Source organism: Rhyacophila brunnea, unplaced genomic scaffold (assembly GCF_057557595.1).
Source record: "Rhyacophila brunnea isolate RB1 unplaced genomic scaffold, BYU_Rbru_1.0 scaffold_1, whole genome shotgun sequence".
Classification (NCBI taxonomy): domain Eukaryota; kingdom Metazoa; phylum Arthropoda; class Insecta; order Trichoptera; family Rhyacophilidae; genus Rhyacophila; species Rhyacophila brunnea.
Genome location: NW_028232751.1, coordinates 64,570,341 through 64,642,429, shown reverse-complemented (window position 1 = coordinate 64,642,429; position 72,089 = coordinate 64,570,341). Strand labels below are relative to the sequence as shown.

The window sequence follows — 72,089 nt, the reverse complement described above, 5'->3', positions numbered from 1 at the left end:
ATAATTAATGTAACCACAGGTTTGCAATAAACTACATAAAAAACAGTCCTATAAAATGTTGATTGCAAACCTGTCTGAAAATATGGAGACTAGTTTTATAATATCTCACTTCTATACTATTGTGAAGCGCGCTGGCTATCTCGTGAAAAAAATGAATTAAAAGGGTCAAATGATAATGTTGAAATTTGAGGCAAATTTATTTAGGATCGATAATTTTGTTGTTAAACTTGTCTATTTGGTTGAAATTTAAAAAAAAATGAGTGAATAAATCAATGTAAGGACCACTAATGCATTCACTGATTTAAAGGATAAAGTGAAGACATATAAAAAATTGGAGCTTTGGAAATCAAAATTATAAACAATAAAATAAGTTCGCCATGTTTCCACTTTTAAATAATTTCTGCGCAGATATATTGACGCAAACAAAAATCTATTTACTGAGTTCTTGGTTAGTTTGCTAATGCACTTTTCATATGATTTTATTAAAAGTAAAAAAAGTCTTTTGTTCTTTTGAAGGTCTTTGATGTGATACCTATATGATGATTAATATACTTAAATGATAACTCCCATGTATAATTAAGAAACTACTACATTATAACACCACACTGCCCTTAACCTCAGCGATAGATAGGTGGGCCCGCCAAAGATCTTGGCCTGGGAGCCTGCTTCAGGATGTGGGGCCCATGATAGATTCCATTTGTCAATGAACGATGATGAATTTGGATTGACTACTATTGAAATTGATAGTGCTAATAAACAAGCACATTTATCGCATGGAAAACAAATTTTATTATATTAAAAATGAATATAATGTAAGTACCTAGTAAAACCTTGTTTATTTTTATATATTTTTTTTCATTTTTGCATTAGTTAAAAAGGTGTCAATTATTTAATTTTAATTTAATATTATTTAATGAAATAAAGGGAAGGGGGCGAAGGCGCCAAAATTTTATTTTTTTAAAGGGGAGGCGTAGTAACATAAAGTTTGGAAACCACTGCCCTATGGCTACGACGGGTTGCGCCTGGGCTAGGCACGTGCCGGTTGGCGTCCGGGCCCTATTGGCAACCGAACATAGTACCAATACCGCGTCCATACCAAACCGTATAACAAAGCAGTTTGTCCAGAACAGTTGGAAGACTAATTGCCTATCACATGTGGTTGTATATTATTTGCTTTATACATTGTTTACAAAAAAAATATATTTAAGTTTTCACAATATTGGAGTTAGCAGCTATGGCAATAGCCATTGTTGAAAAGTGAATCGGAAACGCCTACTTATTTGTTTCATGTCTTCTGATGTAATAATTTATATCGACGATTATAAATTTCAATCTAAATATTCAGGGTGTGTCATAAGAGTAACATAAATGACTTTGTATTTTCTCACGCATTCTAGCATTTTTTGTCGTCCCTGACTGTCACAAACTGGCTGGTAATCAACGAGGTACTGATAAAAGAAAGAAAGTGAAGGAATCATAGCTAAAGAGAGAGAAACAGAAAATAGTATCCGAATGGAACCCAGAGTCTTTTAAAATTCCGAGAAACGCTTTTTTACGTACCTTCTCACTTATTGACAATTTATTTTAGCACCGGTCGTAGAAATGAAAGATACAACACAATAAAGAAAGCACGAAAGAGAGAAAAGGAAAGACATTTCCATCGACATTTTCGTACCGAGAAGTGGGCGGGCCTCGTCCGATGCTTGGAAACAGCACGGCGTAGTGTGAATCGGCCTAACCGTCAATTTCATGCTAGACAGGGCGCCGTTTCTATGACTACTCGCTCGAGGCCCAGACAACACCCGGCTTAGCATCGGCCCGGGATAGCATGAATCATCCTATCACAGCGCCTCTCATCATATTCCCGGGTCAGCAATGAGTTGCGCATGCGGCCCACTGGGTGTCAATTTGTGCCCCGTGGAGCAGTGAGAAAATAAAAATAATATCAAATGCTGCCACTAGATGTGCTAATTTCGCAAATTGAGATTCGATATTAGTTCAGGATTTTAAAAAGCACCGTGTGCTTTTTGCTGCATTTGCAACGCCATTTTCCGTAGATGTGAATTTATTACCGGGAAATTTACAAATGGAACATTGTGAAATATGTTGCGATGAACAGTTAAATGAGAAATTCAATCAGGTTGGTTTGGAAGAGTTTTACAAAACATATTTGGATAAGGAGAAATTTTCTGCATTTTACAAACATGTTCTAATGATAACTTCGCTACTTGGAAACACTTACACGTGTGAACAGCTTTTTAGTCGGATGAAGCATATCAAATCCCGAGTGAGAACACGAATCACTGATGTACATTTGGAAAACTGTTTGCGTGTAGGAACAACCTTTCTCGATTTCAATATTGGGGCACTTTTTGATTTGAAGTTTGATTTTGTGTAGGAGAGCACAAAATCAAACTTCTCACTAAAATTTACTATTTTTATATTAGTTTATTTTTTATTATTTAAGAAAAGTCGGTACTGTTCGGTTATACCGGAGGCAGCGGAAAACGCATTTTGAAAATAGCCGATAAACTGGATGATTTGTTAGTTTGGGTTAGTTTAGGTTCGGTTAGGTTGGGTTAGGTTAGGTTAGGTTAGGTTAGGTTTGGTTAGGTTAACCTAACAAATAATCCAGTTTATCGGCTATTTTCAAAATGCGTTTTCCGCTGCCTCCGGTATAACCGAACAGTACCAAAAAGTCTAATCTAATAAATATGTTTGATTCTCATTTTTATTTTATTTTATTAATATATTTCTTTTTTGTTTTGTATAATAAAAAAAATCGGTTGTGCGGCCGGGTGGGAAATCTCATTTTTAGAATCTGGCCGCTGAAAAGGTTGGCCACCCATGGTTTAGATTAATTATTATTGAATTACGAGTATTAAACTGAAAAAGATTTTCGGTTAAGTATGTAGGTATATATTTCTTATTTTGAAAAAAACTATATTTTGCATATTAGGCACAATGAGATATCAGATAGAAGAGTACCAATTGATTTTGTGTTTGATTTTACTAAAAACCAATGCGCGATCGATCAATCATCATTTTTCCTACCTCTCTTAATAAAACGATTAGTAAGTAGGTAAAAAATGCAATTATTACAAAAAAATCATTAATTTGCTAGGATATACTTGTAGAGTGTAAATCAGTGTACCTAAATTTATTACAAAGAAACTGAAATACGCTAATAATAGTTTTCATTTACGTATATTTATAATCTATTGATATTTTGATACCTACTACCAAAACATTGAGTTTTAAAGATGGTCGGTCCTTTGTGTCCCTTTTAAGAAAGTTAAATCACAACTTTCGCTCATAACAAAAGCATACCTACACTTTATGTTTATATTTTATATATTACATATATTATTATAGCAGGTGTTTTAAAATAAGATTTTAATTTATTTTAACACTGTCGACATTACAAAGTAAGTGTTCAAGAATTTACATTTATATGACATGTATATACATATTATGTTCAGTGACGTCCTGTGGGGGTAGGCAGATTGAGCGTCGCTTGGGGGCGGCAGTTACACGAAGGGCGGCAAATTGAGGACCACTTAGAGGGGTACGAGGATACCTAAACTTAGTAAAAACGGAAATAATTCAGCTCACTGATTGGAAACAAAATGTATTAATTACTATCAAAGTTTTAATAAGACTATAATTTTTTGTCGGGTTCGCGATGTCTAGTTTACTTCCGTTGTTCTTGGACGCCATGTCCTTGGTAAACAGCAATGACATGTGCAGATTTGCGAATCATATTTGAATTATAGGTTGGTACATGCTTACTTCATTATGTGTAAAATATTTGCCAGTCACTCGTGAGTCGTCAAATGTATCTTAAACCGTGGACTCACAATATTGTCTATTGAAGCAGAGATGGCATTTAAATTAAATTTAGTAGTATATAATATATAAGATATGATCTTGTTAGTAATGTTTCCATATAACACATTTCTCATAAATAATAATGAATGGTAATAAATATTACATAAATAAATTTAACAAAATAAAAAATGATAAAAAATACTTTAATAAAAAAATGTGGCGGCATTTTGTCTAGAGACGTCACTGCATATGTATCAAACAAACACACAAACAAATAAAAAATAACCACATAAGTATGTAGTTAGTTTTAAGCTAATAAATACCTCTTATAAAAAAATATAATGCAAGAATAGTGACCAATTCAGAAAGAACAGCGAGAAGCCTACCGACCGAATTATTAGACTCAACTCTTATCAAAAATCACACTCACAAAAGTGGAATATGTCGATAGCTGAAACAAATTCGTATTGCTGTTGTTACGGTGGCATTCATTTTCTGTTTTTTTCAAATGACAAGCTTCCATCAAAACCAAAGAAATTAGCAGCCATATTTGGATTATTACGTAACAATGCAATTATGTTTGTAGTTTCAAATCATGATTCACTACAAACCACCATTTAGGCAATTTCAATTTAGTATCGATTTCGGCCTTCCGGAAGGGGGGACATGCTCGTCGAAGGTCAAAATTGAGTTTTTATTGTATTTTCAAACTATGATCTTGGACACTCCTTAAACGTTGTAGATAATCTATTTATATAATTTTGAAGCCTTATTATCCGTTATAGTTATTTTAAACATTTGATGACTGCATTAAGTGTTTTTGTTACATAAAATAGTATTCTTTTAAACCTCTCGCTCTAATGTTTTAGAATATAGTCATATTTCGGTACATAACTGTGCAGTGGTGTTAAGATTTTTTACGTTTATTAATTTTTAAACGCATTTATAAAACCATTAGTATAATTTATTACGAGATAATTTTTGTAAAATATTCACGATAAAAAATTATATTGATAATCTCTGTGATCCCAAATTTGATAAGAATTAGGCATTTTATTATTCAAAAAATCGGCAAGATTAACACATTTGAAGATAATTCTAAAGATACTTATATAAGCTATGTCCTTGATCATTTAAGTGTGATAAACATCTTATGAATAATGATCGCTTTATAATAATTATTGACCTAAGAATAAGGAAGTGTTTTTTTTTAAATACGCCATTTCTTTTGTCATTCCCCAGTGGTTAAGCTACAACATACGGCCGTATCCATAAATTAACAAACTATAATTGAAGTAGGGAGTAAAATGATATTGACGCGCATGTTTGAACGACGAGCACGTGGGCCGTTTAATAAAATATAACTTGCGACTTTTGTTTTAATTTTATTCATTCGAAACAAATTCATCAAGTAAATGCTACCCAAATTGCCAACTTTGTGAAACCATTTCCTGGCACCCTTTGTCGTACAAAGAATTACATTGTTTCCAAATACGTTTCATCAGTGGCGAAGGGTGACTTTTGGAAAGAGGTAGGCTGTGGAGATCAGAAAAAAAGAGCATACTTGTCAGGTATACTTACGGGAGATAAGAAGATAATTCTTACGAAATTACTACTGATGAATATGTGCACACTAAAATGACAACGACACATTGAATCATTTTACAACTGCCAGTTTAAAACGAATATTTATGATATAAATTGTTGTGATAATATCTAATATAAGTTTTTTTTTGCTGTGTTCAAATCTAAATGAACCCTTGGCCTTCCAGCTTTGATAACATATGATTTTTTAACAAACGTCAAACTCGAGAATGATATTCTTAAAATTTGGTCTGTCGTACTTAGAACAATTTTCAAAATCAATCGGAAAACTGGACATTTATTAAATACTTATATATTTAAAGCACTGACAAATAACTTAGGGTACAAAATAAGATAATCTATCCACATTCAGAACACAATAAATCACTGAATTTTGTCTAACAAAATAAAACTTTACCACCGTGTTTGGAACAACGATCTGACTGAATTAAAATGCTATAAATTATGTTTGTCTATCACTGAACTAATCTAAATAATAATCTCGAGATACAATTATTTGTTATTTTTAAAAACAATTAATAATTATATCTGATTGAACCCAATAGACATTATTTTTTTTAAATCATCTTAAGGTTCACATAGACTATATGACGATCGGGCACATATATGCTAAGAGCGTTTTAGTGTATATGATCAATTCTATGCCATTCCGACATTTATACATACATATTGTATGACAGCTATGACTTCGTGTTTACACTCTGTGACACCCTGTTACACAGGACGCCAACATAAGAAACGGGTTTCTCGACATATATATGATCGATCGTCATAGAGTGTATTTGAAGCATTATTTATTTATTATTTGCTTAAAGGGGCAGACATAGACAATAAAATTTGCATTAAGAGTTGTAAGCTGTGTCTCGAGCGCTTACCAAATGAGACAAAATTTGTAGACTTGCCTGAAGAGATGAGTCATCATAAGTATAGAAAACAATTTTCGATTATGATGTCAATAATCGTCATTCAAAGAAGAAAAACAGATGTCGCTACTCGCGCGTAATTTTTTTTTTGATTCTAAACTTGACTTATATAAACAGTCGCCATTCAAAATTCAAATTCTGACTATAGATGATTCAATATTTTAAAATATTCCACGTTTTAATAATGTATTTAAATTTGAAATAAATACTTGAAGATATAGTTTTCTTGGAGGTAGGCTTTAAATAATCACTAAGTTTGGAGCCTTCGCCACTGCGTTTCATGGACAATAAATAATATGTTACGATTATGATCAATTATTATTTATTAATAGGTATAATGCTTTTCTGAATATTTTATATAGGTAATTGTTTTGGATGTAATTTTGTCAAAGTGCAAAGATCTCAAACCCGTAAGCCATAAGGCATAAAGAATATATATATTTTTATGTCTTCTTCTGTTTGTGGCTCTTTGGTGGTAATTGTTGCCCTTCGGGTATAGAATTCAGGTAGTGTAATAAAAAATAATTTACCTACCCACTTGTTTTTAATAATATTACCTATTTCACTTGAGATATAAACGGGGTCTCTTGGCGCCTCATGAAACCCACCGCCCGGGTGCTGAGAAGTCTCAAAGCTGCCATTTGGCGCGATTTTAGTTTCCAGTATCGTGTTTACGTTAAGGTTTTTACAGAGCCTTCTTTAAAGAGGCATCTAGCGGGAAAATACGAAGTTTGCAATTTGAGACATTTTTTTGATAATTTATAATTTCAACTGTATTAATTAATAAATATGTATCTGAAAACATTAAAAAAAAAATATTTTTTATTTTAAGTCGAAGATAAACCTACAATTTAAGAAAAAAATTCTAAAATGTGAATTTGGTGCAGGGTCCCATGTTATTTTTACATATGTATTATAAAATTTAGTTTATTAAGGGGGGACATGCTCGTCGAAGGTCAAAATTGAGTTTTTATAGTATTTTCAAACCATGATCCTGGACACTCCTTAAATGTTGTAGATGATCTATTTATATAATTTTGAAGCCTTATTATCCTTTATAGTTATTTTAAACATTTGATGACTGCATGAAGTATTTCTGTTACATAAAATAGTATTCTTTTAAACCTCTCGCTCTAATGTTTTAGAATATAGTCATATTTCGGTACATAACTGTGCAGTGGTGTTAAGATTTTTTACATTTATTAATTTTTAAACGCATTTATAAAAGCATTAGCATAATTTATTACGAGATAATTTTTATAAAATATTCACGATAAAAATTTATATTGATAATCTCTGTGATCCCAAATTTGACAAGAATTAGGCATTTTATTATTCAAAAAATCGGCAAGATTAACACATTTGAAGATGATTCTAAAGATATTTATTATAAGCTATGTCTTTGACCATTCAAGTGTGATAAACATCTTATGAATAATGATTGCTTTATAATAATTATTGACCTAAGAATATGGTAGTGTTTTTTTGAAATACGCCATTTCTTTTGTCATTCCCCAGTGGTTAAGCTACAACATACAGCCGTAGCCATAAATTAACAAACTATAATTGAAGTAGGAAGTAAAATGATATTGACGCGCGTGTTTGAACATGTACCGTTTAAAAAAAAAATAAAAAAAAATTCGGTTAGGTACATGTTCAAACACGCGCGTTAACACAATTTTACTCCCTACTTTAATTAAAGTTTGTCATTTTATGGCTACGGCCGTATGTTGTAGCTTAACCACTAGGGAATGACAAAAGAAATGGCGTATTTCAAAAAAACACTACCTTATTCTTAGGTCAATAATTATTATAAAGCAATCATTATTCATAAGATTTTTACCACACTTGAATGGTCGAAGACATAGCTTATAATACGTATCTTCAGAATCATCTTCAAATGTGTTAATCTTGCCTATTTTTTGAATAATAAAATGCCTAATTCTTGTCAAATTTGGGATCACAGAGATTATCAAAATAAATTTTTATCGTGAATATTTTACAAAAATTATCTCGTAATTAATTATACTAATGGTTTTATAAATGCGTTTAAAAATTAATAAATGTAAAAAATCTTAACACCACTGCACAGTTATGTACCGAAATATGACTATATTCTAAAACATTAGAGCGAGAGGTTTAAAAGAATACTATTTTATGTAACAAAAATACTTCATGCAGTCATCAAATGTTTAAAATAACTATAAAGGATAATAAGGCTTCAAAATTATATAAATAGATTATCTACAACGTTTAAGGAGTGTCCAGGATCATGGTTTGAAAATACAATAAAAACTCAATTTTGACCTTCGACGAGCATGTCCCCCCTTAAGTTTTCTATTTTTTGACGTAGAGATTTTTGACTAATTGTTAGTTTTAATATTTTTTATATTCATTTTAAAAACATCGATTTTTATAAAAATATAATTGTGTATAACTTAAAATCCTTTTTATTTAGCCTTTTTAAAAAAGGCTCAGTAAAGGCATCACCTTAAACTACCAAAGTGGAAATTCACGTTTCATCATTTTTGATTATTGTGATCTGTCTTTTTGAGAGACCTTTTGAATTGCGATTAATTGCTATTTAGTCCTAGCTCTGTTTTTAGCAATGATTTTAATCCCAAATACGCTTGAGGATATATAGATACACATGTCCGTTGCGCTAACCGTAACCGTAGATAAGGATGATTTTAATAATATGATATGAACATCCCACAGTTTAAAGAGCTCTGCATGTAACTCTAATAAAGGGTCAATCCACCCCTATATTGTTGAGCAGTAGACAGATCACGGGTTTAAATCAAGCGCAAACAACAGTGGCGAAGGGTGACTTTTGGAAACAGGTAGGCTGTGGAGAAAGCACACTTGTTAGATGTATTTACGGGAAAAGATAATCCAACATAACTACTGATGAATAGGTAGGTACACAAAAATCGATGAAATTTCAAAAGCTCACTGATGGTATAAAATTAAGCAATTAATTTGAATTATGTATTTTCTTAAATATAAACGTAAGATACGCTCATAATATGTTGAAAATATCCGTTGTTGTGAATTGGTTTCATAACAATTTATAATTTAACCCGTAAACTAGACATTTTAAAATACTTCTATATTTAATACACAGACTTAGATACAATATCAGATTTCCACATACATAATTGGCTGAATAAATTGTCTTCTAACTAACTAAAAAACTAACTCACAAATAAAAATCACGAGATATATTATTTATTATTTTTAACAACAATCAATATTTATATGTGTTTGAATCCATGGAAATTATTTTTTTAAATTAAGTATCTTATAAATTATTTTGAATAAATGTGCACTTACGTAATATGCAAGCGTAAGCGCTCCTTAAATAGGTTACCAATTTATATGGGCCACCGTAGACGTCTTGAAATTATGAGAAACAAAGTTCATATAAAAAAAGTTTTCGATTCACGCGAACGTAATCCATACAATATGTAAAGCGAAACATGATGTCGCTTATTTTTTAAAACCTTCGAGACATGCCATAAATGGTACTTATTGAAATAGTGGAAAAGATCGTAAAATTATTATGACAATTATACGATAGATGTCGTTGGGTATATTGTATATAATATTATGTTATTATACTCGTATTACTTAATATGTTAATATAAAATAAAAAATATTTTATTAAGAAGGTAGGCTTTAAATAATCGCCTATTATCGAGGCTCCGCCACTGGCAAACATAATATTAAAATGAACTTCTGCCTGCAGCTGATGGGCTCCGGAATAAACTAAAAATTAATTCCTATTACATTTGTGTAAATCGCTTCACTTACTATGTCAATACAATATAGTGATGTGAATTATCGCGAAAATCAAAGATACCTAGTGAATTAAAATTGCAATGTTTTCAATAAAAATATGATAATAATATTTTATTTAAATCTTATCCGTCAATTAATCATAATACATATTATTATATCTATATTTATATATTATTCTTTTTTGAACGCCTTTGACAAAACAATGCTCACTGGTCTAAATATTAAAAAATTTAATTAATATAGGAATATGAGAAGGTTTTTCTGCAACCTGTAGATTGTACTTTTATAAAAATAAAAATGATATATTGCCAGTTCACGTTCGTTGTAATTTTCATAATTTTTTATTTAAGTACTTATTCAATTTTCAATTATTGGATTCTGATACTAGTGAAAATGCTAGAGGTAATCAGGTGAGTAGCGTTATAATTTATAATACAAAAGACTTCGATTTGAATTTTAATTCACACCTTTTTTCGGCGATATTTAATTCTGACAGTTTTTAATTTGTTATTTTACTAGAAAAAGTCAAACATGAATTACTGCACCAATGTAGAAATAAAATCTGAACTTTTCGAACATAAAATAAATGAATTGTATGTATCATGGTACGAATTAGGTATTTTACAATATTTTATTTGATTTTACAAGAAAACGGAGCCACTCTGAACACTAGGAAGATAAAAAGTTACCATTTGTAACAAAGCGCTTAAAATGTTGGGCTAAACATAACCAACATTCATACTCTGGCAACCCCGACGAATATTTATGGTCACGTCATGGAGCGTACGGTACCATCGGACAGATGTCGCTGTTAGAATTTCCGGCCGCAACGGACGTCGCGAGGTGCGAAAGAAGCAACAGGGCTTTTTGATTCGGTCTGTCATACAGGATAGTCGTGCTCTGCTTTGGTTTACCCAACATTCATAATGGACGTCACTTAAAGCAGCACGATTGCAGCCGCAGTGCTACAAGCCTCTGTGTCGTTCCAAGTTTGGTATTTTAAAACTATTACTATTTGATTCACTTCTTCCAATCTTCCAATGTTTCTTTTAAAACTTAGCTGCTTGCCGTTATTATAGTATTTCCTTAATAACCTTTTAATGTAATATTCTTGTTTTTTGCTATAATATAGTTTCGGTTAAGTACATAAATTGCTCTTTCATTTATTATTTCCCCTTTATTCCACACTGCTATATAATTATAATCTTTCACGGTATCAAGACCGTGTGGCGTCCAGGACTTTAATAACTACATCTTTAATCATAGATTGCACGTGCCTTCAGCCGTGCAATCCCCTTTTGTATTCTAATTTATTTTTTTTACAGTTGTCAGTTGCGAGGTTACGGAAGTATTTATTGTTCAGCTTGAAAAGGATGCACGCAACCCATGGCTCTTGCCTTTGTCTCATGCTCAGCTCTTTAACTTTGTACTCTATTCCATCCCATCTAGAGAGATCTTTCTTTTTCTATTTTATTTTGTAGTTGTGACGATAAGGATCACAACTACAAAATATTAATATATCAATATTTCTACTGTTTAATAACATACTATGTATCTCTTTTTTTATGTAACACTTACTGTTTTAAGAAAACTTCTTTGTTTCTATATGTCATGTTGTGAACGTCTTAAACTTATAATTTGTAATGTCCACAATATGTTAAAAATAAATTGAAATTGAAATTGAAAAAGTCATCATATAGAAGAAAATATGAAAACATTAGTGATACTATTTATAACAACACCAACGATCGATTTAAGGGAATTGATAATTTTAAGTTGATTTTTCTAGTTAAGTAGACGATATGAAATTTCAAGATTAGGTACCTAATTAAATTTCTCGAACCCTATCACATATAGCACGCCGCAATATTCTTATGGATAAGTGTTTTTAAACTAATAAGTGAGTTCATTCGTATTTATTCGTCTCGTGATTTGCATAGTAACATTAGTAACCTATTAAAATTAAATAGTCTGAGTAAATATGACAACAGAAAACTATTTAAAATGTTATTTTCACGATACCATCAATGAGTGCGTCGGTAAAAAAAACCGTTTTCCATAATAAAACGAATAAAAACTGACATCAAAAATTGCCACAAAAAAGATTGATAATCAGTACCTAATTCACCGCTATATGCAAGGCTCGAAACGGACCGGAGCGCCGTTCCTGTTCGTGAAATCGGTAAAATTATCGCTCCGTCTCGTGGAAAAATAATTTGACCGTCTGAGCTAGATAGGTCACATAATAGAAAATCTAACACACTTATTTTTATGAAATACACATAAAATTTGATAACTATGTTTCTAACTATGATAACTATGTATTATTCTTCTGAAAACTGTCGAGAGCTCCGGCTCATAAACTTTTCTATTTTGAGCGCTGGCTATATGAATAGAAAAAAATTGGTGATGCTATGATGGTATATTATATTATAAGTAGGTGTAAAAAAACTATAACACCTATATGTTAAGATAAATCATAAAATATACCTTTATTACAACTATAACAGAAGTATAGTAAAACGGTTCATAGTTTGTTTAGAAATATTATAAAAACAAACTCATAGTTTTTGAAAAAATCACATACATAAATATTGTAAGGCCGAAACTCGCCCCCCGGATGGTGTCGTGTTATTGTCAATTAGAAATATACAAATGCAGAGCCTTCCAATTTTTGGTAGGTATTTTGTAACCTGAAATCTGATTTCTTTATGATCGCCGCGCCGCGGTTACATGTAAATTGTACGTAAAACATTTCACCGTGGTGCAGTTCACCGTGAGCTTTCCATCGTAAAGACATGACCGTATACTATACGTCACAGTCTCCAATTTTATTAGATTCAATATGAACATTAATTCAATTTTCATTGCTGATTTTGGCAAAATTCATGAATTCTATTCAATCAAGTTTGAATTAGTTGTAGAAATTATAGTTGCTGTGTGAATGCGATGATCCAGTGGTAGGTACTTAAAGGCATAAGATGACTGACAAGGCCCACTGGATTGACGAAATATTAAGGTTCGTTGTAATTACCTGATAGCGAAGAACAACAAATCGAGAATAGTAGATTGAGGAGTAGGTTTTCATCTAACATCTAGCAGGGTATTGAAAAAAACTGATTGTGATACAAAAATTGAAATATGACTTTTTGCTTTGCTTTAGGAATACAAGTCGAAAAAACTAGAAAACAGCAAAATGCTAACATTGATTTATAAAATTTTGGTAAAAGCGTGGACTAAGCTTTTCAATCATTATTTTTATGTTACGTAATTTTTGGTCATGGCGCCTGATATAGAATATTATGTTTCAAGCCAAGTCCACAAAACACGATCTAACAATTCTAGCATGTCGAGACAGATTATTTGTTGTTATGTGAACAGACAGCATGCGTGAGTGAGAAACACAACTTTCAGGGACTGACCTGATTTGTACGTATGTAAGTCGATTTTGCGCACATACTAAATGCGTATAATCAATAACCTTGGACAGTGCATTCAAAGCTTTAGACAAAACATTTAAATGTTTTTTTATCTATTATTTATCAAACATTCACATAATATTATCATCATCTACCGGGGTCGATCCACTACTAAATGTAGACCTCCTCTAGCTCCATCCACTCTTCTCGGTCCATAGTTTTTCGCTGCCACCTCAATCCATCAACATTTATGAGTTCGTCTGTTCAGATTTTTTTAGGGTGTCCTTGAAGATATTTACTGCCCATTGGGTACTACTGTGTGACGGCGTTTGTCCAGTGGTTGCCCACGCACCGAGTAATATGTCCGGCCTATTACTATTTCATCTGCTTAGTGATCTTTATCCCATCGCGCAGGTTCTCTTGTCTGCTTCCATATACATTGGTTTATTTTCATGATCTCTCCGTTATGCCCAACATGCACCCTTTCATGCAGCGTTGCGCTACTCGCATTTTTTTAATTTCTCTCAAATTAAAAGTCTGTGTTTCACGTGCATACGAGAGCGTTATTGAATAATATAACACATTGATTGAACACTTTACTATTAAGATACAATGGGAGATCATTTTTGAAGATACTTTTCAGTCGACCAAGTGCATACACTTCATGCCAGCTTGGTTCTATGAGTAACTTCAACTCTCGTCATATGTACCACCGTTAATTGACATAAATTGTTTTCCGAGATAGACGTAGTGAGTTGCTGACCTGGTCAGATCAGAATTTTAATTATTAATTAGGTACAGAAACTAATATGAACGTCCATTTCTATAAATATAATATTAGATAATACGAGTATATTATCAATAATTAGGTAATTCATATTACTAGGATAGACAATGCTTTGGTTAGCACGTATTGATATAAGAAATTTTGTTTTTATGAGAAACGCCTAATAAAAAACAAAAAAAGAAATTTAAGTCGCCTAAAAATCATAGCTGAAGGTAAAGGTGAAAGACCGGATGTAAAGTAAATTACTAAATATTTTGATAATAATGGTTCTAAAACGACTCGATGATTTCATTAACCGGAGCTGAGCTGCGGTCCGGTCATTTCGAACCCTGCATTATACACAGTAACTACATAGCTACGCCGTATGTTATGTTAGGTCTAGACTCGAGATTCGAATAATAATAATTCAGTACTACGAAGTTCGTGAAACTTGTCTTACGTCGCGAGAGTAGTCGTATTATCATTAAGTAATTATCATTTCGATACAAAAAATTAATTCCATTTCAACTTTATAGTATACTTAGTTAATCACAATATGTCTTGAACTGCATTTATTAGTTGATTTGAATGTAATTAGTTGTAACGTGTTAAAAAATATTCATGCAAGAAGCATTCTTGTGTTCAGTGGAAGAGTTCTTTTGATTTTTTGGTTTCAAAACCGGTTACCTCCACGAATTGATAGATGAACCTAATCACAAAAAACCGCAAGGAAAATTTATGACTGCAATTTTGCGAAGTATTTTATTTCACGAATTATTCATGAGATTAGAGAATTTCTCACAAAAGTCTACTGCCAATGTGAGTCGTTTTAGAAATGTAAAAACTACTAGTTGATTTCGTCGTTATCAGATAGTACTCAAATATAAAGAGTAGAGCACATTGTGGGTTAGTATTGCTGAGTGACGTATTTTTTTCAAAAATATTTTTTCCAGCAGTTATATTTTTTCTCTAAAGTGTTTTCAAATCATTTATATTAACAAAAAATATTAAAATTAAACGGCCTAGTCAAACACATTGCATTATTAGAAATGCCTGCCTAAATTTTGGGGTAGCCGGGTGCGAAACGACGAACGCTTAATTCTCATTTTAATTTTATTTACAGTGAAAACCGTTTAAAATAATTAGTATCCTGTGACCTTATTGACATCGGCCGGAGACAAATTAAATTAAAACAAATTTAATGTAAGTATGAATGTGATTATGTTGTTATATAGGGATTATACAGTCTTCACCTACACCAATATTCTTATCATAATTAATTGTATCTTAAGCCTCAATTACATTGAGCTTCTTTACGAGCTGTTTATTGGCGAATTTAAAATCTGCCTGTAAAGACGCCCAGTGTAATCATCGAATAAGCTAATAAGCAGGTTGTAAACACTCTACAGAGAAAAGTTGAAAGCCGGTCAACTTTACACGCTACACGCCGGCGTGTGGGCCTACTGCGTCTGCGCAGTAGAGCGCAGTACCAACCTCACGGTAAAAAAAACGAACTACGTTCTGTCAAAATAGTCGCTGGCTTGTGGCTTCTCAGCGAATGGAAAGTTTTGTGTGTAATCATCAAATCGCAGTAGCTGAATCGCCCGCTTTTAAATTCGCCAATAAACAGCTCGTAAAGAAGCTCAATGTAATTGAGGCTTTATACTATATATTTTTATTATTATTATTAGCTACTAAGTCTCAATTGAATCTTATTTAGCTTTACGTTTACACATACACTGTTAATACATATTATTACAATTACTCATACAGTTATTGTTATTACAATACAAATTTACAGGAGAGAAAAAAAACAAAAAAATTTTACACTTGTAGGCCACACTCCCTCAAAAACACTTGGACACACTAGAACGGGTTGATATTCGGCCGAGCCCAAAATATCTCAAGATCCAGTAGCAATTGGTCATTTTGTTTACTTAGATCCTCAAGAAGCCTCTGTCTCTGGGTATCATACAGATGACATTACCAAACAACATGATTAATAACATCTTCAATCTCACTTCCGCACCGGCACACAAGGTCATTTATTATACCCAAGCGAGCCAGGGATGAGGCAAGATTATAATGATCCGCTCTACAGCGATTAATAATTGTGACAATTATTTCCCTATCTATCATTTTATTGGTATACAATGGCTTGGTTTTAGAACTGTAATATCTTTGAAAGTAATTTTCTCTTTTGTTAAACCTTGTTTTTTTACTATACTAACTGTTTCAGTTTTGTTTCAATGTTTCAAAAAAGTCTGTATACGGTATGGAGAGTTTATCTATGCTTCTTTCAAGAGTTGCTGTTTTTGCTAAGCTATCTGCGTTCTCGTTCCCCTGAATCCCAATATGTGAAGTAATCCGGTAGAATGTAATTGTGCTGTTATTTGTATAAATTTGTTAAACCTTTTTTTAATTTCAAATACATTTATAAATTGGTTTTTATGAGAAATTTTGGAAAAAAGTAGACATTGGAGAGCACTGAGTGAGTCCGTGAAAATGATTATATTTTTGTTGACGTGTATGAGCGCTATGTCAAGTGCATCGTTCAAAGCGATACATTCCGCAGTAATAATACAGATGCATTTTGATAAATGCTTCCCTTTATTTGAATATCCAATTCCGGACAAATGCATGCAGTTCCAAATGAAAGGGAATCTTGAACTTTACAGCCATCTGTATAAATTGCGCACAGACCACTGCGAGAAATGATATTGTTTATCTCTAAATTTGGATTATTGGAAATTTTAAGAGCGTGACCTAGCCCGGTATTGATATCAATTGAAGTAAATGTTGTTTTGTATTCATGGCAGTACGGTGTATAGTTGTTTTTTATACTAGATACATTATTATTATCTTTTTTTAGTCTGTTTGTCACTACACTACAATAGTATTAAGATCAATAGAAACACATACGGGGACCTAGGTAGATACTTTTAGATAATTTAGTAGGACTTTGGATCCGTCATTTTTTCGATAGATTTTATTGGAAATAATTAATTGTGAATCAAAATACAGCAAATAGACTTTCTTGTTTTTTCATAATGGTACATATTATAATTAGGATACAATAACATTGAATCGGTTAGATATGTTTTTGCCTTTGAAACCCTCTGTTTTTTTTATTTCTCCATTCACGCTATCTTAGCATTAAGTTTACCACTTATATAATATTATTTATAACTTCGATATAATTACGTTCCATTGTAATGTTTATGATTCTTATGGATATGATAGATAATACCTATACTAAAACTATGTTTTAACATTGCACGATTAGTTTATTGTTAGGTACGTGTTCAAGTAGTATAAATCAATGGCACAGGTGGTAAATAGTTACAAGAAAAATAAATAATTAACTAGGTACTATGCCCGTTTCTAACCGACGCATATTATGGGTTTCCAAGAAGTTATATTATAGATCTTTGACTAATTAAAAAAATGTGTTTTTTTCAATTTTTATTCAATTACTCTTATGGTATAATTCAGGGTTGCTGAACCTTTTTACGCGCCGAGCAGTTTTTCATGGGATAAAAGTAGTTTTTAATAATTCTATTAAAAAATGATGGTGTTTTAGATACCACTCACAGAACATTTATGATACATTTAGCTTTATCACTTCTTTCAATTACACCATACATTTCGGTACACCGATTTTGAAACTGACAGAATTACTTGGTGGAGCTACCACCTAGTATTTGTAACTTATTTGGTAGGTACAGCCATTTTTGTGGGTAAAAATGTGTTATTGTATTATTTAGTTTGGTTTTTTAAACTCAAATTGACACCAGAATTGCTTCGATCAGTTAGGCATTCTCTCGCTACGGTGGTCTCAAGCATTGTAAATCGATCAAAATCAAAGGTTCGCAGCGCGGCACCCCCGTTACCTGATGAGGTTAGTGTGGTAATAATTATTATATGTGACGCATAAAGTCTAAGGGTCGTATGCATGAGAATCCCAAATACGTTATAGGCTATAACGAGCAGTATATAAATTTTATATACTGCTCGTTTGTATGCATAAGTGCAAATGTTATTTGTTAGTTAGCGACATCACGATGTGACCTCATAATGTGTCATGGCGTACAAATAATTGCAAGCTTATAAAATTTCATTCCCCAACCATTAATTTAAAATTTTCATATTGTAAATGTATCTGAAAGTGTGCGAACGGTACCATATAAATTTAATAATTATAAATGAACAATTATTATGAACTTTAAATAATTTATCTGTTATTTTATCACATTTATTTTATAATTCTACTGTACGAAAGGATAAAGTATTGCCAGTAAACATTTCCATTTGGTGGCAATACTAAATATTATTATGACTAACTTCACTTCAATTATGATATGTCAAAACAGAATAATATGTAATGATCTCTGTATAATATTATCATTTATACCAATCACCGTATGACACTATTGATGTTTCCAGTGTATTTGAGAGTTGTGCCTTGTTTATTACAGTTATCTTACAATAATTAACTAGGTAGGTAGGTACTATAATATTTTGAAGAATGCAGAATGCTTCCGATTGAATATAAATGTTTTACAGAGTCTACAAAATGAACAAGGGCCTCAAGCAAACGTTTGTTGTAATGAATGCAAAATTAAAATGACATTTGAAAGTGACAGCTGAGGCAGCTATTTTGAATGGCGCGTGACGTCAAATTGCTTACGTCACAAACAGTGATATACGCTATATGATGGAAAATCGGTTATAAAGCTTATAAAGAATTTGGGAAACTCATACATACGGCCCTAAGAACCGACCTATACAATTATATAGTTACATTACACGTAATGCTTATTCTTGAAGTTTGTCTTATCTGCCTGCTATGTTTTCTACAATGCGATCTGTCATTTATGTTTTTTTTATCTCTTCAAAATAAAACATTCGCATGCCAAGCAAAATCATCTCGCGTGCCATAGGTTCACCACTACTGATATAGTTAAATTTCACTCACTTTTCAATCACTTTAATATCGTCTTTTGCAATTTGAAGTAGGTGAAAAATAAGATTTTTCGGTTCTTGTCGGTTTCCAGGAAGCCAACGAAAAACAAATTTTGAAAATAGCCGATATACTGGACTATTTGTTAGGTTAGGTTAAGTTTTCATTCTTGAATTCATGAATTTTGCCAATATCAGCTTTGAAAATTAGTCCAGTTCCCGCCTGGCTTCCTGTTAACCGGATTTTCTTCTTAAACTGATCATATGAGTAGGAATGTGCCTGATATAATATAGAGATGTCCATCGAGGCGGGGCGTTGAGTTTTTTTTTCTGAAAAAGGGCAGTATGAGATAGTTTTTGATGATGGCACCGTGGTCTGGTTGCACTGTCACTCGCGTACGCTGTTTACTGTAGTACACTGTTTATGGATGATATACTATGGGGGGATGAATGATGATTAGTTGTATGATTGATGAGGATATGTATGTTTGTAGGATTGAATTAATCAATAACTGTGGTCTAGCGTTAACAGGCACACACATTAGTGTCTTGAACTAACTCTTGAATAACTCTGTATTTAACACGGTCTCGTTCGTATCATATCAGATATAGCTTGACAGCTTTAGCAAGCCTTACGCGCTCGGCGGTTTTGGAGTAACTGAATGTTGTTTGCAATTACGGTCTTCTTTGACCCATAATTGCTTATCGTCTAGTCTTGTAACAATTCTAAATAAGATGATTTGAGTAGGAAGCCCCCCCTAAGGATGAATGCGACCACAATTTGGCTCAACCACTATATTTAAATAGTTATTAAAACATCAACATAACTAAGTATTCAAATTTCAGACCGCGCACTAGTAAAGGTAGAAATAAATTCACATGCATTGGAATAACATGAAATGTGTTTCTGTGCAATAGTAGTAATTAATAAAATGTACCCTTTAAACAATATTCATACAACAAGTATATTTTATTGTATGACCTTTCAAAAACAATCATTTTATTTAATTTTATTAAATGTTATTGTTTAATTTTATTTTGGTGTACGTATAAAGCCATATTATGCGTGGAAGCTTGGTTGGTAAATACACATTTCTGAGCAGTGTGCTGTGGGTTCAATGCCGTGGTTGGCAAAATATGCATGTTGTTTTTTCAATGTGTGTTTGGTCCAATGAGAAGACACAATATTAGGTAACAACCATTATCCTTAATAAAGTCTGTTAATATAACCTCAACCCTCTGTCTCTGGGTATCACACAGAGGACATTGCCAAACAACGTGATTAATGTCTTTAATCTCATTTTTGCACTGGCACCTTGGGTCATTTATTATACCCAAGCAAGCTAGAGATGTGGCAAGATTATTATGATCCGCTCTACGGTGATCAATCGTTACAATTGTTTCCTTATTGAGAATTTTATTAGTATACCATGGTTTGGTTTCAGAACTGTATTATAATAAAATTATGGAAAGTACATTTTTCCTTTTCCAGTCCTTGTTTTTTTAATTTATTATCTGTTTCAGTTTTAGCTAATATCTTGAATGTTTAAAAAAAGAATGCAGGTATTATAAGGTATGGGGAGTTTATCTACGCTCCTCTCAAGAGATGCTGTTTTTGCTAGACTATCTATTCGTTCCCCAGAATTCCAATGTGTGAAGAAATCAAGTAGAATGTAATAACATTGTGCTATTATTTGAATTTGTTTGTACAAATTTGTTAAATCTTTTTTTAATCTCAAATATAAAATATAAATTGGCTTAGACGCTAAATTTTGGAAAAGGTAGGCATTGGAGAGCGCTGAGTGAGTCCGTGAAAATGATTATTATTACTAACGTATTTGAGCGCTGTGTTAAGTGCATAGTTTAAAGCGATACATTCCGCAGTAAATAAATATGCATTTTGATCAATGCTTCTTTATTTGAATATCCAATTCCGGACAAATGCATGCAGTTCCAACTGAAAAGGAATCATGAACTTTACTGCCATCAATGAATGAATGATATTAATTGAAGTAAATGTTGTTTTATATTCACGGCAGTACAGTGTTGAATATTTATCTGCTCACTAATATCCATTCAATTCAATTTATTTATTTTACATATTGTGGACATTACAAATTATAAGTTTAAGACGTTCACAACATGGCATGAAACAGTATTATAAAGAAGAAAGAAAAAGAAAAGTAATATAAGGGATACAAATGAAAACATAAAAAAGAGAACATAATATAAACGGTGACCGGACAAAACAAAACAAGACAAAACAGAATAAGACAAAACAGAACAGCCAGGGGAAAAATGAAACATTAATTCTTGTGGAATCTATTTATTTATTAAATGTTAAACGAAATACATATATTTATATATAAATATTTAATATTTAAAAAAAACAATTTTTAAATAAAATCATCAAGGTATAATATTATATACTTTCATTTTTTTTACAATACCGTTATGTTTAAAATAATGCATTTTTTTATACATGAAGTATATAAAATTGTATAATGTAATCACGGCATGTTGGCCATTTGGCGTAAATACCTCAATTTATCTGTTTGATTTTGATAATCATGCACGACAGCACGACTATTGCCACTCGATTACTAAAGCCGCATTGACACGGTCCAATTTTGATCCAAATACACTTGAACCGAGTGCCATCCAAATGCACTCGTATGAGACATCTCCATACTAATTATTCCTATACAAGCTACTTGGACCGCGTCCTACTCATCCAAGTTAGCTTGGATAGGAATAATTAGTATGAAGCTGTCACTTAGACGGCACTCGGTCCAAGTGTACTTGGATCGTACTTGGACCGTGTCAACGCGGCTTTAGTGTCTCATACTTTTCTTTATAACTTCAAGGCGACCTATATGAGCACTAGCTAATAATAATCGGGGTACTGAACGAAATCAAAAATCACGAAAAAAATGGTTCTTTGTCTCTTCTGCAATAAATTGCGCAATCGTAACACTTATCTTGAATTGCGCAAATTTATCAGATTTAATCGGATGAACAGTGTCGATACGAATAAAAGAAGATATAATGATGAAGAAGAAGAAGAAGATGGTTGTACTAAATACAGAAACCTTGGCAGGTGGTGGCACAACCACTAACGAAAGTTTCATCGCAATCGGTGGTATAGGGACATACAAATAAAAGAAGATAGAATGATGAAGAAGAAGAAGATGCTTGTACTTATTTAGAAACCTTTACGAGTGTTACCACAACAACTGACGAAGGTTTCATCGCAATCGGATGAATAGTATAGGAACCATACGAATAATGTATAAAGTATAGGAACCATAACATATAATGAAGAAGAAGAAGAAGAAGAAGATGGTTTTACTTATTCAGAAACCTTTGCAAGTGTTGGCACAACCACTAACGAAAGTTTCATCGCAATCGGATGAATGGTATAGGAACCATACGAATAAAAGAAAATAGAATGATGAAGAAGAAGAAAGTGATGATTTTTCTAATTCAGAAACCTTTGCGGGTGTGCATACAACCACTTACCAAAATTTCATTGCAATGGAATGAATGGTATAGGAACGCATACGGGAGAGACAGAAAGACAGACAGACAAACAGGCATACAGACAGACAGACATTCATTTTTATATATTAGATATAGCCTATACTCTTAACGGAAGTGCAAGCAATAAGTTAACAAAGTTTTATCGCAATCGGATGAACGGTATGGCAGTGCATCCAATACGAACAAACAAACAAACAAATATTAATTTTTATGTACGAGTATTAGAAGAAGATAATATATGTATTTCGTTTAAAATTTAATTATTAAATAGATTCCACAAAAATTAATGTTTCATTTTTCCCCTGGCTGTTCTGTTTGGCCCCACATACTGAAGCAGGCCCCCAGGCCAGGATTTTTGGCGAGCCCACCTACCTATCGCCGAGGTAAAGGGCAGTGTGGTGCTCTAAAGTAGTGTTTCCTAAATTATACACGGGAGTTATCATTTAAGTATATCTATCATCATACAGGTATAACATCAAATTGCAACGCACAACCACGACTTTTTTTTTACTATTAATAAAATAATGTGAAAAGTGCATTAGCAAACTAACCAAGAATTCAGTAAATAGATTTTTGTTTGCTTCAAAATATCTGGCGCAGAAATCATTTAAAAGTGGAAACATGGCGAACCAATTTTTGTCTTTTTAAATCAGTGAATGCATTAGTAGGCCTTGCATTGATTTATTCACTATTTTTTTTTAATTTCAACCAAATACACAAATTTAACAACAAAATTATCGTTCCTAAACAAATTTGCCTCAAATTTTAAAATTATGATTTGACCCTTTTATTTAATTTGTTCACGAGATAGCCAGTACGCTTCACAATAGTATAGCAGTTAGGTATTATAAAATTAAATTCCATATTTTCAGACAGGTTTGCACACAACCTTTTATAGGACTGTTTCTTTATGTAGTTTATAACCAGCGGCCGTTTTATAAACTATGCATTATTGCAAACTGCAAACCTGTGGCTACATTAATTGTGTTAAACTTTTCGTGCCTCCTTTTGCAACACTCCGCGCCTCCCAGTTTGGAAATCGCTGGTCTATACTGCTTTTCTTAACGTTTTAATTTTATAACACACCGCATCCCAGCAGGATACTGGATTGCTATATTTATTTCACTCAACTTTTTTTTGATGGAATGCTACTTTTTAAAGATTTGGATAAAATATTTAGAAATGAATCGTATTTTGGCTTGGAGTTAGCTGCTTATAGCTGCCTGAAATTAATTCCGAGTACGAATTTTCTACATAATGCGTGACTTGGACCCAGTCAGTTTTAAAGGATTTGATTTTAAATGTTTTTCTATGATTAAGTTAATTGATATAGCTACTTAAATTATCAGAGCCTAACGACTTATTACTAACCTGAACATCTATTTTTTCAGCTACATCTAATGAAGAGAGAACAAGATCGATGTATCTATGCAGATATATCCGTGTATGTGAATTACAGTTATGAATCGTGAATCATTATATCATCATTATTGTGTATATGTCAAAAAATTTTGCCCGTTTATGTTTGTTTCAGTGCAATTCCATTTACCGTAACAGTAAATGGAATTTCACTGAAACAAACACAAACGGGGCAAGATTTACAAGGCATAACTGTTATGGGCGTTAAAATTCCCCATTAATAGACAGTGGTTATTCTTGTTCACATATGCAACAATTATTGTGTTCTATTGCACCTGAGAGTGTAAGGCCCGGAGTTCTATAACATATGAATACGTGTATTAATTAAGGCGCTAAGTACCAAATTAATAAAAACTGACATATTTATGGAAAAATATTCTACATACCAACGCCAATAACTTCAACTATAGTCTAAGTGCCTCAAGCAAGTCAAAAAAACACAGCAAAATAATTAAACTTGTCGACGTTGTAAGTCCGTTGGCGTGTTTTATTTATAATGGTGTAAGTAGCACTGCAGTGGTTAACGGCATTCAATATAAAATAGCTGACGATGGTGTGTTGACACTTGCGAGTTCTTAATACCTAAAATTATAGAATCTGCCATGATTGCTTCACACTGTAAAACTACATTTTTCAAAAGGTCTTCTTCATGAAATTTTACTGCAATGACTCGGTATTTTGTAACTACAGGCAATACTACTTTTTGGTACTTAGAGCCTTATTTAATACACGTATTCATATTATGATATCCAAAGATGGATTAATATTATTGATTTTAGTGTCGCAAACCTCTACCGAAATATCGGGCGATTTAATGTCATTTTTATTTCAGCAAAGGATTTTTTTCAAAACCAAAATTAGGATCCTCCCCTCCTTAAAGTGAGTTCTATCTTTTCTAGATTCTGAGAGTGTTGTTATTATTGTTTGGTCCATGATAGTATAGACTAGAGTTTACACAACTAGATACTCTGTGGGGCTTATGTATTTGCTAGAAGCTTTGAAGTTTTGGTTCAATAAACGTTTTTTATTCTGGTTATCCAGATTTTCAGACTCCGTTCTTCCAGGTGTCAATAAATTTCGATAAGCATTCTTTTTTGGGCAGGGATATCTGATGTGTTAGCAATTTTCTCACTATTTGTATTTCCGTGAGTTTTGCAGGATATTCAGCAACGTTTCATAGGATGTCAATGAAAAACGCCGGAGATTTTTTACGATATGTTCCTTTGCTGGTAACATTTTTCCAACTTAATCATTATGTAGTTATCTGTTGCTTCGATTTTTTTGGTTTTTGCCAAGGTGTGCGTACTGACGCCGCCGCGCCGTATCGATGGTTGTGCTTTCTTTTTCGTCAGACATAGGTACCACCTAATGGGGTTGTACTTTCCAGAAGTCTTTTTACACCATTCGGTGGAGCCATTTTACAGATTTCAGTGCTCGATTTATTTGTCAGATTGTCTTCTTGCGGTAATTTTTCTTTAGTTAATCAGTTCGGGTACAATAATCTTGCTGAGTAGGTGCAGCCGCCTGCAAATCCGAGTTTTTACAATATTTCGCATAGTGACCTTCGTTTTTATATAAATGAAGCATGTTAATTTTTCCGCAGAAAAATAAATCCAGTAAGCAGTATTATTATAAATAACTTGCGTACTTTCTGCCATTTTAAGTATGTCAGTTAAAAGCTATACTTGCCTCCAAAAACTTTGGATATGAGTGTATCCAGGCTCATTGATTCCTGACTTTATATGTGTGATTTGGGAGGTCGGCTTAATGTCAAGTTCCTACAGTTTTTTTGTCAATGACGTGGTGTGGGATTATAGAATACACGTTAGTTTATATGGTGATACATTTAGATTTTGTGATTAATGGTCGAATTAGAAGTGTATTAGTAATTGTTCCCTTGATTATCGGTCAATTTATCTACGAGCTCTTGCGTGTTTAGATATAAACATACTCCTCCATGGGATATTGACGAAACATAGCGAATATTACTCGGTTCTACTATTTTGCCGACTGCTGCAGCGTACTTGCGAATAGTGATGTCATCTATGGCATTTATTACTATCGCCTGTTTTTTTTTTGGGGCTGTTTGTTGGACAACTTTTGCGTATGAGGACATTGTGAAAATTCTTGAATGGGCGTCCCTGTAATCAGAAAAACTTTCCACACTGTGACAAACACAGTTAAAAATAATATAAATCTATTTTTGTAAAAGTAAAATAATTGCACTGAATAATTGTTAAGCCTTCCGCTCACGAGAATACTAAAAAAATACGAGACTAAAACTAAAATTCCAACGATTATCTAGCTAATGTGTTTTAATGACAGCTCGCTCACGGTATTACTGGTATCTCTCAGTTTCAAAACGTTCGCGACTAAACTGAAGAGACGCGACATGCGAGTCTCCCAGTCTCTCAGTTTTCAGTCCCCATAAAACAGTGGTGCCAATATCAGTAGAATCGATGAAAAATCATATTTTATTACCAAAATTGGTAGCACTGAACTGAACCAAACAAGCACAATATAAGAAGTAAAAAGCTACAGATGGGTGAACTGATTTTGACAGTTTGTGGTTATAATTTCAAGTGGGTTTTAGTAGTGCCGTGTACAAAACATCAGTCATTGGCCAGTTTATCAGTTCCATCAGCGTCAGTTTGTCAGATTTTAGTTTCTCCATTAACAAAAGGCCTTACTTCAAAACGGATTTGACTCGCTGTCACGACTGCTTGCAACCACGTCTGCCACGCAACTCAGCTAAGCTTTTATAATTCAAGCGTAAAACTACCGTTTCCTAGTCCAGAAAAATAATTGTTACATGCCTATCGACTTTATAATAATCATCGTCGATCATGCGCGGGTCATGGCTTCCTTTAACCTCCAAGCTTAGATTATAGAAAAATACCTCCAAGACTCCATGTATATAATTGCATTGTCATTCATAAGACATTGAAGTCAATGAAAAATTTGTATACATAAACTCATCGTTAAATTGTGGCTACAATCTACCTACAAACATAAGAGTTTCTAATTGACAGCACGTTAGTATTATGATAATAAAATAAACCACGTACTTATTATCATCTATATCTTTCTTTTTTTTCAGATATTTTGAAAGTTGATCCTCTTCACCTAACATTCGAGGGAGTCCATTGCTATTGCGACTTCAATCCATAGTCCACCCGGAAAACGATAAGAAAATTTAATAAGACATCCTATAACAAGAAAATATGTCTTATCCAATGATGCAAATGAAATGCATCGGTAACTGCAACATATGTACACATATTAATGCAGCTATGTTCTACCACGTGGAAGAGGTAATGCTTAAAAAAATGGGAATGAAAACTGACGAATGTCACCAAAAACGAGTTCATCATATAATTGCACTGCGAAAATTATTTGATGAAGAACAGAAGTTCGGTCGGGCTCATCATTCAATGCCGTCGATCGTCAATATGACAGAAGGAAGCGATTGTTCTGCAGCAGTCTCATCATCATCAATCGTGGAAGATTGCAACCCATCACAATCGCAAGTGAACGAGTTGGAATTAACAAACTCGCCACAGAGCATGGTAGAGTACCAGCAAAACAACAGCTTCGTGCCAAACTCAAATCAGTAATTTTCGAATTCTCGAATTGCGTCATTGTATATAATAAAATATTGGTTTTGATGTTTATCAGTGGTAATGGTTTCCCATAAAAACGCTGATAATTACGTCACACTACACTAACAATAAATGTAGGTAGATGTGAAATATGAGTACCTAGCCCTAGCGTATCATTATAGTGAACATTTTTTTTCTAAATACAAACATCGACTAGTATACAATTTTTAAGATGAGATAGAGGTGGGCACCAAAAAAATGCACTTTCTAACGGGACTAGCGAGACTTTTATATATTTTTATTGTCAGATATTTTTTTTTTTAATAATATTAAATTAATTTATTATTATCAATTCAATAACCAAGACTTAAACGGAATATTTCCAACACATAAATAAAACACTGTCGCACTCTATCTCAGACTGCTATTTCCATAAAAATCTCATTTTACAAAGATGACCTCCCTTAAAGACCTGAAATGGAGTAGACTAGTTAAGCCACTAGCCACTAGAGTGTTGTACAGCTCTGGTTTGTGAAAGCGTCGAGACCAGGCCTTCGTCTCGTGAAACGATTTAAAATTGCGTTTCGCTTCGTGAATTATTAAGAAAATAATTAAATTCATTTAGTCACTCTTAAATTTCAATTTAATTCACCTCAAAATTTTTACTAAACGTCGAAGTCAGACGCATAGTAAAACGATGTTCTAATGGATTCTAATTCATATGTTGTCCAGCAATAATGTGCTTTTATGTTACCAGTTTTGCTTCAAACAATTGTATGCCATTATTTGAATTTCTATAAAATTCCAACTTTCAGCGAATAAGCCTAGTTTTTTATGTAATATTTCTCATAATTAAAATGAACAACACCAAAGCGTTACTACATGGACTATCGATGAATTAATCATCAGTAGTAGACGGTTGTGGTCGATAACAACACATTTTACTGTCAGCGTAGATAAGCTAAACTGTTGTATTGTTGGTTCTCGTGTACTAAAAACTAACACCATTATTTTTCATTAAATCTCGTAATTAACCCTTAACACTCAAGTGCCGCCATATCGGCGGCATTAGAAGTTTCCCGCATTACTCGAGTGCCGCCGTAGCGGCGGCACGCCTATAAAGTCATTTTTTGTAATATTTTCAGAAATTTTTATAATGCAATTTCAATCAAGTTAGAATGAATAATAATAGGTTATTACATTTATCTGAGAAAGAAGTCGGCAAAAGAATACTGCGTGCGTAATTTTAACATAGTATTTTTATCGGAATCTTCTCTTTTTTTATTCGTAGGTCGTTGCTTGCAAGCAATGATTTTTTGTCACATAAATTTTATTTATTGAACGTTCCCAGACTAGAGTGAAGTGTTTGTCACGCATGATTTTGAAGTGTGTTTATATTTTTTATTGGTTATCGCTTGCGCAGGGGCGTCTCGTATAGTTTACAGTTTTATATTTGAATAGACTGTTTTTGATGACAATACTTACTAGTATATTATGCCGATTCGGAACCTATATAATGTGCAATACTCTAATGAGTCAAATGAAAATTATTACGTATCGATTTATTATTTTTTGAGAAATCTTTTGATAATGTGTACCGCACTGGGAATGAGTTGTTATGAGCCCGAAACTAATTTAGGAAATTTACGAGACAGCCGCTTATATTACAAGTGTATTTGAAGGCAATTCATTTGTATCATATTTACAGTCATAACTATATGTATGGACGATTTACACTTTATAGCCACTTCTCTACATACCGCTATTTCATTACGATTCTGTGATAAGCCAGGATTACATATTGGAGATTGCTTTGTGAAATACCACACAATGAAGAATTATAAATAAACTAAAAATAAGTACAGTATATTCATTATAAATCTATTTTACAGAATAAAAAAAAAATATTTTTTTTTTACATTTTTTTCACCAATTAAATGTTTTATATTGAAATTATGCTTTGTACGGAAAAAAAGTCTCGAGTGGGTGGTATGTACCTATAAAAAAAATTTCGAGTGGAAAAGGTTTTAAATGATTTTTCGACGAGTCAACTTTGATAACGTTTGATATCGAATCTTGTTATAACTGATATTGTAATGCACGCTGTATGTAATTGCTTAGAATGAAATCTTTGCCACTGATATCTACGTATTAAAAATATTGACATGACATAATAAACAAATTTAATTATGTAGCACTTCCATGTACGGGAGAAATCTGACGCAAAAAGAAAATAAGTTTGACGGAAAGGGTGAGAGCAGCTTTCATCGTGATACAAGGTTAAGCAGAGTAAAAAAATATTATTCTGATGCAAATTTATTTGAAATTAAAGTTACAGTCCCAATCCAAAGATCGAACAGTAGACAAGTCGTATAATTAAAATGACTAGGAATTTTAACAAAATTAACTAATGATCAAATATTTTTGCTAAAAAAATTATAAGTTTTGATGACTATAACATCAATAACTCCTAAGCATCAATGACGAACTCAAAAGTTATGTGACAATAATTAGCACTGAAAACCAAAACCATGACTGAGTACAGTTATTATTGTGGGCAAACTCGTTAAACCAACGATTTCATTGCCTAAAACGAAAAGTAAGATTGGAAATACGCAATGTAATTCCGGAATATAAGAGTGACGATCTCCGAGTAAAAGAAATACTCAATAATCTATGGATGGAACATTCCTCTACATTTTATACAGCGACGCATCGGGACCAGTACCTACTTATTCTAACCAATAGAAGGAGACTCGTGGCTGAGGGTTCAACCACTCCTAACCAAGAGTCCAGCTACCGATAGGAACCGCATAAGATTTTGTCAAAAAGGTATTTATAAAAACACAGTTAATATGAAATTAAAAAAATATATTTTCCGCCGAGTGTAGGTTTATTGAACTAATTGATTTAAGTTCTGTACTATTCCATTTGAGTCGTTTTTTACTATTCGGGTTTCACCAATGGAAAATGCAGACTAACAAAGAAAACAGTTAATTATTCCTCGTTTGAATAATAATTTAATATAATAAAAGAAGGCAAAAACCCTATTACTTAATTAGTATAAAAACAATATTAGAAGAGTAAAAGCCCATAAGATACGTAGGTACTCAGTATTAATACATTCGGTTAGTGTATTAAATTATCACTAACTACTCGTAAACAATAGAACCAGATAAGGTGCTGGAAATAAAATTACCTAATGCGAAAATGTCACTAAATATACCAATCTATTAAATAAAAAACAAATAAACAATAGTAAAATCCATAATCGGTATTCTAAATAAGTCAATGGCTGCATTAAAATGTCAGGTTTTAATGCCCACGTTTGGGTACCACTCATCCAGTGATTCCCAACGTGGGCGAACGCCCCACCGGTGGCAATTTGAATGTTTTGTGGGGCAAAAGGGTCATCTTGAAAATCGTTTGAAGACGAAGCATAGCATAAAGATCTCACTAATTTTCTTCCGAGTTGTACATGTAACGTAATATACATATTTACTTACGAAAGTTAAATTAAAAATAGTATTGCTTATGTGCATTTGTTATTTGAAGCAATTCATTTTTTTCAGAATTATTTAGGTAACTATAAAATTTTGATAGGGAAGCATAGAGATTTTTGAAGCGTTGAAGTAGGGCTTGGCAGAAATAGGGTTGGGAAACACTGCACTAACCTGACTGCAACTAATTGTGCCACTCAGGCCGTAGCGGGGACTGTCAAGTTTATTGTAGGTATATTAAGTACAAAGTTATCGTAGAAATCTTGTAATAATATTATTCTTTTGATTTTTTGCCTTGAAATGTCACGGTAAAACTATATAAAATACTCTTTCTACAAAAATTTGCTGGGGTACCTACCTAGCTTCATTATTCATCAAATTTAATAATATGTTTGATTGGTTGGCCTGAAATGATAAATAGAGAAATATTATATATCATAACTTATAAACTTATATAAATTTGTTTAATTCACTAGATACGACTTGTTTTTAGGAAGTCTTCTTCTTTTCGTTATTTATAGGTATAATGGAATTAATTCCCTTGGGAAGCGTCTTTTTTGGGATGACGCACGCCAACTCTCTTTTTCATTATGAAATTTAAACATCCGAAAGTACTAATTTTTGCAATATATTCAAGTGTTTGAGTCATTTATGTCAGTTCCGCAAGTTTAGGATTTATCCGGAGTAGCCGCAAGCCAGTGGCGAAGGGTGAATGTAGGCTGTGGAGATCCAACATAAATAGTGCATACAAAACTTAACCAGTCATACCTGCCCACATGCTCAGCGTAGGTCAAAATAGAGCTTTTATGGTATTTTCAGAGCATAACCCTGGACATTCCTTAAACGTTGTAGATAATATATTTATATAATTTTGAAGCCTTATTACCCTTTATATTTATTTTAAACATTTGATGACCATATAAAGTATTTTTATTACATAAAATAGTATTCTTTTAAACCTCTCGATCTAATGTTTATCTAATGAAGCTCTATTTTGACCTACGCTGAGCATGTGTGCCCTTAAGCATACAAATTGCAGACCATGTTGCTTACTTTTTAAATTGAATTAAACCTTCCCTTGACCAAACCATACCTAATAGTAGATGTAGGTCGGCTGATTTCGGGGGGCTCTGGATTCCTAAATTTACGGTCCCTCTGGTTCGACGATTTGATATTTTTGACAGATGTTATGAGTGTTCTGGCACAGTTCGCGACGATCTTCTTAGTGTTCGTAATTCCATTTCGATTAGTCAAGCCCAGGGAACATGACTTTAATGGAAACTGGTTTGCTCTTCGAGGTGTGGTCGCAATTTTGATGAACGGTTTTTTTATTACTTTAGGCTATAAAAGTAAGATTTTGCCTGTGTTTATTTATTTTTAAATACCTACAGCAAGACAGATATCATCTAAGGATTATTATAAAATGTAATTTAAGGGAATGATTTCATCGGGAAGCCTTAAGCCAGCACGGCAACGCAAAGGTGGAGAGAGCACCGCATGCCAACTATCGCGGCAATAATGAGTCCTAATTTAAAATACTGTTTGACACTATTTGATCTGAGTTATTTTAACATTATTTACATCGACAGTTTAATAAAATATTTAATGATACGGTATTATAAAGATCGACAATCATCACGGGTGTTCTGGCAGGGCCTTCTTGGTATTAACCTTAATGTCATAATGTACTCATTTACCTATTAAAATTTTAATTGTTATTTACAGAAAAGAACTTCACAACCCAACAGAAAATCATCAAGCATGCAGAATTATTGATCCCACTTCGATGGAAGTGTCATCGAAAGCCAACCAACCCATCAAAAAGAAATACCTACTGCAGTTGGTGATACTCGGATACATGAATTGACGCCGGTCGACTCGGCGACCCTACAGCAAAAGTCAAATGATGGAAGCCGTGATTTATATCATAATATGTAGGTACATCAGAATGTTAGAAACATAATTCAAGGTGAAATTGTGATATTTTTTAATAGAAATGCTTTATGGTAGAAATATCCGTCATAAAATATTTGAAAATGAGGAATATAATGATTTGCGGTGTTGCAAGATCGTGTGGTTCCGTGAATTTTGTTTTCAAATAACAAAAACGTCTCTTCGAAATTAATAAGAGTGTCGATTTACCCGTAACAGCGGTTTTGAATGCGTATTGTTGGGTGAATTGAATATTTTTATGTTTATAATAATTATTGTATTATAAGTATTTATTATTAATCGTAGCATCTAGGACAACACAATGTAATATGGGGTGTCTATTTCATAATTGTACGTGTTATAAGTATGTCTACAATTTATTCAATATCTGTGGTAAAGAATATAATACTTATTTGTATTTCAAGCTTAATTAAATTAATCCTTTTAACATTGGTTTCTTTTTCCCATCATATTAGTGAGACATTTTTATAGACCGATCAACCGGTTATTAAATAAACCTTTAAAATTTAATATAAAAATTAATTGAATAACGTTAAATATAATATTATTAATCTTCACGTCATATGTACCTACATATTATTATTATGGAAACACCTCAGATAACAAATTTACGACCTGAAATATTACATCGGAAACCAAAAAAATAATCAATTTAAGATTGAATTTAGTACCTATCAACACATAAAACAAAATCGTAATTTAAAATGGGAATAGGACGACTAGACTCCGGACAATTGGACGCCGCAACTGTCGTAGACACGTATGTATACAGAACGTAGACGAGGTATTTTAATCAGTTTCTATCTACTACTTAGTAGTTTTAATTCATTTTTCTCTTAAAATAATGTATTCTTTATTGCGGATAGAGAATTATCATGCCTTAGGCTTTATATAAAATAATATAAAATCTTTTTTCGTTGGAATTTAAACATATGCACGATTTAATCATTATTTACGTCTGCATAATATTTACATTCTCACCAACTATTAAATCATAATATAATCATTTAAATATAAATAATAATATTACATATTTTTTTTAAAGTACCTATAAGTACCTAACGTCTATTTATTTTCGAATTCCATGGCGTCCAGTTGTCCCGGTGCCAAATCGTCCTAGAACCTTTAAAATCGCTACGTCGCATGTGTCAAAAAAAACCTCTTCAACTTCAGCGAGGGTTCGCCAGATAATTCCTAATTTAGAGAAACCTAGTTATCGATCCGATCAAACCGATCGAATAAAATAATGTGACACTCCGTTTTGAACTAAAATATTTAATATTTCAAATAAATAAGTAAAAGTTTCATATATAAGATTATAATATATAAGATAAAATATATAAGATTCAAGTATAAATGGTACCTACTGTATCAAAACGACTTCAGTGACGTCTCTCTCTCTCTCTCTCTCTCTCTCTCTCTCTCTCTCTACATCGTTAACGCGAAACCTCAGTCACAATTTCTCAAATGTTTACCATAATAAATTTATTGTTAACCCTTTACAAAAATGCTCCTTATGTTTTTGTGTTATACCTACCACCTCTGCATAATATAGGAAATTTCAAACCATGTTTACTTTTTTTACTCAAAAATTACCACGTGAATGAAGAGTACACAAAGCCTCCATCCACTGAAATGTCAAAATGAAGGACTCCCGAGTAATCTCACTCAGGTTCCTACAACGTCGATATCAATTATTAACTACAGAATACAAATACGACATTGGGCGCGGCTCGAACCCGTATCTATTGGCTTAGCGTCAATTTGTTTTTACCAGTCCAGATAAAACCTATCTTTTATAACTTTCTTACTATGCACCTTATAATATCTATGTTGCTAGTATGTGTAAAGAGGTGTACTCAAATTATATAAATATTCAATAAACATAAGCAACACTCTTAAATATTACAATAATTATTATGTGTTAAACAAGTTTGCTTGGATCATTTTAATTTTGAGGCATCGGTCATTCCTCCTCCTTTTACCATTTTTTTTATAATTTTGACAGTTTTTGGAAGTTATAGATATAATATATATATATATATTTTAATATAAATAAATAACCATGCCCTTGCTTTTTCAAACAAGGTGGTTAAATAATATTTTTCTGTCAATTTTGACTAAGTATTATGTAGGAACCTACGTTTATTTATTTATATACTATAGTATTAGATAATGATATAATCGTATATTGTCTCATAATAATAATTATTAAATATATTGATGAACGTTTAGTAGGTTTACCTAGTTGCGATTAATATTTAACCAAGTTTTTGACACGTCGTGTTTGGTTGGTAGGTACCTACCTATACATTTTTTAATGTTCACTATAAAGTTTTATTAAAATAAATTATCCATTTGTATCGTAAGATAATGTCTATTTTATCTAGGTACATATTTTTAATTCATTTGATTCAAAATGATTGTGGTATTAAATGCATTTTTTTCTTAGTAGGTATCATGAACATTGTGAATGCTCTATGTAGGTACATTAAATGAGCACAAAAAAAACAATCTTATAAAATTAGAAGCTCCATATAATCTATTAATACTCTACTAGTTTAATTACTAATTGGATTATAAAGATTTGTGGTATTATAATTATTAGTATCAGAATATGTTATTAAAATATATGTAGGTACAATCTTACTATCGTTATGGTCTTGCGTGGTACCTACTTTAAATTTGACATTTCAAATGAGTTACAAAACCAATATTGTGAAATGAGAATTTTGTAACAATTGATACGAGGTAATAATAATATTTTAAATACATATGTATATCGTCCACAGAAAAGAAAAATAATAAATAAAAAAAAATTCTGAGTTCCCTGATATCGTCCATATAGTGCAAAAAGTGCATATTATAGTGCAATAAATAACTCTTTTTTTTCAAACATGAGTTATTTATTGTGTTATTTAAGTGTTCTTCTACTTCTACAGGTTCTCTATCAGTGACAGAGTGACGAAGTGATATTCTGGGTATAGAAATAATTACAACGAAATGTAGAATCTGTTTAACTACATTTCGTAAATTTAGTAGATTAGAAATAATGGATAAGTAACTTGTTCACTTTTCTCAGGACAGAAAGTAATAGAAATGAAAATAAATGGAATATGATTTCACGAATTAACAGTGGATAACGCACTTGTCCAGTTTTGTAGGTACTGCAACGATTACAGTATTCATTGTTAACTTTATTACAATCACAATTTGACAATGAGTTTTGAGTTGTGTCAGACGAAGATCTGTAAAAAATACGTTTAATTGTTTTTTTTTTTTTTTTACTTTTTCATACACAAATAGAGATAATTATCCATTGTTATCTATATGTAGTGTGTTTATCGATGTTGCTTTAAATAACGTAAGTAAATAAATGACTAATTCAACTACGAAAAAATTTATAACTAACAATTAATTTGAAAAAAAATGCTAAAAAATAATAAACACTTTTTTATAGATAAGTTTTCAATTGTGTGTTTTGTTTAAGCCTTTGTCCATAAAAAAATCATTACATTAGTCATATTAAATTGGTGACAAAAACCCAATTGTGTTTAGGGAAAACTTCATGCGCTTATAATTTCAATATTATATCATTTTGTCACTTAGCCACTTTTTGCACTATAAGGACGATAATTATTATTGTGTTAAGTGTTAGGTACTGTATATTATTAGAGACGTGTGGCTGTTAGAGGGAGATAAGCGATTGTCAACCAAATATGATCATATTTTGACATTTATAATTATTCTTCTTGGTCGTTTCACCATGAACGAGGATAGTGACCACTTTGATCATTTTATCATTTTCTTAGCGAGTGAGCAACCAATACTCTCCACCTCTGCTTCTCTCAGGACAGAGTGAAGACTGCCCCCAACGCTAATTACAAAATTTTGTTTTTTGGCTGTCACCGTGAGTTTCTTTTCCTTATTTTCTGAATTCTTGATGTGGTAATAAAAATACTAGATCAATTAATTTATATAAAGTATCCTTTACCTTCATCAAAAATTAGAAATGTTTGACGATCATAGTAGTAAGTATATAAATAATTATATTGGATTGATGTATTAATTATAGATATTATATTTACCAGGTTCTGGGAGAGTTTTCGTTTATATACTTAATATAAGATGCGTAGTATTTTTGTGATTAATTTACTTGAAACTCAATTCTTCAATTTGTCTTTCATTATCTTGTGTTTCATGTAAACGATACACTCAACAAAATATAAGTCAATAAAATTTATGATGCATTGTATGGGATTTGCGCAGAAAAAAAAGTAATATGAGTGAACGATGAAAAAATAATAAAACATTGAATACAAAATAAAAAAAAATGAAACCTCTGGAGTCCTGATACATATTCTAATGGGCTTTGGTTTCAATTCGGGAATTTTAAGGACCCTCATGCCCATGAAAATATAAGGAATTAAGAATTTGGGATATCTTAGGGAAACCTATGTCTGAACAATATGTAGCCTTCGTTTGAAAATTCTATCTATGCATTTTTGCAAACTATCTCTTCTCATCCTAGATATTAAAATTGTATGATCGTATAACATATCTAATAATATATACAATTACAATGTTTTATTGTGAAAGTAATCATTCATTTTTAAACTAATAAAACAGCCTAATTTTGCCTCTGAGGTACCTATATCAAATGTTCAAATGTCCATAATTTTAGCACTTTCCAAAATTACTATGTTATCGATAGGTTTTGCCTTTAATTTTAGAGCCTGCTTAGATGGCGCGTGTTTCGCCGCGCTTTCCGTGCGAGTACCTACCAAATGTGTGCTGCGTTCGTATAACGCGTTTTATAAGCATGAGTTTACTATTATTTATTTATACTAAACAGTAGGTATTCAACACGTACACGCAATTGTTGGAACGATCGGCAATATTGTCGCCACAGTCCCTCGACTCGCGCGTAATCGAGAGCCTGACGAATGCTCGCGTTTTGTGCGCGAGAGGAGATACGCCGCGACGTGTCAAATGGCCACCTGTGGGTCTATTCTATACTTATCGACCGCTAATGTGATAATGTCTTTAATACGACGGCTTACAAGAGTAGGTTTGTATCGAAGTATTAGCACTTATTGTAACAATTACAATAAATTGGTTGTAATTGTTGCAATAAGTGCTATATTTTTACAGCACCTCTCTTGGCTGTGATAAAATTTTAAACGAGATAGTCAGTTTTGACTGTTTAGATGGCTAACTTATTGTAACAATATATAATTGGTACCTCAATACAAATATGTAATAAATACTATCACTTTAGCGGTCGATAGTCACCTTGTGTATATAATAGACCCGCTATGCAGTCTCTAAAATTAAAGGCAATAACAATAGGTCTATTTGGTAAATAACAATAAATTAATTATTGTTATTATTGAAACTTCAGATTGGGGTATTTTTGGGGAAATTAAAATATTTTACGTTCCGTATTTATTATGATAAGTATAATATATATAATTATTTACCCGTTCATTCATTCTCATTAAATAAATTCGATAATTAAACTAAAAATAAATAGGATTAACTTTATTTCGTTAATTTTTCTTTTACATTGACATTTTAAACCAGCCTAGAAACCAGATTATATGCATTTGCATATTTAGCCTATTCTCATCGGTTATTGCATATTTTACGTAAAATCTAGTGACGATGCATATTTTCGGTATATTTACAATATTGTGTAGGTACATATTATTATTGTAGCCGGCCAAACCTATTAGCCGTCTGGCTCTTATGCCGGGTCCACACTGGCAATAAGTTACTGGCAACCTCGTTAGATTTTACGATAATTATGATAACTTTCGAGACGGCATTAGAGCGCACTTAACAGCCGCGCGTCTATTGTTTTGGTAGGATAATATTATGAGTCAGTCCAAGGAAGCATTTAACCGTTCTAGTATAGGAAAAACATAGCTGTAATTAGCACTCATCTTTCCCACATATGTGCGAGTATCAAAAATCTTGAAACTGAACAAAAGGTTTGGCCGTTTGGCGTTGACTGAATCTATTCAGTTTATGAATAAAATCCGCCAAATGAACTACGCATTGCCAGAGGTATTCCCGCGTAAACTTAAGGAAGAGTTTGAAAACATTTTGAACAATAACCCAGGCATTGAACTTTTATGTCAAATTGATAGTTTTATTAATGGGACGGTTGAACTTTTGCCAGAAACAATAAGTGCTAACATAGCACCCCAAAAATATTTTGAGTGATCGGAGACACATAATCTTACTTCCGAACATTACTTTGGAACGGCACCTGATTCTTACCGTTCACAAGAGTAACAAAATGTTAAATAATTGTTAATTAATAATAATTATCGTCGATACATACTAACTGCATGCTGATTTTGAAATAAAAAAACTAAAAATTACTATTATGATATTTTCACACTTTTCATGCATATTTTAAACATTTTTCATGCATATTTCAAGCTTTTTATGTTGCATAATGCATATAATCCGGTCTCTATTAAAATCACTATCAGCGGTACCTAATACTTTTACTAATACCTTAATTTTTTCTGTTGACAATTTTGCTGAACTTCCTCCAATAGAAACGCATCGTTACTAGTATTATACACAATAATTATTATCTATTTATTGTGTATTGTATTGTAATAAATGGCCGAATATGTGGCAGTAAAAACATAAAAAACTTTAATGAAAAACAATAAAATAAGTAGGTAATTAGTTCTTAAGTATAATATAAGTCGGTAAGTAACGATTATATTTAGTCCATATGCTTAACCAAAAAAATATTTACATTTCTGATGTCATCATGTACATCTTGATGTTGTTGTGAAAATGTGTTTTGTATAATATAAGGGAATATTTTATCGAATAAATAAACTATCCTTTACATAAATTTACAATGTCTTTACTGACTTTTCCATTTGTCATTTCCAACACATTTATGTATTTTATGGCTCAGGATTAAAGCAAATAAAATGTTTCCAGAAAATGTCGAATAGGCACCATTTGGTACAGTCGTGAGTCCAAGACACTCCGCATCGAGTTATACGAGTATATTGATGTAACAGCCAATTCTGTTTGGACAGCAAACTTTCTCAGAGAGGCAAAGAAGTTCATATTAAGTACTATCCAGTTTATTGGTATTTATTTAATGATTTTTATAAGATCGATACTTCAAAACATTGGAATAAATTTAGGTACCTACCAACCTATAGGTAATATATATATAGCATGTCTCTAACAAATTAACAAAACAAAAACCAGTCTGTGACCTCAATAATTGTAAGTACTTATAGAAATAATTAAAATATTAAATAATTGCCTAGTATGGTGTCGTCGCCACTGATATCTACTCATTTTGTTGAATACTGAAGATTTATAAAAAAAAAAAAACAAATTAATATCAACTCTATCTTCTGCCACTGCAATCAAACTATGTTTATATGAAAATAATTCTCTAATGTCAGAAAATATTATTTTGAAAGGTGTATTGTTTTCTACAAAATGTAAAACCTATCGGAATAACTTGAGTGCCATGAGAATTTTTTAAATGTATTGTATGTCTAATTATAATAGATTTTCATTTGTTTTTTTTTTCGAGCCCCATGTAGGTTCAACCTCTCCGATAGGTGGGTAGTTCAGCAGAATAACTTGCGTTCCCACAGGAATTTCAAAATATGTTTTCTCTGTCGCTCTATTATTCATTTTTATTCAGTGTCTTGGTCAGTATAGATATAAGAATTTCCATCTGACAAAAATGGGTGTAAAGTGGCCAAGTTAAATAATATGAACTTATTTAGATACTAATGATTTTTAAAATAAACCTGTAATACTTAGATTATTACACTTTTATGTAGGTAATAATAAAACAAAACTCAAAATTTCCATTAATCAATTGAGTCGTATAGTTCCTATATTCGATAAGTCCACTTTGATGAAATGTTGGCAAACTAAATATTTTCATTTATCACTACTTCTTCTTATGAAAACCTATGGTTGAATTTATATTATGGTGGTTTGTTGTTTTTATACAAATATTCACAATAAAATTAATCATTTACGGAGCAGTAAAGGAGAAATTGACAAAACAATGATGCACTTATCGGCATTTGGAACTAACTGTCAAATTTATCGTATTTAGGAACCCAGTAGGCGTGACTTATCGGCCTTTGTTTCTCAACACTAACGATAAATGGTTGACAAGTACAGGGTAAATAAAAAATATTATTTTATTAATTATTTCAATATATACAAAAATAATTTGTTAGAATGATTTCAATCATTGGTGATGTGAGAATTATTGACAGGAAAATAAAAATCATATTTAAAAAATATATATATATTTATTATTATAAAACCTAATACATTAGAACGAATCGAACATAAGTTTTGTCTTCTCTTCATCTAATAAACAAATAATTATTAAAATTAAATTAAAAAATATTAACATGGTTACGTAACTTTAAAAGGTTTTTAGGTACATAAGTGATAGTAGAAAAAGATACACAAATTTAAAAAAAATAATAATAACAGGTTCGTTGTCGCCCTATATAATATAGAATTGACCCCATGCGCCAATCCACGAAAACGTAAAAAATAAGTCAAGGTAGAAGAAACCAAGTAATATAAATTTTCATAATATTTGAATTGATAACATGTGAACACATCAGTAAAATATAATGTCACCGCTCTGAGTCAGGCGGCACTGAACTTCAACTTGGAACTGTATTTGCTATAAATAAGTTATGTTATAACAAGTGATAAATTATAAAAATTTTCACAGTAGGTACCTACCTACACATTGAAAACATTCAATTGGGTTTTGTGAATGTGGGCACTTGTAAAATGCTCCACAATATTATGTTACGCGGGTTTTTATGGTTTTTTTACGGCCTGAGATAAAACGAAATTTATTGGTTGCCTAATTGTTTTTGTGGTATTTGGTGCTCACCACGTTATGAAAACTGTCAAATTTCAAAGCAATCCACTTGACTAAGCGATAGCGCCCATAGAACGCGTCGAGCGGGCGAAGTCAGCGTATGAAGCGTTTATTCATAACCATAATCACACGTCTCCTGCCGCGCATTACCCTTCACCTATGTAATAAGCGGCCCAAGCAGCACAAAATAATTATTATTACAGCGTCTCTCATAACAAAGCAATAAAAATATTATATTATTTCGGGGCTTGTAATTAATATTTACGACGACATTATTCAACTAGCGAAATATAGGACATGCAATAAAATTAAACAATGAGATCTCTGTTATTAAATAATGACTTCTCGCCCGTCGATCGACGACGCCGTCCAGAGCGTGATTTTGATCGCTGTGTTCAATGAATGGACTCCATTGTATTTTCTTTCATTCGTATCGCCGAGAAGCGGTGATTTGCGAAAAAACGATGATTCATGCGGCGGGCGCGTATAATGCGTCGTCAAATCCAGTGGGCGCTGGCGTATTTGATTACGTTGTATTTTCGTTGATTTACGCGCCACTTGTGAAATTTTGCGCGAGAGCCACACTTGCTGCGTTAAGTGGGTTTTACGCCTAATACTAACGTGAAGACCAATTAATATTTTCTTTGAACAGTGGCATGCTTGACTAAAAAACTTTTTATCTTTTTAAAATTATACTGAAAAATATTCTAAATAACCTAATGCTGCCACTGCTGAACATAAGTGATAACGGTAAGTGGTATGTAGTTAGGACCTTATAAAACACAGTGCCGATAAATGTATATAAAAAATCTAATCATGTTGCAAAATAAAAACCAACTAGCGAAAAATATCTGTAACGTATTGAAGTATGATGTCAGCTAAGAAATAAACCACTCGATGAGTGCCAGTGAAAGAATGTCATTTTAGTGATAACTATATATAGGCAGCTCCGATCGGATACGGCGGCACCGAATATGAGTGGCCACGTGGCTCCGATCGGCGCCGTTGGCAGCAAACCTATTTATCATCTTCGCTCCTAAGCAGAGCATAATATGAACCTTCAGAGAGTGAAGGTTATATTAACAGATCCTTTTTACGAGGAATGGTTGTTAGCCATTCGCCCAACCCATTGGGCTCTTGCACTGGATCAAGCATACATTTAAACAACATGCACTTTTACACAAATGTACCTTTTATGTATAATAATGACACTTACTTACGATCAATAATTTAATCACAATATTTTTTTAAAATAAACGTAGTGCAAGTCATTTTTAACAGAAAAAAATGTTATAAAAAATACTAATATTAAAAATATTATTAGGAAACACAAAATATCTCACACAACATTATTTGATTCCTCTGTATGACATTCCTCATGTTGTTCTTCCTCAGGCAAAAAAGTTTCATCACAATTTGCGTTAAAATTTTCCACATTCACATAAAACTTTAGGAGTTCTAACTCTCTCCATTTCTCGCCACATAGTGCTTTGACAATAGATTTCCTACGTCTTTTATTTTTTCCTTTTTAAGGGTACACCACTAGGTATAATGGATGGTGTAATATTTGAAATATATTTACCCTTTTTAGTAATTACTTTAGTAATTACATACTCACTCCGATAATTTTCTTCTCCTTGGATAACTATATTATTGTTTGCTTTGGCACACAGGCACACAGGCACACAGGCACATATTTTGTTAGATTCCAGCAGGTTCCGTGGTCTTTCAATATATCTATGTATTGATCAGGGGTGACGATAACTTCCTTCGTACGAAATTCTTTTTCGATAGTTGCAAACACTCTATCAGGGGGTAAAAAAGAATGTCCGACTATAGGAAATATTATTTCAATTTTTTTGACACAAGTAGGAGCATATGCATGAAGCCACTTCATGCACATACCAATTAAAGTTGTGTTCTTGTTTTGCCCTCCACAACCGTCAGCACACAATCGAATATTTTTTTTTCCATTCAATTGCTCATTTTTGAGGTTTGTTAAAATGTGAAATACCGCACTTGAGATTTCATTCGAGCCTTTTTGACTGTCCATTTCATTCCAAAAAAAATGTTAACATTTTCTTTTGTCAAACTTCCGATAACGACGGTAAAATTGTAAAAATTGTATTGCCTACTGAAATAGGCAGACTGGTCGGGCACCTTAGGCAGCATCATATTCTTCTGGCAATCAAAAGAAATAGTCAGTAAATTCTCTCGATCTTCTTTAAGAATGTCGTAAAATGCTTTCGCTTTACGGTTGTGCACTTGGTAAAGCATAATTAGATTTTGTTTAGCAGCACTATCTGTTGTGGTTTTTATCCTCTCCTTGAATTCCGTACACCGAGAACATACGTCCACTCGAGGTTTTCCAAAGCCTATATTGTATTTTGTGTTGAATTCGTGCCTAAAAAACGACTGTTTTACTTTTAGGCGAGAGTCCGTCTGTTTCATATTGAACATATTCCACATTTTTTTAATATTCAATTCTGCTGCCAAATACAACCGTTGGTTTGACTTATATATGTCGACAATAATGTGGCTCAGACCCCTGAAATGATTCAATGAAGTTTTGAACGGCATTTCTTTTTGTCAGAATATGTAGTCGAGCGATGGTCACCTCCTCGCTTTTCCTTGGCCATTGCACCATAATTTTCGAAAGATCTCTTCAAAACGTTTGATACGCGATCTTTTTTTATGCCTAATATAGACATAAAAGCATTTTTGCAAACTGGTATCAGTTTTTTCGTTGCCTTTTTGGGTAAAGTGAATTTTACACTCATACCTCTTTTTTATAACTGTTGTTCTAACACGCCGCCGCTTGCATTCATTAAGACGACAATGTTTTGAAATATAGTTATCTTGAAAAATTTTGTCATGTTTCAAATAAAAATGCTTGTGTTTATCCATTAAATCTGTCATCTTTAAGGAGCCGCATTTGTAGGTCTTCGTGTTGTGCTCGCATGATGGGGAAATTGGCAGACTTGTCGGAGCGTTCCTAGAAAAAATGGAATTTATCAACAACAATATTCATTATTTATAATTATTAATACATTTTATGTTAGTGTGAATTGGCCTTTAGCACTTTTTAGACGCGCGTGACTTCAATAATAATTATTGCTCGTGTTTCGATATCTGGTAGAGGTAGGTAAACTATACGAGTACACGTTGCGCACACACGTCTTTTGTGTAAATGACATTGCAAGCGACATAACTGAGATAAAATATAAAAATAGTTTCCAATATTTGTGGTTTCGAAAGTTAGGTATTTTTCAGGTCCTCTGTAAAGCATGCCAATTATTTTTGCGCAGCCAACGTGATTGTCATACTGGACGTCCACCAATTCTGATCAGTATCAAAAATACATATTAAAAACTATTACATATTTGAAACGAGGGAAGTTTACAATCACACAGATTTTATTTTGTTCAGGTAGAACAGTTACAGAAGAGTACGAAAATAACTAAAATAAAAACAATTGTTTAATTTGATCAAAATTTTCAAACATCCCAGTATTTACCAACATTCAATGCAAAATAGTGGGTACATTCTGGGTGATGTCAGACATTATTTCATTGTATTTATACTAAAAACTTTAGACACTCTTGATACACAACTCACCTCGCGAACTGCTACAACGGCCATGTTGATTTTTGCAAATGCTCGATGCTAATTGGCTGTCGGCAAGGTCGCATGGATTTATCGGCATTTGGAACAAACCGCACCGTGGATTTATCGCCGATAGGAATTCATCGTGATTTTGAAACTCTCTTTTCATATGAATTTATAGCCTTTAGGAACCGATCAACTGAACCAAATTGTGAAGCGCGGCCGGTAGAAAAATGTCATCATTATCTCAATTTTGACCAAAAGTGCACTTATCGTATATAGGAACTATACGACTCAATTATTGTATTTTTCATTACAAATCGCAAATCTCACACCACATACACTTGTTTATAATACATAACATATAAAAAATAGAAATTACGAAATATTAACATACAAAACCTGATATACTGAACCAAACATATACTGAACATATTAATTTGAATGAATAAAAATAAATTTATTTAATATATGGTGAAAATATACCTACACTCGCTGTGGTGTGAATATCACGGCAATCTATACCTACGTTAAAAAGTAACTACTTCTCATAGAGGCAAACAGAGATGGCAGAAATACCCAAGTTGTTTATAAATTGTGTAGATATAATAATATACATGATAGTATTTTGCATTATTGTATTGTATAATCTCCTATATATTATTATCCTAAGAGATTTTGGAAAATACGTCAACTTTTTTATTTAAATACCACTTTGTTGATTATTAAAGGAATTCACTTCAATTTTTGGAGTCCCGAATCTACTTCCATTTGAATCGGGCACAATCTGATAAAACTCGACACAATCACAGATAATATCGTTTTTAAATAGCGTTCTATATCCGTCACCATACATTTTCGCATCTTGCTGTCCGTCTACCTCAAATTGATTATATTGTCGCTTAATACTTTCTATATAACCGATATTTCACAAATCTGAATTAATATTCCACAAAACTATTCAAATCTGTAAGCGGCACATTGGCGCGCTACAAGAATTAAATGCATATTTCCTCACTAATTATTACGAAAATATAAGCTAAAACCACGTCACTGCTATTTATCTGTCAAACTAATAGACTAATGATTGTCATTTGTTTTCTTTCGCGAGCTACCTAAAACAAGTTCATTTGACGTGTCAGAATTCAAATTTAGAATTTGCAGGAATAATGGAAAAAATGTTACATGTCTCTTAGCACCCATAAATAATAATCAATTTCAATCAAGACATTTATTGAAGGATGAAGATAATTTTAATACTTCTATCAATAAATTGAATAATTTCAGACTTAATAAATAAGAAACTTCATTGTATAGACACATATTACGCTCTTCTCTATATTATAGTAAGTCGACGGTGATCTGACAATAGTATATAATATCTGCAGTCTTGGCTAATTTTAGGTTATTGGTGTATTTTGTACAAAATGGTGACGGATCAAATGGAAATATTATTGTTCTACGAAAAAAATCCTAAAATCCTCAAATTTGACTTGGAAAATGGTGTCTATCTGCATTGAAGTGTCTAAAAACTAAAAAGAAATATTATCTATCTGCTTGATTTATTTTATTATGACATTACAATTTCCATACATCTTTAAATGACTGTTTTAGTACCAATATTAAATCATTTCACTTGAAAAATAAAAATAACACTGATACCGACAAAAACAGTTTTTTGAACCCCCTGAAAAATTGGCTATAAATGTCTGATAGATACTATTGTCAGATCAACCTCGAAGTATCACATACTTCCATATATACTAGATAGGTAGTTATCGTGATTCAGTAATAATTGTATTATTTTTACATTTAGGTAGGTAAATGAAATTGATGTGACGTTTAATACAAGTAGGTTATTAAAAATTAATGATGTTTATATAGTTTATGATAATAATTATTGTATTAATGCATTATGTATTATGCATGCTGTTTGCTTTTTTATCATTCATCACTTATAAGTGAAATATAATGTACTTATAGTGAAATATAGTCAATTATGAAATTTTTATTACACAATTAGGTACAATAATATGTTATTATGCTATTTTTTCCACTTTTGTACATGATAAAAATTATACTTTTTTATTTCCCCACCCAGATAATGTGTTAAATAATATATTTAGCATGTTGGAATTTATTCATTAGTATATTAAGTACTTTAAAGAATTTTAAAATAAAATACCATTTTTGATAGGTCCATTTACCTGGATCACCCAATGTTAAAACTCCAACTTTTTTTGGGTGCATTTGTCTGTGCATCGTTAGTGCACGTTTGTGCACGATTTTTTTTCGTTTGTGCACATATAATAACAGAAAAATTCCAATTTCAAATTGGGTGTTCCAGCTAAACGTTTGGTCTCTAGTGACTTGATACTTGAACCAATAAATTAGCCTTAAAATTTTTTTGTTAAATGCATCTGATTAGGTATATTTATGTCAACTTTAAACACGATTTTTTAAATTTTTATCTCTTATATTAAGCTAGTAATTTAATTTTGAGCGGCCGTCAAGTTTAAAAACCAAACACTTTTTTCCACATTTTTTAATTACACACCTTTGAGTAATTTAATTACATGATTTTTCATGAAGTTTTTATTGTTTTTTCGTTTAAATTACGCGAAAAATTCGCATTTTTCCATTTTCACTAAGTACTCCGTGAAAATATCCCGAACAAAAAAGACCGCATCCGTTTGGAAAATCCAGTCAAAAGAGTCTATACAAAATAGCCAAAACGGTGTAAAGCTCACTAAATATGTCCGTTTATACTACCTAAAACTTAAAATTACTACCTTTAAATTGATATTTTGATTACACAAAAGTGTCAAAGTTACAAAAACATTCAAAATTCTTAACATTTATCTTTTTATTTATGATTTTGAATAGATCAATGTCAGTTGCATACGGGAAAAGCAGTAATTAATAATTATTCTTAGGTACCTACTGTTTTTTAACAATATGATCCGTAATAAAAATAAATAAGTTATTAGAATACAATATTATAAGGTATGCATATTTTTGAAAAATGCAATATATTTTATGCAACGATATTTTCTTCAAAAGATAATATTGGAATGACATTTATATTTATTTTGTATATAGGAGTTACCTTGCAGGCACTTAACTCTTCCTTATAATATTTGCATAGGTATTATGATTTTTTTCTTTTTCTCTGTTTCTCCAGATGGTGCAACGTATGCTTGTAGTTCTGGTAGGTATTATGTTAGGAGAGAAGTGTTAGACAAAAACTTTATATTATGCTCTTCAGAATCGATATCAAATGAAGTTTTGTAGGTACTTTAAAGAGTTATTGCCTCTGACGGCTTCGACAATTGTTTCACGCAAATGGTTTTCTTCCGAATGTGTGAGTTTATGAGTTCTTAAACAACGTACCGACCTACATATCTGTTTACATTTATATTTAAATTCATCACGTTTATGAGTTTTTAAATGACATTTGTTTACATTTAAAATGAAATAGATCACACGCAAATGGTTTTTCTCCTGTTTCGTTTTATGAACTCTAAGATAATGTTGTGCCGTGGCTCCGTATAGGTAGTCAATTTATTTAAAAGGTTATTCACCATTAAGTATCTTTACATGTGTTTGATTACTCCGTCGCGAGCATCCAAATGAACATACATTGCATTTATAAGATTTTTCACGAGTATGTTCTATATATTATGTATATATTCATTTCATGTATTTTAAGACAACTAAGTCGCACGCATTTATATGAATATACATCGCATTTTAAAGGTTTTTCAGCAGAATTGGTCATTTGTTTGTTTTTAAGATGACTAAGTTGCGAGCATCTATATGAGCATACATTGCATTTATAAGGTTTTTCACCAGTCACCAAAAATGCCGGCGCAGCTTAAGAGTTAGCCTATTGCGTCGAGGGTCTCAGGTTCTAATCCTCGGTCTGGCAAGTGTGCATATTATTCGCGAGAATCTATATGAACATACATTGCATTTATTAGATTTTCTTCAGAATGCGTCATTGTGTCTTTTTAAAATATTAATTCGCGAGCATCTATATGAACATAAATCGCATTTGTGAGGGTGTGCACCAGTATTAATTGTCATTTAACATATTTTAAGACTACAAGGTGTTTTTAAATGACATATTTGATTACATTTCAAATCACAATCATCACACGCAACTGGTTTTTCTCCTGAATGTGTAAGTTTATGAGTTCTTAAACAACGTATTCAATACGTTGCTGCCAAAAGTTGGTTAGTCGATAGTTTAAGTATTTTGAGCTTACCACGGATAAGATGTCTATACTTAAATACGTTTGCTAGAAAAAAAATCAAAGTCATCCGATTTTTAGAACATTGTATTTTTAGCTATTCATTATCTTGATAAAAATACGTAACTCTTGATTTTTCAATTTCCCAACATCAAAAGACTGTAGAGATGTTTACAGTATTAATCTAGAATAATGTAATTACATTATTTTCAACAGAAGGTATATCGAAGAAATATCAGAAACATTATCAAATTACATAAACTTATTCAATGAAAGAACTTAAAGTTCTAATGTGTAAGTTCATAATATGAACTTACACATTCAGGAGAAAACCCATTTGCGTGTGATGAATGTGATTTCCAAGATAATCAAATATGTAATTTAAAAATACCTAATAAGCTTAAAACATATTATGGAATGGCAATACTGATAAAAAAAACCTTATAAATGCGATGAATGTTCATAAAGATGCTCGCAAATTAGTTGTCTTCTTAACGATTCCTAACATTTACAATTAAATAGGCAAATGCTTTAATTTGACAAGGATATTAATTGCGGGTAATCATTAATTTATGAAGCTTTTAATAGTGTTTTACACTTTAATGTAAACATAATCCCTTATTTTATTCCCTCTCGTGACGAGGAATAGTCGACACTAATATTTAAGCGGAATACAATTTACGATTCCGGAATCGCGCGATGTTTATTACGTACAGAAATTTAAAACTTTATATCGTCATTCATTCGAAGCACGTTCAAGATTTATTGTGGCTGATGGGTGGAAACCCATCTAAGGCAAGGCCTTGAGATTCTCTACTAATTATTTTTACGAGATTTAACGGATTTAGCGGATTTTTCGTATAAAAAATACCTAAATTTTATAATTACGCGTACATAAACATATGTACGAGTTTACAATATTTTTACAATAATAGCTTAGCTCTATCGTAATCTAATTTAATAAACATAAAATTCCATTATTCATTATTGTTCAGTGCAGGAATTTATAAAATTTAATATTTCTATTTTTATACATTTATAGTACTTGTACCAAGTGTAAGCAAGTATGTACTTATCGGCAGTGCTCGAAATGGAAAATTTCACGAACAGGAACGCTCGACAATTTTCCAAAGATGTGTGATATTAGATATAATAATATCTGTAACATAAAAATATCTTTTAGTTTTACATGATGTACTTTTTTCATCATCATCTTCTCCCAATACGCTATCGGCTATAACAATTAGTGGTAACATACAAATATAGTCATTTTAGTTTACGAAATCGTTTTCTAAAAAATACATTAATAATTATACAAATATAAATAACTAAACGTATATGCATCTAATTGGAGTGGGAAACATTATTAAAATACATGAAATAATAGACAAACTAATCACAAGTTCCCATTGGTTTCTTTAGCAGTTTGAATAACAATATGCAACTAAGAGTGGATAGAAATATGAGTGAAGATACTCCGGCTTAAACAAAATACATGCCGCTTTTTTCAAAGCTCTGATTTTTCGTAAATTCGAAATATTTTGATTAAGGTAAACTATTTTTTAATCAAATTAAAATCCATCGTATACGAAAAAGCAAGGGCATGGTTTTTAATAAATTAATTAAAAAAATATCTAATACGCAAGTTTTACAAATGTAGCATTCTTTATTAAATATGAATCATTTTAAACAACCTCAGAAGTGTATGTACATATTAATGTAGGATAATTTATTCTAATAGGTTTCCGATGTTATAGAAATTGTTATATACAGGGAAATTTTTCATATATTTATCCCATTGGATTCTGATTGATTTATTTAAATATTTTTATTTCGTATTGTACCTTAAACAATACAAAAAATTTTAACATGCATACGGTGTTCACGAATATTAATCTATATTAATTATGGAATTATTTGATTTAAGTTATTAAATGTATTATTTTGTTAGTTTAACCATCAAAAACACAGTTCATTCAACCCGAAAAATATCCATATAAAATTAAAACAATAAAAATATATGAGGAAATATTTTTTTTTGTCACTCAATGCAAAGAACAGCAAATACGTATGTTCTGGTCACAAGGAAAAGCATGACTGTATTTACTATTTAATATGAAATATGTTACCCCATTAGAAATTATTAAACAACAATTTAAGCTATTAAGTACCTACAAAGAGTTTTTAAACGATGTCAGAGCACAAGTTTTTCGGAAATTTAAAAATTTAGCAAAGCAGCTGCAATAGTTAGGTATGCAATAATAATTATTTAGAACCCAACCCATCAACCTCGGTCGATCCAGTGCTGGATGAAGGCCTCCCTTATTTTATTCCATCTCTCTCGGTACCTACTTAGTTTTTCACTGCAAAGTATTTCCGCTGAACTTCATCAATTCATCAATAATGTAAGAAATATAAAAAATAAATTAGTGTAGAGCAGCAAAGCATGGGGGTTAGGTAATGGGAAACCAAAAAAACACAACTTAAAATGATTAAATTTGGAAAAATAAGGAGTCTAATTTTGTCGCTTCCTCTGATGAAAACGCTTATCATTGGCTGCATACAACTTAACCCAATGTTTACGGGCCGCACAAAATTGTGTTTTTGCTAATTACTTTTCAAATGCAAATTAACACGTTAATAACAAAATTAATCAAAAGGGCCCGTAAGCATTGGGTTAAATATTGATAAACGACCAATGAACGACCCCGATTGCATTAAGAAATACAAAAACTATGAACGCGTCAAACCCATGTAAATTTCGCTAACATAATAATATGATAAATGAACAATTCGGTCAATTATGGTTGTCTCAATACAAAATTTAAATTTTCATTACAAAAAAACAATTGGCTACCATAAACGTGCTCAAGCATTTCAACCCTCGGTAGGACAGATATAGTATACCTATCTCGGTAGATACTTAGGTAGGGCACGTAGTTTTATTCACACTATTTTTACTGTTATTTTTGTGCAATATTTAACAAATTAATTAAGTCATTTATAGAGTAAAGATAATCCATGTATTTAATGTGTTTCATTTAAAAATTTTAAAGTTCCAGTGTGCATTATAACTATTACGTTATTAACTCACTATATTTAGGCATGTACCTTAACCTTAACTCTATTAAAATAATATGTATGAACTTGCAAAAAAATAAATGTCTCGTTTTATAAATTAATACTACAGTAAATCTACATTCCAATGTAAAATAGCTTCCAACATTTCCTTACAATCATAAAAACATTTTTTTTTCAAAATACATTATTGTCCCATAACGTGCGACAATGCAATAAATCTTACCCAGTGCATTTCTTTGTATACAATTTTATTGTTTTATCACCATTGACGCAAAAGGGTCTGTCTATTAGTGCATTCAATGCCAAATTCGTTGAAAACAGTATTGTCTTGAAAAAGGTTAGTTCTCAAATACGTTGTCTTACATTTACTCTATCACTATTTAAAAAAAACTTAAGTACATTATGTACGGGTCATAGAAAATTCAGTGGTTCTAAACCAGTAAAATTATTTTTTAATAAAAAAAATATTTATGTTTTTGTACCTTTGTACCTACCTATCAATTCATTTTCGTAAATTTTAAATATAACCCGGAACGTAATAATATTAAGTATGACGCTTGAGGATTTTACTAGACGACTCGCTGTCCGTCGGATATTTTACGAACCGGTACGCCATTTTCGAGGTTTTAACGAACAGGAACGCCATCCTTGGAAATCCCACGAACAGGAACGGCGCTCCGGGGCGTTCCGCTCCATTCCGAGCGCTGCTTATCGGCTTTTATGTAAACAATTTTTCACATGTTCTATTTTCAAATTTCAATGGACATTAATCAATAGAAACTTTGGCTCGATGATAGCATTCGAGTCTCTGATCACAGCGTTACAATTACGCACGAGATCTCTCGATTTCTGAAGTAAAATTTTTACATGAAATTTTTATTACATTTATAAAAAGTGTTAACAACAATACATTTATCTTCTGCTACTAAACGATTATTCTAACTTATTACCTGTTCATGGTCTTTTGACCAATTATTTTTCTGTTTCTTCCATAGTATGTACTGAGAAGTCGTTTTTGACTTGCTGACAAGGACTATGGGACTTATATACGTCTTATTAGTACTTTGTCGCGAGGTTGTCGCATGGCTTTTGAGTGGCAGAATTGACTACAAGGCTAGATTTGTATAGTTATGTCGTCAACCATATTCTTTTTCAAACACCAACTGAAGGTCGGCGTTTTTGTTCGTGTCACTACCCTATTTAACAAACCGAAAGCCGTCTTGTGTATAGAATAGATGCGCTGATAAAGAATATATATTTTTAATTGATGAAATAATGACGTAATCCGTGGCGTGAATAAAGGACAACGTTCATAAATTATAACATAACAACTTTGAACATAGAGCGCAACTGGGTAATTATTGTTTTTCATTTGAAATATATGTGGATATGTAGGTAACAATTAATATTAATTCATAGTAACGTACCCTAAACTCATTGAAATAACCATTTCATTGATATCTTTTTCTACAGATAGCAGGTCTCCTTGTTTAGTGCAGGATCCCATAGACTTTTCGTATACATAATATGCGGAACGCATCCTGACAATTGGAATAGGTTTTAGGGGTCACAAAAATTTATAAAGTCGATGTTGCCAGGCGATATTAGTGGTAATTTTTTTCTATTGAGGTTTTAATTTTTTTTCTCATAACCCACCAAAAGTTGTTCTGAGTTCTTCAATAAAACCAAGACCGAATCAGGGATTGATTGAACATGCAATAATTGTACTATGCCATCGGCATGGTCGTATAACGGTTCGTCCCGTTTGAAAAAATAAAAATAGCGGGTTGTGCAATGTGTTCAAAATTATCGATTCTTGGGATCCTCCTTGGCTTAAATTATTTTATTTAGTAGCATTTTTGTATAGAATCACACAGATTGGTTTCTTTACTATATCTATGCATATGACATTAGTTTTAGTATTATGGTTAATCCAGAAACAGTATAGGTTTCATAATATTTTGGTAGCAGTCGGAAGCCAACAGCGGTGGAGTGAGGTTGTACAACTTCGCTTGCGTATTCGGGACGCTATTCGCCTGGTTACTCGCGAACGGTTATAAATACGGGATACAACAAAAATAATATTGTTTGTAAATGAATTTGACAATAAACTCAACATGTGTGGTCCCATGTGATTTTGACAATCAGTGCCAGTGCTTGAGAAAAAGTGAAAAATATTTATTGTTGCACGGATAGTGCACTTTGTGCGGGGAGTGCGTCAAACGCTGTGAAGCGAGGGGTTGTCCACACTGTTTTTTGTTCACACTGTTGCGCGAATTCCAAGACCGCGTGAACGGCAAAAGCAATAAAATGGAAAACACCACGATGAAAGTGAATGAAACCAAAAAAACGAAGAAGAAAAGAAACGATGATGAAGAGGAAGTGGTTGGAGAAAAAGAAGAAGAATGGCAGACGGTGACCTCTGGAAAAAAACCCAGAAGAGACTCTGGGGTCACTCCAAAGGGAAACCAAAACATCGTCATGATAGCGACGGGAAGTAAAATTCCATTAAAATTGAAAATAGCGCAGATGCTGCATAAGGCAGGAGTAAAAGTACAGAAAATTTACAATAAAAATTTAAAGACGTACATCCAAGTAGAAGACGAAAAAGAAGCAGATAAAGTGAAACAAGCTGGAGAACTCAAAGATCTCGGTTTTGTGACCAAAGAGAATGACTCCTGCTCTTATGGAGTAATTAGAAAAGTCGATATTGATATGGACCTCCAAGAACTGCAAATGGAAATCAAAAGTGATGCAAAAGTAATCAACCTTAAGAGGTTGACAAGAAAAGGTGATACAGGAGAGCTGACAAAGACCTCGTCAGTCAGTATTAAATTTGGGGAGAAAATATTGCCGAGAACAATTTACATATATGGAGTCTCTTTTGCTGTAGAACCGTATGTATTCAGGGTTATGCAATGCTACAAATGCTGGCGATATGGGCATATCGCGAACAATTGCGGACGTACAGTAGAAACGTGCCCTAAGTGTGGTGAAAACCACAAAACCTGCGAAAAAAATGAGGAAATTACGTGCATCAATTGCAAAGGTAACCACGCGGCAAACAGCCAAAAATGCAAAAAGTGGCAAGAGGAAAAGAATTGCAAAGAAGCAATGAAAAAAATGAACATACCTTTCAAGGAAGCAAAAAAAATATGTTAAATAATAGCTATGCTGACATATTAAAACAAAAAAAATCGTAGGAAGAGATGAAAGCGAAACAATTCAAAAAACTAAGGAAAACAAAAAGAAAGAAGAAGCGGTGGTAGAAGCTTCAGGCTCAACAATAATATCTACAGGTAGTAGCGTAAAGCCTACAAAAAATAAGAAAAATTCAAAGGGGAAGACAGAGGTTAACGCGATGGGAGAAATTATGAAAGTCTTGCTGAAAGGGGGAGACTGGCAGCAGATCATTAAACAACTAATAATTAAAGCAGTGGACTGGGTATGCAAACAATTCAAAGAAGGACACTTAAAGGAAATTCTAGGGGAGGTTCTGGAGCAAAATGGATGATAAAAAACAAATTAGGATTTTAGAATGTAATGCCAGAAGTATGAAGCAAAAAAAGGATGATATAGAACTTTACTTAATAAGACAAAAAATTTCAATAGCATTAATCTCAGAGACTTGGCTGAGGTCTGAATTAGACTATCTGAAATTCAATGATTACACGATGTATCGAAAATACAGAAGGGATGGATACGGAGGAGAGCGATTCTGGTGCATAAAACACTGGCGTCTAAAGAAGAAAGAAAGAAAGACGGAAGAGCTAGACAAAATAATTATAAAGCCATTTAACAGAACAGGAGTGAGGACCTGATCGAAGGATCCCCTTCTAGAAGAGAAGAGGCGATATGACAGCGAGTCGCAGTCAAAGCCTCGGTAAAATCACAAAAAAAAAAAAATTTTGGTAGGTGAATAAATTAAATAACGATGGTATGATAACTTAACCAGGTGAGTGACAGTAAGTAATTCTGTTTACCTGGATTATATACTTACTTAAATAATAATACCAACGATGGCCGCGCGGCTTAAGCATTGGCTTTTAGCGTCGTGGGTCCCAGGTTCGAATTCTGGATCTGGCAAGTACATATATTGTTTTTCAATTTGTGTATGAGCCAGAGTATGGACCTACTAGGTTGTAGTGGCGAAGGGTGGAGGTAGGCTGTTAAAATTCAACATAAATAGTCCACAATAAATTTTGTCAGTCATGCGTATTTGTTTTCATTGAACTAAGTCTATAATTTGAAGATGGTGTTTGTTAGTGTGTAAAAATAAATTAAATCCTGCCTAAACCAAACCATAATAGTTTTAGTATATTTTGGGCAATACGACAAAATTGTGAATACTTTTTCATTCATAATTATTTATTTTCGTTCGATTAAGAATACATATTACATATATTGTTAGTTATTTTTTTTAATTCATTTAGCCCTGCTTAGACTAAACTATAAAAGATAAAAAAAATTCTTTCTATAAAATATCCAAAAATATGTATGATTTAATTGCATAATTTTAGATATTTTATAGATAGACGAGTATTTTTTGACTAATATCTATTATGGCTTGGTTTTCGCAGGATTTAATTGAATTATAAAAACTAACCAACAGCATCTGTAAAAAATATAGTCTTATTTCAAAGAAAACAAATACTTATGATTGACAAAGTTTAGCGTGCACTAGTTATGGCGGATCTTAACAGCCTACCTCCACCCTTCGCCACTGCTAGGTTGAGCAAATGGCTGACATCCATTTCTCATAAAAAAACAAAATCTGTTAATATGAACCTTTACTATGTGGAGGGCCCATATGATCCTATTAGGATCGGACATGGTCGTAAAAAAAATAATAATATATTTGGAAAACTATTGGCTTCTCACACCAAGTAAATTTTTTTGAAGGTGAATAACTATTATAATATGTGAACTTTTTAAGCATATGTGTGTTTATTATTGATTAGTTACTGTAATTAGTGCCACGCACTGTATCCTGTAGTTAGAGTTAGGTATTTCCCGAGAAAATCTCAATCTAGAGATTCGGGATTTCTAGAAGAGAGTTCTCGAGAATTCTCAAGATATCGGGAAATTTAAAAAAAAACCTGTCTCCAAAAATCAGTGTAAAAACAGGCAAATTCCAAAAAATAATATTTTTTTTTCATTTATGTAAGAAGACAAACAAATAGAAGTAGGAAAACAAAAATAATTAAAAACATTACTTATTTAAATAGAATTTCAAAAAACACAGACTGTCAATCGCTGCGTCTGGTAATCGCGCTCGCTTTGAGACAAAAAAATCTCTGATGTTAAAAAATTGCGCTCACTTTGAGTCGATTTTGACTTAATTGTGTTAAATACCCCGATCAGTCTTTGATTGAACGTTTTGTATTTTCTGTCCACTTTTTTCATATATAAAAATCGTATTTTCAATTAATATTTGATAATAAAGAAATCCCAAATCCCGAGAAAAGATTCTCAAAATCCGGGATTTCCCGAAATGTTAAAAATTTCAATTCTTGAGATTCGGGATCAAAAATCTCGAAAATTTCTCGAAAATTCCCGTCGGAAAATTCCCGAAACCTAACTCTACCTATGGTATTATAGTATAAAATTTTGACATAACTTTTTCTGCCAAACTATTTTTTTTTATCAATGACAGGAGATTTTCAAAACAATTGATTGAAGCATTTTGATAACATTACTATCATACAAGAGTACAATATTATATTATTAACATGTACGTGTAATAATAATACTACATGTAATATTAAATTCATAACATAATAACTAATCCTGGACTACCCCATATTTGCTCCAATAAGGAACAATACCGGGCAGCTAGTATTAATTAAAAAACATCATGCTATTTCAGCTCAGTTGAGTTAAAAGTCTTAACTTAGTGATAGGCAGCACAAAAACAGCTATCCAATAAGGCTGTTAATAATACTATTAAATAACTGTGTTTTCTGTTTATACGAATAGGTACGGGAGATAATAATTTGAACAAGAGTATTTCGTGATATTATTAATTGGAGTGTATTTTTGAAGTAAGTATTAATAGACAATTTTGAAAAGTTTTTAAATTCCAAGTGTCAGAATTTTTAATTATTGGTAAGTATTTATTTCTAAGTATCAGAATAAGGACGCCAGTTTTAGTGTGGAGGGTAAAATAATGTTTGAGGAAGTAATAATATTAAAAAATCGGTTCTAAAACTAAATAATCATTATTTAAATTACGCGTGTCAGTAGATAAAACATATATCCATTATTATAATGATAATTTGACAAGTAAACAATTTTATATGGGATGCATAGCAATTTATGGTTACCATCTCGCACGTAAAGAATATTTGTCTATGCTCGCACGCCAAATTCATGAATATTCGGTACAAATAACCATTATTGTGATTATTAAAAGAACACCAACTAAGAAGTAATCGAAGGTGCAGCAAAAAGAGCTATAATTGTATGAGCACACCACACAGATAACAGAAGATAACCTCAATTCCGATACCTTTAAATCCAAATTATAATAATTTAGTGATATTTGACGGTTTATAAATATTATGGAAATTAAAAATATACCTATTAAACTATTATTATCTAATTGAAATAACCTGTTTCATAAATTAATTCTATTGAAACGATTACGAATAATTTGTCTTCAATTAAAATAACGTGCAAAATAACTAAGTAGCTTAAAGTTATGTGATAGTTAATGGACTATTTCAACCTATATCCAATATACTTACTTAAATATTTTTAAAGAAAGTAATAATGGAAAAAAATATTTCATTTTAAGGTTAAATTTGATTAAAAATGTTATATTGTGAAATATTATTCATTCAACCAAATTTTTCATACATTTTGAATGAGATTAAAATACCTAATAATATGATTGATCGAACTAATAAATCGATAATCGAATGAGTTTATGTGATATTAGTATTAATTCAAATAAAATAGCTACCTACTTTCTGGTTTGCATGTTGATTATAAAACAATTTATATTAGTATAAATCTTTTAGATAACGAACCTTTAATGTCGAGGCAATTGAGACATACCTATTACCTATTCCATATATTGGAAGACTATTGGAAGTGAGATGGAATAAGGAACAGGCAGGGTAGGTTTGTTTGACTCCAATAATAAGAAGATTGATGCGTGAATGAAATGAACCCTGGTTTTATTATCTCCTTCCAAATTAATATCAATTTAATTATTACAGATAAATTTACCGATTATAATTTAGTAGAATGAAAGCAGTTTATGCGTTATGAGAAATCGCTAAGTCGATCGGGCGAAGTGGAACGATAACCTTACGGTTAAATCTTTGATAACTGACTGACATATTGATGTCATGTAATTGAGTGTTTTATACAGATTCGATACAATAGAAAATGCTGCATACACTATTTGGATATTTTTGATAATCACGATTATTGGTAAATTATAAATAATTGAATTTAATTTTTAGTCAATTAAGCAGTTTTAATAATTAGCAAGATTGATTTTCATATAAACAATTTTGTGCATATCATGTTTTGTAAATTATAAATAATTATTGATATAATTATTGAATTATTTTGCTAAATTAGCTTTCTGTTAAAAATTGATTGATTCACATAAATCGCTTGTTCTACTATTTCAACATTGTTATGTTGCAAGGTACATTGTAATTATAAATGAATTTCCTGCCGAGTCATGTGGATGGTAGGGTATTGACCCCTACACATATATCAAAATTACGGATATCGATAAATTATACTAAATAATTTTATTTACAAAATAAAAGGAATGTTCATTGATCGACAATGGCTAGGCATTTTTTGCTGTGAGGAAAATATTGATATATTTTTATAAAATTTACAATAACCTGGTCACACCGTTCACCGTTGACATGACAAGCCAAGCGACCCTTCAGGTTGCCATGTATTTTTTTTTTTGTAAACAACTGAAGTCTGCCTTATGCTTTATTTTTATGTTAAAAATAAACCTATAATAGACACATCTGGTGTACCTACTGATATGTAGGGGTTTGCGGACGGTGTTGATTTACACTTTTCCACTTATTAAAAAACACCGATTCAGGGACATTAAGTAAGTATATCTCGCTTGACGATAAACAATTAATTGTTAATAACATTTGTAAAGGCGCGCTGTGGCGCGAAAAAGGTAGCGAATCGTATTTGGAGGCGACGTAAGGGCTGAAGGGTAGGTAGCTGACTAACCGTACCTACCCTCGATCCTTCGTTTGCCTAGAAACAGATAACGGTAACGTACTTTTTGTTTGTTTCGCTGTGCATCATCGTTTAGTCTTGACTCATTTACAGTTACAATAATATTATCATTATATTCTCAACTCTGTCGATTGGAGGATTGTTGATGGGGGATTTAGGCATTATGATATTTGGTAACACTACCTACCTGTCTTCTTATTTTTTTTAATTAAAAAAATATATTATAATACCTACACACTAGGCATACAACATAATTATTCTATAATGGAGTATGTATTTTCAATAGTCATTAGCCCAGTGTAGATACCTACTGAAAAAAGTTTCTAATAAACATTAATAATTGATTACAAACTAATTTCGTTGTACCCAGAGCATAGAACCAACTGTTACAGCTGATGGCTAGAACGAATTTCTTAAGAAACCTGCTCAGAAGATCCACATTGAATTGTGGAGCCCTTTTTTTAGATACATTCATTATAATAGAAAGAAAAAATACTATTCTAGATTTCTAGTGGTGAGGAAGTCAACTGTCATCTGTCAAGGTACAGCATAACCATAGACGATTATGGTATTAGTCTATGATACAACTAACTCGAATATTAGTCTGTGTTACAACCCTAGTTGGAATGACAGAAGAATACTATCCTAGAAAATTTAAAAAAGCGGCCAATTAAATTATTTCTGCCCAAATTTTAATCTATTCTGACACACAAATATTTATATTTGACATTAAACATTTTAATAATTCCCTATGCTTATTTAAATACTTTCTCATTTATTATTTGAATACTTACCATTGAGCATTTTTTACTTGCTGCTGATTTTAAATTATTCCCAAAGATTAATAAAATACTTTTATTAAGATACTTCCTATTTTTGAATATTTATACTTACCGAATAATTAGAAGCCTTATTAATTTATCAATAATTTATTTCGGTAAAAATAAAATAAATAAGTGTTTTTGAAAAAATATAAAATTTTATTTAGCTAATAATTTTGAGATATCTATGTTTATATATTTTTCCCATGAAAATATGAGCTGACAAAATGTTAGAATAGTGACGCTAAAAAACAAACGTAGCCATCTCCATCACAAGTGAAACTGAGTAAATCAACTTTTTTGTTTTTGTGGTTAATTTGAACCCGTAAGTTAATAATTTCATAATTTATGATTATATTTTATTTAAAAGATACGATTTAAACAATGCTCAATAATCGCGAATCTTTAACAAACAAGATATTTACGATTTTATGTTGGAGATGGCTATGTTTGTTTTGTATCATCTGGATTTGACCAGGTTTGAAATAAATACTTTTGGAGATGGACAGTTTTGTTTTGTATTCGATTGGTTTGTTTTGTATTCTAACAAACAGGGTTGTGTTAAAATGGGTGCCGGACGAAATCCCGAATGCCGACATCCCGAAAGCCGAAATCCCGAAAGCCAAAATCCCGAATGGCCGAAATTCCGAATGGCCGGAATCCCGAAGGCCGAAATCCCGAAAAATAAAAATATATAAACAGTATTAATTTTCAACCAGCGGTTCCCCAATAGGCGGCGCTTTTTCTTGGGTGTGTAATTTAACAAGATAATTAAAATAGTTATATAAAACTGTTATTAATTATGGAATGAAGCAACACAATAATTTACAACCAGCGGCACCCCAAAAGGCGGCGCTTTTTCTCGATTGTATAATTTACCTAGATAATTAAAATAGTAGTATTAAAAACTAATATTAATTATGGAATGAAGCAAAAAAATAATTTTCAACCAGCGGTACCCCAATAGGCGGCGCTTTTTCTTGAATGTGTAATTTAACAAGATAATTAAAATAGTTATAATAAAAACTATTCATAATTATGGAATCAAGCAACAAAATAATTTTCAATCAGCGGCACCCCAAAAGGCGGCGCTTTTTCTCGATTGTATAATTTATCTAGATAATTAAAATAGTAGTATTATTTTAATAATTTTCAACCAGCGGCACCCCAAAAGGGGACGCTTTTTCTCGATTGTATAATTTAACAAGATAATCAAAATAGTTATATAAAAACTATTATTAATATGAAATAATGCAAAAAAATAATTTTCAACCAGCGGTACCCCAATAGGCGGCTCTTTTTCTAGAGTGTGTAATTAAACAAGATAATTATTTTCTTACTTCATTCCATAATTAATAATTGTTCTTATATAACTATTTTAATTATCTTGTTAAATTATACAATCGAGGAAAAGCGCCGCCTATTGGGGTGCAGCTGGTTGAAAATTATTTTCTTGCTTCATTTTATAATTAATAATAGTTTTTTATATAACTATTTTAATTATCTTGTTAAATTATACAATCGAGGAAAAGCGCCGCCTATTGGGGTGCCGCTGGTTGAAAATTATTACTGTTTATATTTTTTTATTTTTCGGGATTTCGGCCTTCGGGATTTTGTCCGGCACCCGAAAAAAACAACAATATAAATGTATAACTTATTTCATATTTACAACTAACACTTAATAATTTGAAAATTATAATTGGGTTTATGAATTTATTTTGAGTTTTATGATATTAGAATTAAATAGGTAACTAAGCAAACATAACAATATTTTTGAATAAAAATATATAAAAAAATATAGATGACTGAACCAGTTTACACAATATTATGCAGCTTTAAAACTGAACTTAAAATATGAACAGCCAAGGCACAGCCCTGAGGTTCTAAGATGCTAGCTGTCGTAAAACGTTTGAAAATCAAAATTTACTTACCGTTTTTCAGTCTTCTTTGAACGTTTAATGGTATAATTTGATCTGGTAAACTTTCGTGCATTATCTGGAGACACTATTTCAAACTTTATTTGGATTATTTTCCATTCTTTGACAATTATTTCGCTTAAAAACTTGAAGAACACATCTTATATAATGGAGATCTATATCTTGATTTAGTTTAGACTAATCATTATTATTTATCATCATAAGCCAGGGTAAATCCACTACTGGGTGAAGACCTCCCTTAAGTTTTTCCATGGTTATTTGTCCTTAGCTCTTCCCTGCTTACGTACATCTTTTTGAATTCGTCGATATATCGGGTTTGAGGGTAGGCTTAAGCCCTTTCGGACTGCATTAGTCTATTGGCCATTGGCATTTCATCAGCTTTTCGACCTTTATCACATCACGTGCACTCTTTTCCTAAATGCCTTTATGAATAGGTACCTCGTATTTACCGTCAAGGTTTCTTTAAAAACTTTGGCACACTAGCTGCTCTATTTGATGATATGATAAGTCAAAGGAAATTTGTGCCTGCTGCAAAAAATGACTTATTGAAAACAATTCGTCTACACTCTACACCAGTGGTAGCCAAACCGGTGGAGAAAGCTCACGGCAAACTGTGCTACAGTGAAATGTAATTCGTATAATTTACATGTAACCGTTGCATAGGACTAAACTTGTGAGCATATAATGCTGCAGAATTAAGGGTTTAATATAGGTACTTACCCTAACTTTTATGATTATCATCACTGAATCTAAAAGGTATACATCATTATTATTTTTTGTCATCGTTTATATCTTGAATCTTTCTCTTATTTACCTCGAAATGAATTGTGTTATTTCCGTGAGTTATTCCCAAACATTCACCTTTCCAAACAACGTTGCGCTAGACTGCAAAATCTTTAACGTGAGACCTGGCGGCGGCGCTCGTGTTATCTTATCTTGTCTATGATTTTTGATTTCGAAGTATTTTAAGTTCTTAAACGCGAGAGGAGGGGATCTAGTTCTCCGCCTATCACTGTAAAGGAGGATTTCGCACTATACCTACTTGTAGTTTTGGGTGTATTTTACATCAAGGGCTCATGTTTCGCACACGCACCTGAACAATGCTAAGTGCTCGTCCGTAGTCATTTGGCGGGCGCGGCGCGGCGGCGTCTTGCGAAACTCAAACGTATAACCGTGTGTATTATGCCCGAAAAAACACACTGTCTACGAACATTTTACACACGGTTATACGTTTGAGTTTCGCAAGACGCCGCCGCGCCGCCCCCGCGTGACCACTACGTTCTTGCACTAACATTTGTTGATTGAACACATTACGCTTTGAATACCTACCTGTTATTAAAATTAAAAAATATGGGATGCCACAAAGGGTTACATGTAAATTGTACGTAAAAAAATCACCGTAGCACAGTTCGCCGTGAGCTTTCTATCGGAAAGAGATGACCGTATACTATACGGTGTCCAATTTTATTAGATTCAATATGAATATTAATTCAATTTTAATAGCAGATTTCGGCAAAATTCATGAGTTCGAGAAGAACAACCTAACCTAACAAATAATCCTGTATATCGGCTATTTACAAAATTTGTTTGCCTCTGGCTTCCTGTAAACCGACAAGAACCGTGTTTTATTTGGACATGAATTTTATCTCAGTACTATACGACTCAAAGAGGTTGGACGGTCTTTAATTTCTTCTTCCACCCTGCCACGACCAAATATTGGAGTATAGGGCAAGCACAAGTTCGCGCCACTTCCCTCGGTCCATCGCCAACTCTTGCTCCTCCCACCATGTCAGACCTGCAGCACGTAGGTTGCTTTTGTAGCACCGCTGCAGGGTGAGGGAGGGCCGACCATGACGACAGACCCCTTCAGGCTGTGCAACAAAAGTATGAAATGTCGCACTCTTTGGCGCCATCCGGAACACGTGTCCCAGCCACGTAAAGCGTCTCTTTGTGATAACCTCAACTTAGTCTTTAATATACGACCATAATATTGTATTTCCGATACAACATTTCACGGTGAAGTGTGATAAGGCGAACTGCATACGTACAAATTTCCGGACACGGCCACAAAGCCTTATCTGCTAAAAATTTACAATCATCTTTCATACAAGTTGCATACCTCTCTATTTCGTTTTTGTCACAGATTTTGATTTAGTCTAAGAGCGGAATGCACAATCTAAGGTTTCGATCCTAAGGATAAGTCGTATACAATCCTGAGTATAGAGTTAAGAAATCCTTAACCATAGACTACTTTTGTTATGAACACGCCCCCTTCTGTATTACCGTTTACCACTGACAGCTGCTGTCAAAATAAATTCGCATGTCTATAAAACAGTCCATACACTCAAGTTCATTTAACAATGTAATTCGTTTGGCATGTACTTGGAGAATATTATTTTACTTTTATACGCTAGCCCGCAGAAATACAAAATGCCAGGTGAAGAATGACACTTGACGCTAGTGTTACCATGTTAAAAAAATATCTTGTGGTGCTTGTGGAATCACGTATAATGACTTATAACGGAAACATAAGAGTATTATAATTAAATATTAATATTTATTTATAGTTATTGCATTTACAAAATGCAGTTGTCATATTTTTGCCATCGTTTAACAATTATAAAATAATTTACCTAAACTATAGGAAAGAGAATTTTTAAATATGGTATTATTTTCAATAGAAATGATCTTAACTAAGGACAATGTTTCTGCATAGTGTTTTCTGCTAAGGAAATTTTAATTATGACATGTGTTTCTGCATTCAGCTCTAAGTTGATAAATAAAAAAGTGAGCAACTGCGTTTGAAGCTGTAGGTAACCGCCATAATGATTTAAGTACACTATTTTACCATTATTCGCGACCTTTTGTTCCGGTGGATGGCGCCTCCAATACATATTATAACATACAACAGTAGTGACATTGTATTATTGAATAGGTATCTCTCTAGTGGCAAACTTTGTAAATGACAGCTGATACCATTTTTCATTAACTATTTTGTATGCGATTGTTGTCAGAAACAAATTTAACATATCACAAACATAAGATTCAATTTTATTTTACGTAATTATTTTTTTAAATCGAGACTTATTAATGTTATATTATATACACTACCCTTGAAATAACCTTAATTATGTAGGCATTTGGAATTATTAACAAAAACTTGATTTAGATCAGTGGTCTCCAAACTCAATAAAGATGTGAGCTACTTTCAGAAATTGAAATTGTTTGGTGAGCTACTTATACATATTCATTCTTTATAATTATTTATTATCGTCCTTTATCGTACCATACATAATCTATAACATATAACAAAAGGACATCGGACATACAATAAAACTTTAATTATTTATTTATACACAAAATAATAATTGAAAAATATCTTGATATAAATGCGAGGAAAAGAAAACATAGTTATTGAAAAGAATGGCATTCACTTAACTCCACATTTTTTTAATTCTCGGTGAGTATCTCGTCACTCCCATCTGAATGCAATTATCAAGATGTACATCTGTGAGTCTGTTTCTACTTTTAACCACCTTCATAGTGGAAAACGTTGATTAACATTAAGTAGATGGAACAAAACAATGCCATCATTTCATTTCGTAGTCCAATAATAAAATTTGAGAGGCAAATTCATAAATATGACAAAATATCCTACGCGAGCTACCAAAAATGCCGTCGCCAGCTACCGGTAGCTCGCGAGCAACCGTTTGGCGATCACTGATTTAGATGTGTGTCGAATCCCACTCTATCCAAAATATATATTTTAAGATTCTTATTTATATATATTTTATATTATTGTGTGTCATGTAGTATGAGAAAATAGCACATGCCATATGAAAATGAAGAAACTGCGCTGAATTATCAGCAAAGCGTGTCCGGAAACTTGTACGTCTGCAGTTTGCCGTATTACACTTCACCGTGAAATGTTGTATCGGAAATATATGCCCGTATAATATCAAAGACCGTCCAACCTCTTTGGGTCGTGTAGTACCTACCTACATAAAATTGATGACTAAATAAACACGGTTTTTGTCAGTTTACACTTTACATGAAGCTAGCAGCAAACAATTTTTGAAAATAGGTGAAATACTGGATTACCTATTTGTTTGGTTAGGTTAGGTTTTCATTCTTGAATTTTGCCAAAATCAGCTATGAAAATCGAATTAATGTTCATATTGAATCTAATAAAATTGGAGACCGTATAGTATACGGTCATCTCTTCTCTTTGACCATGTCCGATCCTAATAGGATCATATGGGCCTCCACAGAGTAGAGGTTTGTATTAACAGATTTTGTTTTTACGAGAAATGGATGTCAGCCACTTGCTCAACCTATTAGGTCCATACCCTGACCCACACACATATTGAAAAACAATATGTGTACTTGCCAGACCCAGGATTCGAACCTGGGACCCACGGCATGATAGTCCAACGCCTATGCCGTGCGCTCTTTCCGATAAAAAGCCCACAGCGATCTGTGCCACGGTGAAATGTTTTACGTACAATTTACATGTAACCTCAACAAAGCCGGCTACGCAGACCTTGGCCAGCCGTGGACCATTGGCTGGAGTGCAAAGCGGGGGGGTACTTGGTTGCCTGGGAAGAAGAAAGTTTTTGGAGGAAACCAAGATCTGTCAAAGGATTATGATGATGTGTTATGTAGATTATTGTAAATGGCGCTACAATCTAACGTGGGTCTTCGTCGACTTCAGTAAACCACTTCACTTCCGTAAATTCCCTTAGCCTCCAATATTCGGCTCTTTCTACAAAGACCAATTGAGGGGTCTAGTTGCAAAGGCGTCACTGTTTACTTTTTGTGAATTTTCAGAACCAAGAAAATATATATTTCAGTTAGCTTCCGGTATAGGTATTGTAAAAGATCTTCAACGGTTGGATGTCTTCTAAGCTAAAAGTTATCGATATTTTTTATCATTTTCGTGCCAAGTTAAATATTCATTGGAATTCTTTCTTTTTGAGTGCAAGCATAGATTTTTCAAATATTTTTTTATAATTTTATAATTACCTGCGATTGCAATAATTAGCATTGAAAACAATAATGCTGTAGATCAACGTTCGACGTCCCCGTAGGGTCCCCTTTAGTGTACGCGCCTGTAATAAGTATATAAAACGATCACACAGCATAAATCAATACAAGAAAAAATGGGTACATACCTAAATAACTTGTTTATACCTATTACCTATATAAATCGATTCTTCTTATCGTGCCATCCCCTGTGCGGGCCTCCACCATCTGGGCGATCTTTACCTTATCATCTCCTACACAGAACAATTCGGTGAAGCTGTACTCGTACCAATTACGGAGGTTCTTAAGCCATGAAATGCGAAGTCGTTCTCAGGTGCCGTTGATTTTTTTGGATGACAATTTGGGGAATTTGGTCCTCTCATAATGTGGCCGAGGTATTGTAGTTATAGAACTTTTTGGTCCTTTCCCATTCGGTTGAGAACTTTAACATTTTGTCACACGGCCACTCCAAAGCTTTTGAGAATGCATCTATACAGCCACATACCTCTTATCGAAAGCTTCATCTTTCCATGACATCACGATAGCAAATCTTTAATACAATGTGCTTAAAATGATTTACAAGGGTTTGGAATATTTGAATATTTAAGGCACCTACCTATTTTGATAGAACGTAGCTACTACAGTCCGACTTAACAATTTTCCGAAAATATTAGCATAGTTATCTAATTTAATGTATATTTGACAAAAAAATATGTGTTAGATTTTTGCTACTCGTATAATAATATGACATAGGTATATCTAGCTTGGATGGTCAATTTATTTTTTCCACGAGACGGAACGATAATTTTGGTGATTTCATGAACAGGAACGGCGCTCCTGTGCATTCCGGTCCATTTCGAGCCCTGTTACAGTCCCATTACCAATAGCACAAAAACTGATTAAAAGACGCCGATTACCGATGGTTATCAAATACAAGAGCATATTATTATAAATCACTGAGTGAAAAAATTGTCACCAACACCACGCATAAATATAGGGGGAAAATCGAAATTATAGGTACTGTAGGTGGAGGTAGGCTGTTATGATCCGCCAGAAATAGTGCACACTAAGCTTTCTTAGCCATGTGTATTTGTTTTCCACCACAATTTACAGGTGGTGTTGGTTAGTTTTTAAAATTCAATTAAGCCCTGCGAAACGAAAACATAATAGATAATAGTCAAAACATACTCATCTATCTATAAAATATCTAAAATTATGCAATTAAATCATATTGAATATTTTATAGATAGAATAATATGTTTTATCTATTATAGTTTGGTTTAGGTAGGGCTTAATGAATTATGTGTAATATGTATTCTTAATCCAACGAAAACAAATGAGTACGAATGAAAAAATGTGCGCAATTTTTTCGGATCGCCCAAAATGTACCAAAACTATTATGGTTTGGTTAGGCAGGGTTTCATTGATTTTTAAAAACTAGCCAACACCGTCTGTACGTATATAATTGCAGTCTAGTTCAATAAAAACAAATATGTATGACTAACAAAGTTTAATGTCCACTAGTTATGTTAGATCTTAACAGCCTACCTCCATCCTTCGACACTGCTCAATAGATATTATGTAGTACCTATTTAGAGGCCTTCCACAACGCCGGAATCCGGTCGGCTTGAAGAACAGGCAAGCCAGGTTGAGGTTCCCTTCTGGCGTCGTAATAAAACAATATCCATAAAATATATCTACCTATTTATAAAATTGTCGCGATAAATTAACATATTATTGAGAAATAGAAAACATCCGTGTCAAATGTCCAATTTTATTACTCTACTAGCTGAAGTACCCGGCTTCGCACAGGGTCGCTTCGTGGTTATATTTATCTTAGATATTTGAAAAATAATAAGAGGTAATTATTTTTTTTATTATTAAAATATCTGTGTAATACAATATGGCAATATGAAAATAATTCTAATAGGAGTAAAGGTCAAACATAAGAACACTAAATTAAAATCGAATCCAAAATATGAAAACGTTATTAATGTTATTAATATGTAGTAAAAAAAAATCAAAATTGGATGGGACAAACAAACTACAAACTTTGTATGTTATATAATAATAATTTAGAAACCTTCGTAGGTGTGCGCACACAACTGACAAAAGTTTCATTGCAATCGGATTAATGGTATAGGAACGCATACGAATAGAAGAAGAAGACGATGGTTGTACTAATTCAAAAACCTTCGCGGGCGTGCGCACAACAACTGGTCAAAATTTCATCACAATCGGATGAATGGCATACGAACGCATACAAATAGAAGAAGAAAAAGATGGTTGTACTAATTCAGAAACCTTTGCGGGCGTGTGCACAACAACTGGTCAAAATTTCATCACAATCGGATGAATGGCATAAGAATGCATACAAATAGAAGAAGAAAAAGATGATTGTACTAATTCAGAAACCTTTGCAGGCAAGGGCACAACACTTGATCAAAATGTCATTGCAATCGGATGAATGGTATAGGAACGCATACGAATAGAAGTAGAAGATGATTTTCTAATTCAGAAATCTTCGTGGGCATACGCACGACAACTCACCAAAGTTTCATTGCAATCGGATGAATGGTGTAGGTAGGCATTCGAATAGAAGAAGAAGATGATGGTTGTACTAATTCAGAAACCTTCGCAGGCGTGCGCACGACAACTCACCAAAGTTTCATTGCAATCGGATCAATGGTATAGGAACGCATACGAATAGAAGAAGAAGAAGACGGTTGTACTAATTCAGAAACCTTCGCGGGCTTGCGCACAACAACTGGTCAAAATTTCTTCGCAATTGGATGAATGGTATAAGAACGCATACAAATAGAAGAAGATAGAATAGAAGAAAAAGAAGATGAAAATGGTTGTATCA

General features: G+C 32.4%; 1 long non-coding RNA gene and 1 pseudogene across 1 annotated transcript; one reads left to right on the top strand and one right to left on the bottom strand.

Moving 5' to 3' along the window:
* Positions 1–14,777: 14,777 nt before the first annotated feature.
* Positions 14,778–28,126, top strand: LOC147080103 (uncharacterized). Its single transcript, XR_015070779.1, has 3 exons — positions 14,778–14,836; positions 15,472–15,551; positions 27,373–28,126. It is a non-coding gene; the product is annotated as an uncharacterized LOC147080103 (long non-coding RNA).
* A 6,865-nt stretch (positions 28,127–34,991) lies between these two features.
* LOC147080102 (uncharacterized) lies at positions 34,992–69,760 on the bottom strand (annotated as a pseudogene).
* Between the last annotated feature and the right edge of the window lie 2,329 nt (positions 69,761–72,089).